The sequence below is a fragment of the Spermophilus citellus genome (genome assembly GCF_964194105.1).
Source record: "Spermophilus citellus genome assembly, chromosome: 12".
In the NCBI taxonomy this organism is placed as follows: domain Eukaryota; kingdom Metazoa; phylum Chordata; class Mammalia; order Rodentia; family Sciuridae; genus Spermophilus; species Spermophilus citellus.
This window is the reverse complement of record NC_138198.1, coordinates 121,455,172-121,527,260: the sequence shown is the minus strand read 5'-3', so window position 1 is coordinate 121,527,260 and position 72,089 is coordinate 121,455,172. Positions and strand designations below refer to the sequence as shown.

Sequence of the window (72,089 nt, the reverse complement as noted above, 5' to 3'; positions counted from 1 at the left end):
ATAGAAAGCTACAAAATCAGCATGGGGGTGACTTATTTTAGATAAAACACAAAAGACAGATCCATGAAAGAAATAACATTAACATTAAAAACCTCTCCTGTTCAGAAGACAATGCTAAGGGGATGAGATGTCAAGCCACAGAATGGGAGAAAAGATTTTCAAAAGACAAATTTCATAAAAGATGGTCACCCAAAATGTACAAAGAACTCTTAAAACTTAATGATGCTAAGGTGGAAAGGCCCATTTAAGAATGGGCCAAAGGCTTGCACAGATATTTCATGAAAGAAGACAAATGCATGTCAATAAAGCATATGAAAAGGTGTTCAACATCATATGTCACTAGAGAATTGCACTAGAGAATTGCAACTTTAAACCACAGTAACATACAACTGCACTCCTCTTAGAATGACCAAAAACAGTAACCAAACCAAACCTGAAAACACCAAGTGCTGTTGAGGATGCAAAGCAAAAAGAACTCTCCTTCGTTGCTAGTGAGAATGGAAAGTGATATAGCTGTTTAGAAAGTAGTTTACCAATGTCTTACAAAACTTAACCTACGTTAGAAGATTGAGCAACAGTGCTCCTTGATATGGATATTTATCCGGAAGACTACACAGTCATGTCCATATGAAAGTCTGCACATGGATATTTACAGCATTTTATTTGTAATTTTCAAAATTTCAAAGCAACCAAGAAGTCTTCTGGTAGGTGAGTAGATAAATAAACCATGGTACATCCGAAAAATAGAATATCATTCAACACTAAGATGATATGAGCTGTCAATCTATGAAATAGGATTGATGAAACTTAAATGCAGAGTGTTAAGTGCAAGAAGCTAATAGCAAAGTCCAGGTATCATATAATTCCAACTACATGACAATCTGGAAATTGCAAAACCAAGGTGACAGTGAGGGATTTACAGTAGAGAAGTATGACTAAACACAACACAATATTTTCCTGCCAATGTAACTATTTTGTGGGACACTACAATGGTGTATACATTATTATTGCACCTAGGTGCAGACCTATAGAAAATGAAACACCCAGGGTAAACCCTAAAGAAAATTATGAACTCTGTGGTGATGTATCAATGTAGTTCATTGATTGAAACAAATGTATGATTTTTCGGTAAGATGATAGTGGGGAGGTTGTGTATGTGTGGAGTAAGGAGTGTATGGGAAGTTTCTGAATTTGCTGGCTCAATTTTGTTGTGATTTTGAAACTCATATAAAATATAACATTTGCTAATTTTTAAAATTGGGAGCAGCATTTGAGGGGATTGTTGTCCCAGTTATACACAACTTACAATATAGAAGCTACAGGCATGAAATACAGCAAACATGGAAACAAGATCACTATCCTTAATCATTAAGGAAATGCAGACTAAAAACACAGTGAAGTACTGCTTTATACCACTAGGATGGATAAGATCAAGTTGGTCTATCACAAAGTGAGCAAAATATGAAGCAAGTGGAGTTCACACGCCTGGCTGGTGAAAATGTCATATGGCAAAGTACCTTGCAAAAGCAATTTGGCATTTTCTCAATATTTTAAATATATTTACCAACCCGGCATTTCTATGTGTAGCTATCTACTACAAAACTGAGCATTAAAAATTTGAAAATTGTAGCTATGTTCCACAAAATTTGAAAATCATAGCTATATACTACAAAATTTGTAGCTATATACCACAAAACTGAGAATTGAAAATTTAAGCCCAAAGTGTGTATACCAACATTCATAGCAATGCAATTCTTACGAGATAAAAATACACATCAACTGAAGAATAGTAGATAATCAAAATTTTGAGTATATATGTAATAGAGTATTAGTTGGCCATAAAAAATAAATGAAACAATGACTATATTCTATAACCTAGATGAAACTTGAAATATTATAAGATAAAGAAAATAGTTAAAAAAGAACACAACTCTATGATTCTACTTATGTGCTATATAAAGAACAGGCAAATCTATAAGATGACAGCCTAAAGCTGGAAGGGGATGACTAACAGAGGTCACCAGGTACTCCTGGGATAATAAAAATGACAGGGTTAATGATTGCACACTCGGCAAATACAAACAGTAAATATCCAAACTTCTAAACCCCTTAAATTGTATGCTTTAAATGGTGAAATTGATGGTATATGTATTGTTTCCTCCTGTTTTTGACTTTTCCAGACAAAACAGAGATTTTTTTTAACCCTCACTATCAATATGTTATTGTTTATCCTAAAAGAGTTAAGGTTGTATTTTGAGAACTGTGGCAAAATCAGATTAAAACAAAATATTTGATTTTAACATGTACACATTGCCTGTCAGGTGGGCAAAACCAGGACAGGTTTATTTAAATTCTCACTTATGAAGTTGCTATGAAAATCAACAGAATTAATGGAGGGAAAATGAATGTTTGCTTGTGTCTGACTCAACATATTGGTGTGCACTGAGTCACCTAATCAGATGTCTATCTTCATTCATTTTTATAAGCTCTCTCTTCATTTCCTTCATGGTTAAATTGCATGATGTGTGTAGTTCTGCTTCGGGAAGAGCCATCTGTTCTGTAATTATCACCAGGGGCTAACCATTATCTCAAGGTGCAGAAATTCAGCATTACAGGTAATATGAATGCATAATTTATCATGCCTGTATACCTAATTGAAAATCCAAATATATCCAATTAGAACTCCATTTGGTCAAGACTTCTGTGCTTTAAGAAATGGCATTTTCTCAAACTGTGTTTTTCAAAAACACAATAATTTTTTTACCTTCAAATTTCCTGAGCAAAATTTTACAAAATTAAAAATGGAATACTGCTTTCACATAATTTAATTTAACAGAAATCAAAGGCAGAAAAATACTAAATTCTATGAAGACAGAGGAAATATTATATTCATTGGCAATAGACACATGTGACCTCTAGTCTTTTTTAGGTTTATTAATATAGAAAGAAAATTTATAAGATGTAACAATCAGAACATAGGCAGCAATCCTCACCACAATCTCATTTCTCTCTTTTGGAGCAACTGCATTAACTAGAGGGGAAAAGAAAATAATAAGAAACAATAAAGATAACTACTGAGGATATTTTCTCTTATATCCTCATTTTTCTCTCTAGATGTAGTTTCTCTATCTATTAGGTAAATTGTGTGTCAGTACAAGTGAATCATTTTTATTAGGGAATCTCACATAGATATATGAGCTATTATTTACAAAATATAAAAATGAAAATAGAGCTTATTCATCTTCTTTGGTACAATATCTTTTCACATGTTTTCCTTTTCCCCTAAAGTAGTTCCCAAATTCTTAAGATTTGTAACACTTAACATTTGTATGCTGACTTCATTTTCTTCTCTTATGAGTTACTAAAACCACACTAAATCACAAAATCAAGGTTTCAGCCACTTTGGCATGTAATGTTACTAATAGGAATACTTACCAGGTCTGTTTTTTGCTGTGCTTCTGAATTCTGAGAGTTACTGTCTAATTGGACACATCTGCTACAGTCATATAACTTTAACATCCCTTGAAGGAATTCTATAACCCCAGAATACACATAGGTAATTAAAGCCTTAATTAAAAATAATGTAGTTAATTTAGGTATATTAATTCAAAAGTATAAAATAACTGATAATTTATTTCTCTATTTTGCAACTGACTTTCTTTTCTTTCATTTAAAAAAAATCACTTCATTGTGACATAATTACATATCATATCTTTTGTCCATTTAAATACCATTTAATATTCTTTAGTATATTCAAAAAGTCTTGCAACTACCACTGAAATCTAATTTAGAATGTTACAGTTTATCTGAAAAGAAACTGCACCTATGCTCAGTCAATTCACATTCTTCCTGACTGTTCCTGATCGAAAACTAAGCAAACTCTAATCAACCTTCTGTATCTATGAATTTGCTCTCTTGCAAATTTAATATATGGAATCACATAATCTATGTTTTTTTATGACTGACTTCTTTCCCTTGGTATTAATGCTTTCAAGGATCATCTCTGTTGTGGCATGTAACAGTACTTCATTTATTTTTATTGCTGAATAGTATTCCACAGTATTGATATATCACAATTTTAATCATAGTTATGGATGCTGATCCATAATGGGGCAGGGGGATGGAAGAACTTTGGGCAAAGGGGAAGGAGAGAGGAGAGGGGAAATGGGGGCAGAAAAGATGGTGGAATGAGATGGACATTATTACCCTAGATACATGTATGACTGCACATATGGTGTGATGCTACATTGTGCCCTACCAGAGAAATGAAAAGTTGTGCCACAATTGTGTACAATGAATCAAAATGCATTCTGCTGTCATATATATCAAATTAAAATTAACTAAATAAAAATAATAATAATAATCACCACATAATTCATAATAGGCAAATATAGAAATAACCTAAATGTCTACCAACTGGTGAATGGATAAGCAACTGACTTTCATTCCAACATCAGGTATGAATTTGGGAAAACTTTAGTAGCTCTTGCAGAGGAAAATATTTTTGGTCTCATACTATAGGGATTTGCAGAATGAGGGCCTGAGACTGTCATTGTCAAGTTCATCTGAGAGTTTGTTGGGACTGTGAAATCTCCCCCTCCTCCTTAGCACCTCAGAACCAAAAGCAGTGGACTCATATCAGAAAATATGTGTGTTAACGAGTCCTTCAAATGATTCCTGTGCAAACTCCTTTGATGACCACTCTTCATGTTTATTGTAGCTTCTTTCATCGCTCAATGCTGGGTTAAATTCTCACCCGTGTCTTGCTGTTCCTTTATGGGCATTTTAACAGGAACAGTCATTTCTCTGTATCAACTATGGTGTGGCCATTTGTTATTATTGATTGGCTGGCATTTTTTGGACACATCTCAATAATCTGATAGTTCAGTATATTTGTACATCCTACACTCCCAAAGTAGATTCCCAAATTCTAAATTAATTCTGCTCCTTTGTTGCTGGTAAGGGACACAGTGGTCTAGGTTATACCTATTAGAGGCACTTGAGTGAGAATTTGATGTGGAAAGGGGCAGGGTGAAGTATGACCAAATTCAGACACACTGATATTTGCCCAAGCGCAGTGGTGGAGAAATCTGGAACTTTGGAGGAGATAACAGAATTTCTGATGCTCAGACTGTAGACTTGTCATCGGCTGGTTGTTAAGCAGAGGCAGTGGTGGTGTTTTATTTTATTTATTTATTTTTTAAAAGTTCTTGAGGCATAGACAGAGTTCTATTTAAGATTGATACACATTCAGGGAAGAATGTGGACCGTCTCCAGAAGCAGCCCTGACTTGGCCTGGGGGTCCAATATTTATCAAATGACTGTGTCAGTAGCTGGACTAGAGATGGATTCAGGATAGAGCTGCAATTTCATTCCAGTTTTCCTGAGCTTATGTATTTCCCTTATTTTATTAGGGCACCAGCCAAGGGCATGGGCCAAGTTTGCAATTATGTTTTCTGAATCTCAATGGATTGATTCTGCATTTCAATGGCTCGATAGTGTTTCCCTTAAAATTCCCTATTTCTCTCTCCTTATCCTATATCTCCTTATCCTAAATCCCTATCTTTCCTTCCCTCACTCCAGAGACTTGATCCCTTAATCTTAAGGGTTGGTGACGGGGTGAAAATCCCTCTGCTATGGTTGCTTCAGGCTGGCAGGGGTGATGACCCTGCCTAACCAGGGATCAAAAGTCTCATCCTGACTATTCTAAAGGAGGTAGACACCAGTCTCATTTGCAGGGATGTGTTGATATTTTTGTGTTGCCACCTTCTTAACATGGAACTGCTATAATCTGGAAGATACAAACTTTATTACAAAGACCTGGACTAAGCAATAGGAACAGAAGTGTAGTTACCAGAGGTCCTAACAGTGGAAACAGTCAAGTGAGGTTCGGTAAGCATTAACAGTTTTATTTGCCTATACATTTGGATTTTTTTTCTACATCTTTTACTTACTTTTGGTAAGGTGTATGCAAATATACATCAAGTTACATTTAAAAGGAAAAATCTTTTTGAATGTCCATTTATAATTGTTCTTCAGCTATACTTTCCTGCCAGGTGTTTAAGACGAACTTGGTAAAAGATTGACCTTCTTCCTATCTACTGTTAGGGTGATGTTTAAGAGAACATTCTCATATTTGGGTGTAACTCCTAGCTCTGTTGTTTTTCTCTTTTGTTTTTAAATACTGGGTCTTGAACTCAGGGGAACCCTATCCCTTAGCTACACCAGTAACCATTTTTACTCTTTATTCAGAGACAGGCTCTCACTAAATTTCCCAGGCTGGTTTTGAACTTCTGATCCTCCTGCCTCAGCCTCCAGAGTCACTGGGATTATGGGAGCACACTACCATGTCCCGTTTTGGCTCCATTATTTCTGAGTAGCATAAAGCCTGGTTCTTTGCTCCTTCTGTAACTTCTTTATGATCCCCCATATTCTAGGATGAAAACTTGCTTCTTCATCTTGCTAAATTAGGTTGTTTCCAAACGAGAATATTGAATGAAAAATAATGCATGTTTGTTATCAATTACTAAAAATTTCCCACGTCTTTGACTGTGATGAGCAGATGAGTTTTCTTACTGGCATCAGCTGTGTTTTTAAGTTCTAAGCGGTTCTTTCTTTAAAAACACAACACAAGTGGAATGCCCACACTGTTGGGGGCTGCCTTTAGCTCCTCATTACCAAGAGCTGCTTTTCTGGTGCCTAAGTGTGCTCCCTGTTTTTGCTCTGCATCTTCGTCAACAGTCTGCCATCCTCCTAAATACCTCTATGTGATCCTGTGCCTTGTTTACTCTCCTTGGTTCAGTTCCTTTGGAATTGTCCTTGAGGGGCGCGTTGTTGGTGGGCTGATTTTATGATTCTGGCTTCTTGTCAGGAACAGCTTCCAAAATGAGCCTGACCTTGACACCACACTGGGCAGAAGTCTATGCTTTCTAGTCCCTTCCTGCATATCCAAACTGTTCCTTTTCCCTCCACCCCTGCCTGCAGTCACTCAAATTCATAATTAAATGACTTTATATCCACTTTGGGCTAGCATGTAACTCTGCGAGTGACCCTTTTGTGTTGAAAAATTACAATGACATGGCATTTGGTAAGATGGAGTCAGAAATAAATTTTAGAAATGCTGAATTTGATGTTAGAAAATAATTGATGAGTTTTACTTTGACCCTGATTATGAAAATATGAGGAAAAAAAATATAAAGAATTTGAGAATTGACAGGGTAAGATCTGGAAGAGTTAGCAAATATTACCAAAATAGACATAAGAATTTATATAACTTTTCAGTAGTTCCAAGGCAAACGGTATTAAAAGATTGGGAACTGCACCATGTCCCTGGTGAGAACCTCTAGATTTATCACAGGGCCATTTTACTAAAATGTGGCTGGAAAATAAATCTATATTTCAAAAGTTTAATATATGGGTGGATAAAAATAGAAGCAGAGGATAGGAAACATGAATAGGAGCAACTTTCTTGTGTCCCAATAAGTAGAAACAAGATGATTCTAATAAAATAAAAAGTCTTACTGGAATCATTTGTAGGCTGCACATTTTATTTCTCTTCAAAATAAGTAGAACTATTCTTCACAGCAGAACTATTAACAAGACCATTATTAATGAATCCGCTCATTCATCTTCCTCTGGGGAAGGCCAGTCAGCTTTTGTCTTCACAGCTTAGACACTGCAGCTAAGAACCACAAAGGAAGCACGTTCACAGAACTCTATCGCATGGGTCATTTTGTCCCCAATATAAGGTTCAGTTGTAAATAAATGAGCATTGCAGGATGTGGGAACATCAAAATGAAATAAACTTTCCACTAGTTCCAAGGCATTCTGCATTAAAAAGTTGGAAAATGCACCATGTCCCTGGGGAGAACCTCTACCAGATCATCCAATCCAGGCTTGTCTCCTGGCTCAATCAACAAGACAGCTGGAATGAGTTTCACCCAGCCCTTGAATTTGTCGTCACATTTGTTTATCAAAATCTTCTAGTCACAGAAGGCTCTCAAAGTGTTTAGGTTTTAAAATGCTAACATTTAAAACTACTAACTTTATTGGTGTCTATTACCATATCTCCATTTTTTTTCTTTTTTCTAGTTTTTGTTATTTCTTTAGGTTAAAATTTCCCTTCTGTTTTTCCACAGAAGACTGAAGCTATGACATAGAATAAAAGAGAGATAATAAAGTACAAGTTAGGGCAGCCACAGAGAGAAGAAGGGATTGTTGTTAGAAATGGGTGGTAAAGTCAACGGGATTTTGTGTTTGATCAGGCAATGGATGAACACTAACTCATAACGAGATTAGAAAAGAATGAAAGAAGAAGAGTGAGGCAGCCTCCAACCCAAAATCAACTGTGAAAAACAATAAGAAAAGATATGATTTTTAAGGTTCAAGAGACTTTGTACTTTATGTTAGGTTCAATAGCTAGTAAAGAGGGAGAAGCCAAAGATGAAATAATTACTCATCATCACTGGGCCACCTCCCAAGCAGTTTCTAAGCATCTCCCCTCGTGCATCTGAAATGCCTTACAAGAGGGGTTACGTCGTTATCATATTTACAGGTGAGGAAACACAGGCACAGACTTGTAAGTCATATACCCAAGTTCACACAGCAGGCACAGCTGTAGACAGACTTTGAATCTAGGTTCTTTAAAAAACTCCCGCAGTCTCCCACTAGGAAGAGCAGTGGTAATTGACAAAGTCCCAGGAGAGATGTGATTGAGCACCTGCACAGATAAGGATTTACCTGAAAGGGAGACTGGGGGGGGGGGGCAAGCAGCGGTGGCAAGAAGATGGGGACAGATGCAGATAATAGTCTAAAAGAGGTTAGAAGGGAGGTTAAAGTGTTTTATGTTACCAGCTGTCATTCACTTGGAGAAGAAAGCAAGGCCGTCGCCAACCCTCAGCAGGGTAAGTGCTAAGGAGGCTACAGCTAAAACACGGTTAGCAGGAGTGGCTGTTGAATAAATGAAAAAATCAGCAAATTTCATCATATTTCTAATGATATCACTTAGCACAAGAAATGAAGAAATCATTACAAAATGAGTACATGGTGATATTTCTTCTAAATAAATAGAAAAATGAGAATTCTCTCTTTCTTAAATTCAGGTTAGTTCAGAATAACCTTCAGGTTACCTACTTGTAAGCTATATTACACAAATTTGATATTTAAAACTACAAATAACAAAAATTAGGTTTTAAACAATCAAAACAAATGTAAGAATTAAAATATAGCTTTGTATTATAAGAAGTAAACCCAATCAACGACATAAAATATATGTATATAATTAATCAAAGTTATTCCATAAACTTGAAAGGGATTGTATGCCTCAAGCTGTTCACTTTTCAGAAGGGGAAATGACAGGTCTATATAGCATATGACTGGTCAAAAATCATACAGTTCATGAATAGGAAACCAAGTTCTTGTATATACAGTATATACCGTAGTCTTTTTCTCATTTTAATTCTGTCAAAAAAATGTCATATCTCATGTTCTTTTTTATTCATGTATGCTTTTTTAAGCACTTTATTTAGGTACGATTGATACATGGGACACTACATAGTTAATATATGCAACTTCCTCAAGTCCAACTTGTAAAAGCAGAGAGTAGAGTTGTTGTCAGTCTGGTGAGATGTTGATTGAATGTACAAAGTTTCAGTTGTGCAGGTGATTAAGTTCCTGAGATAATTAATCAGTGTTCACAACACTACTGTATTTTATTCTTTTCTCAGAAGGTAGAGTTTATGTTAAGTGTTCTTACCATAAAATAGCAATAGCAATAATAATAAGGATGGGAGGAAATGTTGGTACTTAGTGGACATGTACATGGGCTGCAAGGTGATAATGACTTCAAGGGTGTGTGCAATCTTATCTCCAAACTGATGTTTTATGTTCCACAGACAAATGAGATACACCACAATGTTCCTGTGTCTGGCTAGGTGAAAACGTAGCACATTGTCCTTCAGGCCCATCTGTGTCACAAATAGAAGGATCTCCTATTTTTTTTAATATTGAATAATATTCTCTTATATATTTGGGTATCTATTTGGGATCCTGATTTCCGTTCCTTTTTTGTTGTTTTATTATTTACCTCAATTACTATCCCCTATCGTCTATGTATAAACTATGAATTAATCCTGATTTTAAGATAATGGGACTAACATATACAGACTGCTCATTTGTTACCAAGAATATTGCTAAGCATTTTTTTTAACTTAATCATGCCTAATTACCTAAAGTATTTATTAATAGTTCCATTCACCTTCACAGTGGAGGAAATGATGGCTGAGAGAGGTCACATAACTCACAGGACTTTACGTGTGGTCATTCTCTTCCATTGAACTTTGAAATACTCTGTATTTGCATCTTTTAATCATCTAAGTTTTATTTTCTTTCTGTGAGAATTTACACACTTTTCATTTTAAATAATATCAACATGGTTCTAGGAAGTTTAATTTGGATGGCACTGAGTTCAGAGAAGCTATAAGGCAGCTCTTGAAAATAAACCAAGTTTAGCTACTTTTACCTTGAGTTCCCCTGTCTAGAAGGCCCAACGAGGAGGATAGTGGAACATCCTCATGCATGTGACCTCATGTGTGACAGAAAGGAAAGGACAAAGGTGTAGGAATCTTCCTGTTCCACACTGGCAGTAATAGCCTTCTGGTTTTTCCCTACTCTCTGGCTTTAGCCACCACAGCTACCTAAATTCCTTTTTCTCTCATTCTGTCCAATTTTCACCTTTATGTATTAGATGTGCCAATCATTTGGCATCATTTAAATGTGAACAATGAACATGTATCATTAATTTCAGTCCCAGGTAGATATGATGACTAAATAGTAAAGTCATGGATGTGATCCCTTTGGGTTCTAAGTCACAAAACATAACCAGTCTAAGAGAGTGATCAAGAGAATTCAACACACATCTATTGGAAACAAGAAGACTCCCACTTACATATTGTCTTATTTTATAATGGAAATGGTATTCAGAGACACCAAAATATTTCCTTAGTGTTGGATAACTAACAGCCAGGTCTCAGTTGGGTGTGGGGTCGGTTGTAGACTAAATTTAGTGCAGGCAGGAAGGAATTTATTTATAAAGGGATACTAGGAAGTTCATTGGACTGTTGAAGGGCAGAAGGAATCGATTCTCAACTGAGTTTTCAGGAAAAAATAAAACAAAAGAAAAAATCGGTGGGCTCTGCACAAAGTCCCCAGGACAGTACCATTGCTGTCACCCCCACATCCCTCAAGGGCTTCTTTTTCCTCTGCAGAGGGTCATTGCTGCCACCATCTCCACAGGCGCTTGCTGACTTGACAGCCATGTCACACCAGAAGTCTGCCTCATGCTCTGTTTCCTCAAGTGCTCTGAGTTTCTATGGGAATGTGGGTTTGGCAGAACCTCTGTCATGCATATCAACTCTGGTGCAAGAGAAACTGGGAACTAGATCATCAGATGCTCGGGAGTATGCGTGTAGAAATTTCACAATACAAAGAAGGATTTCAACATGTGTTACAGTCCAACCCACCCACAAATCACTGCCCCCCAAGTCAAAGAGCTTTCTTCAACCTCTGAATCCCCAAGCAATAAAAACAACAGAGTCCATTCTTTCATCCCAGAAAAATATAATTTTGCGTATGAAAATGAAAACAAGTCACTTTCTTACCAACATAACCATTCTCAAATATCATTGGCTTCTATCTTTGATGATATTTCCTTCTCATCTAGCTCAGTCATACTATACTTCAATATTTTATAACAAGAAAGTTATTTGAAAAATTAATCATTCTACAAATACCCCATGCATAACAATTAGGGGTAGAAAGTGGAAAGTATCTTAATGTACTGGAAAAGAGCTATGATACAGGAAATACATGGTAAAGTATGAGTAGTGACTGTAATTCTTATTTTTTTCAGTGGGACAGGAAATAATATTTGCTGTTTATAACTTAGTTCTTCCACCAACTAATCAAAATTCCCACTTCTTGGACTCCTAATCCCTAGTATATTTGAGAGCATGGTTGTCCTGCCTGTACAAGGTGGCCGTCCTTTTAAATTGTAGCATTGAACATGCAAAACTGAGGCATCCTTAGGATTTCCTGATTTCATATCACAGTGTTTCCTATCTCCAATGTGGGCAGCAAGCCTAGTACTTTGAGGTATCCTAGAACATCCTGAGCAGCTGGAAACTGGATTATCAGATGCTCCCAAAGATGCATGTGGAAATTTCACAATACAAAGAAGGATTTCAACATTTGTTATAGTCCAAGCCACTCACATGTAGCACAGCTAGTATGGTGGACCAAGGGTTTAAGCATCTTGCATTACAGGTTGGATCACAGAGAACCCTACTCTTTCTCTTCACCTTCATCACAGATGAGTTTTACTTTTATTAGTAAATGTTTCTACAAGGCTCAGTGTGACCCACCAATTATGAAGAGTTACATCTTGTTTTTAACTTTTGAGGACAGATCATGATAGGTTCCTAAAAGCTCATGTTTCATGCATTCCAGACCAAGATGATATGCTGTAGTAGATTAATATAAGATTCTATAGAATGATGAGAAAACCAAGTCCTTGCTCACTCAATAATGGCACAGCTGATGAGGTCCCTCATGTCCAACAAGAACAAAATTGCTACAAAGTTACATGCAAAATATTTTATTTCTTAGTTAGTGACTACAAGGAAGTTGAATGTGAAAATCAGTTGTGGCTATATGATTTCTGAATTGTTTAAACTGATTATTGTCCTAATTCAGAGTATAGCATGACAAAAGGGTAATAAAAAATTACCTTCTGTTAGATCACTGCTTTCAGTCTTGATGGGACATGTAATATTAATATACTCTGATCTCTATCTTCTTTCCAAAATCTATAAAACATGTATCCTGTTTAAGTAGTACATGGTCCTTTTACTTTCGGCTTGCATTATTCATAATCTGACTGTATTGGTGAGCTTTCTGTCATAGAAGTTTGAATAAAAAAAACTTTTGTTTGGGGATGTAGTTCAGTGGGAAAGCCTCTTTGCATTCAAAACCTGGTACCAAAAAGTAAGATATTATAATAAATATTTTAAAGATATAAATATGTTTCTTTAGAACTGTATGAAATATAGTAGTTACATTGTAGATGTATCCAATCTTCTAAATAAAGTCTTGTATTTTCCTGCATCAACTACAATGTTTTGAAGATTTTATTTTAATTATTCACAAAAAATGACTACATATCAAATGGAATATATTTTTAAAATATATCAGTGTTTAGATCAGCAAATACTATCCTCTTTTTTAGAATTGGAAAGACTTTGCATACATAAATATCCTAATATGGATAAATTCCAATTCTGACATTACTAACATTCTAACATTACTATCATTTTTTCTCGCAATTGCTGCTTTATCAAAAACCACTTGTCTGGATGATCAAAAATACCAAACAAGAGCTAGTATTCTTAGGATAAAAGTTTACAAAAATATCCACAATTTTAATTGCAATTTTGTTATAAGAAAAAGCATTATATATTTATATAATATAATACATACAATTATGTTATATATTATAATTATATGGTTAATATTATCTTTATATAATATATAATGGTTATAATAGGTAGTATTATAATTACATGCAATTTTATTTATATGCTTATATATAAGTTTATATATGCTTATATAAACATAATTATATATAGTGAAAATGTATATATAATTATAACATAAAATATATACGTATGTGTACATAATAATATGTCAAAGTAAAGGGGCTGTTTCCCTGGAACTGCAAGATGCTGAGCTTACAGGTCTTTCACAGTCTTCTAAAACATCTTTTCTTTGGTCCCACCTACTTTTTCCTGCTTCTTCCCTTCCTCCCTTCTTTATCTGGCAAATCCTTATGGCTTTCTCTGTCCTTTTTTTTTAAAATTGTTTTTTTTTTTCCTATCTGGTAACTCAAGCCATGTTTTTCTTGATGTGTGACAGCATGACTCTTTTCCTGTTCTTAATTCATGATATGGATATTGGCTACCTATTCTCTCCTTGATCCTTAGTATCTCAGATTCTGCTCTGAGATGCTTAGAAAAATGTGTTTCTCTAATGAGTGTATTACACTTTACTCTTGGAGCATCGATGACAACAAATCTCAAAGGTGTATGTGCAAACAAAAACAATTATGACTCATTATGAATACAAACTTTAAAAATAATATTAAAATATTTCTCTTTCTTTTCTGATTTTAAAAAAATGTGGAAAACATATTTAGAACTAGTCTCTGCCAGCAAAATAAATATATGTAAACTGTGTTATAGAGAGGAGATGGAAATTTTATCTAGGGAAAGCAGCTGCCTGAACCATGGTCCCAAGTCTTGTTCTTTCTCAGTTTTGCAGATCCAGTGAACCAGGATACCAGATGACAGAATTCAAGGAAGCTTAATTATACTCTTTCAGGAATCTTTTGGCAACACACCTGCACCCCAACTATTTCTTCAGTGCTAGATGTGCATGGTTACTTTGTTAAACGCAAAATATTTAAAGACCAATTTATTAGCATTTGGAGAGCAGTGCCAGTAAGCATACATTTTTCAATATCTCAGCATCTATAACATTTTAGAAGAGAGTTTCCTACTCAATTGCTTTCGATGCTGTTCACAGAGAACTGATACCCTTAATGTTTTGACACCCAAATGTTTTTGTAGGAAACAGTAAATTATGAGCTGTCCACTAAAAGAGTCAAAAGTAGGAACAAAGAAGCTTTTGGCAGCATCATTCTCCTCTTTACATCACCCCTCAGACCTACTTTTGAGGAATTACCAGAACACTTATGGGCATGAAGTCACACACTGAATCTGCCTCTCATCTTGTGCCTTGGGTCTCCCAGACTGCCACCTCAGGGTTTGACAGTGTCTAGGCTGAGGAATGTACCACTCTTCCTCAGGAAAGTATTTAGCCTTATTTAACTATCTAGCACACAGAAGTACAGTGAGAATGCTCACATTTTGACTAAGTAAAACAAAATAAAGTAAAACATAAGCAATATGGATTTTTCCTCAAATATTAACATCAAATCTAATATTTTATACTTTTTTTGAAATTTAAAAATATAGTAACATGTTACCTCATATATGTATGTGTAAATATATATGTATATATATATATATATGTATATATATATATATATATATATATATGTATATATACATATATATATTAAATTCTTCATACATTATCACCAAACTGAACTTTCATTTTTCTCCCAAATCAGCATTTACTCTCTTCACTCATTATGGATAACCTTTTGTCTCAAATTTGCTAGAATCCTATGATGCTGATTTTTATTATCTTTCTCACAAGTAAAGACTCTCACATCTTAAATTTTTCCTGAATGCATGTTCTCTCATTTACCTCTAATGACCTAACTTTAGTTCTTTCTATATGTATTGGCCATCCTAAAATTCTCCATGTTAGTTAAAATATTTTTCTCTTGAACAATGAAGAAGGACATAAAGTCAGAAATATCCAAAACATTAATAGTCTTACTCTAAGTATACAATAAAATAAGGTTAAACTTTTGCTCCACTATAGATGTGTTCCTGACTTTGTTTTTATTTGGCAAGTTTAATCTGAGCCATAAAAGAGGACAGGGATGTCTTTCATGGAAGATGGAAGTCAAAGGTAAGGTCTAAGCATAGAAATAGCATGGAAAAAGGAAACTACAAGAGAATTCCTGGTGCCTTTCCTGAGTGGGGCTTGAGAGTTGATGTGGATGGTGACTGGAGACTTTGGCAACTGCTCCTGCAAATTCCTTCTCAGCAAAAATGATTACCCTGTTTCACTGTTGTTGAAATACAAAGGTATATACAAGATAGAGTCTTAAATTCAAGGGTATATACAAGATAGACTTTTCCTCATATTTTATACCAATTATTGCAGGTTTCCACCTTCATAATCAGACTAAGAATAACTTTAAAACCTAGCCCATGCTTTACATATCTCAGTATCTCTAAAATTCACATAGTGCCTGGTACATTGTACAGCAAATATGTATTGAATACATGTGTGAATAAATAGGATTTCAAATATTAATAGACAAAAAACACATTTATTTTCTATTTCAATCATTGTGAATGTGTGCAAAGGAATTTCATCCATGGTCAATTACTAAAATATATAAAATTGTTGAAACCATAAAAAATTTTCACACAGGTAGAAATAACATATAATACTTTTAGAAAGGTCATGACAGGGCATCTTAATTGTTTCATCTTTAACAGAACCAAGAAGCATTCTAACTTATCTGGAGAACTGAATTGACTGGGGTTTCACTGTGGTCTGTTATATAAAGTCTGTGTTCAGAATTCCAGTTCCTATTTGCTAAGGTGATTTGCTAAACATGGGTTTCAAGTAGCCCCTTCTTATTCAGCTAGTCAGAAGATTGTCCTGAACAATAAATCCTCATGCTGAAGGCCTTTGTCCCACTCCCACAGGCACCTGGTGTCTCTGATTCCCTGGTGTTTCGAGGACTCTGCGATATAAGCATCATCTGGCTTCAGCTTGTCCCCTGCCGGGTACCTTGGCTTTCTCAGGAACAGTGTGACATCTCTCTTTTTTATAGATCCCAAAATTCATTTTTCAAATATGTTCTTTAGTTCCCCTGATCTGATAAGTAAGGAATCTCATTTTTAAACTTCATACGTATCGGGGGGAGGGCAAATTTGGCATTTCTATTTAATCTCACCCCTTACCTGGTAATTCCTGTGATCTGACCTCATTAACATTCATATAGACACTTCAGATTTCAACTTTTTCTAAATCAATTGCACTAACCAATATCAGTGACTCCTTTTTCTTATTGCCATTGATAAAACCAAGTAGAATCTTTTCCTATAATCTTGTAACACATTTTCTTTATTGCATTATTTAAACTTTTAGATTCTTTATCAGAAGATAAAAATTCCCAGCTTACTGTCAAGCTGGGTATTGAAAAAGAATATAATATTATGAGCCATGTGCTGTTATCACTTAAAAATTTAATTATTTGACCCTGAAACTGAGGTTTCTAAATCACTTTATTAAAATAAAATGAAAAAATGATTGAATCAATGAGTAAATAAATTATACTTAATCATTTTTTCTGCACCAAATTATAATTTTTGAGAATTTTTTTCTTATCTAAACATTCCCTTTATTGATACACCTTTTCTCCTTAACAATGGTTTGCACTTTGTGGTTGTGTTACTTAAATTTCCCTGGCACAATGGCATATATGATCTGTTCATATATTGTAAATCCAGAACGTTGCTTGTATTTTCAGTACTTGTATTTGTGATTTGGCATCCTTCTCACTCATGTTCCCTACTTGTGTTCCACCTCAAAGGACAGTAGTTCACTCAGCACTTGGGTCTCACCTGATATGATCATCACCACATATTGTAATTATTAATTTGTATTTCTATCTCTCCACAGCGAACTGTGACTTCTTCAAGGACAGTAACCATGACATTTTTAAGAGTCACTTCTAACTCTAGTAATAACAAATCCATCACTTTTTGGGGACTATCTTGGCCAAGGAATAAGTTTCTATTGAATCAATTGAGTCAACTGCCCTTTTGTCACCACAGGAGACACCGGCACAAACCGCAGTTTCACTGATCTGTTATCTAGGCAGTTTCTTTGGAAGAGGACAGCGTCCTGTAACTTTGGTGAGGAAAATAAACACACACACAGGTTGACACTGTTACCAATGTGCTCTTCACTCGTTTCTCCTCTGAAAAAGATACTCTGGCATATTTAGTAGAAATAGAGATAAATAATAAATAAACAAAAATAGAAATAAGCTCTACTGTGTGAATCAGGTGGCATATAGTTGTCTCCTTTTCCATTTCTTCTTTAATCTCTCTCAGCAAATTGATTTGCCTTGTTCAGAAATGGATCTGCTATCAAAATTATTGCCAGCTTTGCAATGATACTGGAATCCCACAAAGTTGTAATAATTAGCATGACCTCCCTTTATAATTCAATTGACTCCAAAGGAAGAATTTCCTGTAATAGATTCACCTCTATTATCCCTAATCAATTCACTCAGGAAAGGCAAGTGATGGCAACGTGAGCAGGCTCCATGCTTTGTTCCCATTACACATGCCTTTAACTGAAGGCCTTGGGTACTGGACAGTCTTGCCTAAGATTACTCTTCTAGGAAGGAGACCTTGTCCTCCTTTTCTTACTGCTCTTATTCTGTAAAGCAGTTAGGATCTGCAAGTGGAACAGTGACAATTTCCCTAGGACACAAAAAGGAGTTAGCTTATATTGCCACTAAGGTTTCTTTTTTTTTTCTTTTTTTTTTTTCTTATTGGTTGTTCACAACATTACAAAGCTCTTGACATATCATATTTCATACATTGGAATCAAGTGGGTCAAGGTTTCTTCCTGTTCTCAAGTTTTAGGATCAAAAATCAGCCAAAGCTCTAGGGGTCCTATAAGACACGGTTCTATGTGCAAATATAGGGTACAGTGCTTTTGAACACAGAACTCTGCCCACTTGGCTACAACGGGCCAGTTAGTATAGGATTTATCATTAGAGTATGGGCTACAAGGAGCCCAGGGCAGAATGACTGTTAAATCCAGTAGTTTGAAAGTTCATTCAGTGTGACTTACAGTTCACAGCATCAAGAGCTACAGCAGACCCAGAGGATAATAATGCAAATGAATGGAGATTAGAAATCTCAAAGTATCTAAGTCCTAGATCCTTGAAGTATCTTGAAAAATTGTTTCTTATGGGCTCATAAAATACTTTCTGAACTTCTGTGTATGTATATGTGCATATATACACATATATATGTGTATGTGAATACACACACACACAAATAAGGCCTTAGCAATTGAGATATTTAGAATATGTTATCATTTTTGTGAAGAAAATAATCTAAATAATAGAGATATGAAGCAATTGGTTTTATAGATATCCTTATGTCACAACCGAAGAGAAAATGTTTATAGGCATGTAAATTTTATTTTTCATTAGGTTATCATTTGCATGATTCACCCTTAATAAACTGAATTTCAGATTATTTTTCTTTTAAGCTCATTATCTGCGCAAAATTTTGAAATAAAAAATCATATAATTCCAACAAATAGAGAATTGTACAGAAATACTATAGAACAATTAAATCTCTTAACACAAAACCCTCTTTTAGATTCTAAATCTATACCACTGTAGAATAAGACAATAGTCTTAAAAATAACATTTTGTTTAATTTTAGAAAGAATATAGGTGTAAGTAAGTTATCTTCAAGGCTTTCAGGTGAATTACTCAATAGGTTTCTGATTTACTTGACTTTTCCCAATCTATTTCAATTCTTCTTTCTTCTTAATAAGAGCAAGTGATGTAATTAAATCAACAGTACAATACCAATACCAGACTTCAAACTATACTAAAGAGCAATAGTAACAAAAACAGCATGGTACTGGTACCAAAACAAGTGGATGGACCAATGGTACAGAATAGAGGACACAGAAACCAATCCAAAACTACAACTATCTTATATTTGATAAAGCATGCAATGGAGGAAGGATAGCATCTTCAACAAATGGTTCTGGGAAAACTGGAAATCCATATGCATCAAAATGAAACTGATCCCTTTCTCTTGCCATGCACAAAAGTTAACTCAAAATGGATCAAGGAGCTTGATATCAAATCAGAGACACGGCATCTGATAGAAGAAAAAGTTGGCTACGATCTACATACTGTGGGGTCGGGCTCCAAAGTCCTCAATAGGACACCCATAGCACAAGAGTTAATAACTAGAATCAACAAATGGAACTTACTCAAACTAAAAAGTTTTTTCTCAGCAAAAAGAAACAATAAGAGAGGTAAATAGGGAGCCTACATCCTGGGAACAAATCTTTACTCCTCACACTTCAGATAGAGCCCTAATATCCAGAGTGTAAAAAGAACTCAAAAAATTAGACAATAAGATAACAAATAACCCAATCAACAAATGGGCCAAGGACCTGAACAGACACTTCTCAGAGGAGGACATACAATCAATCAACAAGTACATGAAAAAATGCTCACCATCTCTAGCAGTCAGAGAAATGCAAATCAAAACCACCCTAAGATACCATCTCACTCCAGTAAGATTGGCAGCCATTAGGAAGTCAAACAACAACAAGTGCTGGCGAGGATGTGGGGAAAAGGGTACACTTGTTTATTGTTGGTGGGACTGCAAATTGGTGCAGTCAATTTGGAAAGCAGTATGGAGATTTCTTGGAAAGCTGGGAATGGAACCACCATTTGACCCAGCTATTCCCTTTCTTGGTCTATTCCCTAAAGACCTAAAAAGAGCATGCTACAGGGACACTGCTACTTCGATGTTCATAGCAGCACAATTCACAATAGCAAGACTGTGGAACCAACCTAGATGCCCTTCAATAGATGAATGGATAAAAAATAATGTGGCATTTATACACAATGGAGTATTACTCTGCATTAAAAAATGACAAAATCATAGAATTTGGAGGGAAATGGATGGCATTAGAGCAGATTATGCTAAGTGAAGCCAGCCAATCCCTAAAAAAAAAAATGCCAAATGTCTTCTTTGATATAAGGAGAGTAACTAAGAACAGAGTAGGGACGAAGAGCATGAGAAGAAGATTAACATTAAACATGGATGAGAGGTGGGAGGGAAAGCGAGAGAGAAGGGAAATTGCATGGAAATGGAAGGAGACCCTCAAGGTTATACAAAATTACATACAAGAGGAAGTGAGGGGAAAGGGAAAAATAATACAAGGGGGAGAAATGAATTACAGTAGAGGGGGTAGAGAGAGAAGAGGGGAGGGGAGGGGGGATAGTAGAGGATAGGAAAGGCAGCAGAATACAACAGACACTAGTATGGCAATACGTAAATCAATGGAAGTGTAACTGATGTGATTCTGCAATCTGTATAAGGGGTAAAAAATGGGAGTTCATAACCCACTTGAATCAAAGTGTGAAATATGATATGTCAAGAACTATGTAATGTTTTGAACAACCAACAATAAAAAAATTTAAAAAAAGAAAAAAATAAATAAATAAAAACAATATCCAGCATGAACTGTTTTCAGAAGACACATCTACAACATAGGGAAATGGAAAGGTTGAAAGTAAAATGATGGGGAAAAAAATTCCAGGCACATGTTTATAAAAGCTGGAATAGCTATATTAATATCAGATTAAATATACTTCTAAATAAATAAATAAATAAATTAAAAAAAATAATATAAAGGTCTTGTGATTCAGTCAGATTACAGATCAACAAGATGAAGAATGTATATATTCAAAATAAATGGAGACTTTCTTTCTTTGCTGTAATGTTTTGGTAACTATATACCACTAAAGAATTTAAAACTTTAAACAGTAATTTAAAAAAAGTGGAATGAAATATTTGAAGCTATTGAACTGTATGAGGTTTCATCCTGCAAAAATTAATATGTAGTTAAGAAGCAAAAATGAGTCCAAATTGAATGCATATTGAATAACACTATTCATAGCACAAGTATGAAATACAAAGATAAGGGCATTGGGAGTGAATAATAGAAATTAAGTTGACAGAATGAATGGGAGAAAGTGACCATTTAGAGTCATTTTTAAATTCCCCTAAGCATTTCTTTTTAAATTACACATTTAAGAATTATTTAATTTGTCATTTTAAATTACTTTGTAGCACAGTAGAAAGGTTTGAAGACAGAAGGATAAGAATAATGAATTACATTTTCACTTTAAGAATGCATTGTTTTTCATGGAACTCTGAATTGATCTCATTATTTCACAAAACCGCTTCCCAGTTGGTATAGAGTTTTTGCCCTGGTAAGTGTTCCTTGCTTTTCCACCCAAAATTAGACAGGTCTCATAAGATGCCAAAAGAATATAAACAAGAGATATGTGGAAAATAACACCCACGCTGAGGAGGCACACGTGGCCTTCTGTTCCATCCTCTGACCTCGTCACCTGGAGACTCCTTAGCAGGCCCTCTGCATCAGGAGGAACTCTGTCCCCAGGAACATAGGGGCCAGCTCCTGGCCTCTCTCTAAGGGTAACTTACTGCAGGGCCACATAGTGTCCTCTCCACAATTCAAGAAAACTTTGTTGGTCTTCATGTTTTTCTGTTAAATTGGTATTTGTATTCCTTTCCATGTTGAATAAAAAGCTTTGTGCCATGAGTACAAATATTCACTTTCTTTCACATTAAAAATAGTATTTAACATTGATCTTAGTGGGAACAATAAAAACTAATCTACACGAGGCTGACCTCTATTTGTGAAAGTCTCATATGTTAATGAATAAAAGAATTTACCAAACTTAAATTTTATCTCTTCTTTTGAGAAAACAGTGTTGAATTTATTTATTTATTTATCGATTTATTGAGTGGTTCTGGGAATGAAAACTAGGGCCACAAGCATCCTAGGTAACTTCTCTACCCCTGAGCTTCATCCCCTGAATTAATTTCTCAATGTTGTGCACCTATTTTGTCTGATTTGTGCAACATCTTTATCAAGGATTTTTTTTCACAATAGGATTCTATTTTTCTTTTGGAAAAAAAATATATATAACCTAAAATTTAATGTCTTTTATATATACTGCTTTATATAAACTTTGGTCAATGTACTGGTATATGGTGTTTTAGTTAGCTTTGTGCTGCCATGGCCAAAGCACCTGAGAAGAACAATTAGAGGAAGGGAAGTTTAGTTTGGGGTTCACGGTATCAGCTGGCCCAGGGAGGCCAAATATCAGGGTGGCACAGTTTGGTAGATGAAAGCAGGTCAGGACCTGACACCAGGAAGCAGAAAGAAAGAGTTCCCCCTATCTTCATAGAAAAAATATAATCCCCAAGGGCATGGCCCCATGGAACCACTGCCTCCAACCACAGCCTGCCTGCTCACAGTTACCACCCAGTTAGTTAATCTCTATCATTGATTAGGTTCTACATCTTCTAGCATTATCTCACACATGAGCTTTTGGGGGATACCTACTATCTAACCATGACAAGTGGTAGTATAACTGAAATCATTTTAAACTGTGGCTAGATTTTAGTTTCTGAATTTCCTTTCATCCCAACAGGGAGGCATGCATTCTAGAGACAGACTTACCACATTTCAACATTACACATCCTTTACGTGACCGTCTTCTTTAGTTCTGACATCCTGTCCATGATTGGCTTTGGGATTGTTCCCTCTTCTTAGGCCGCTTTCCTTTTGATTTCATGCTGTTCAACTCTACCACATTCTACCCCTCCTTACTGTCACCGTGGACTTCATTTGAGGCCACCTCACTTGTGAAATGCTCCCACCCACTTCCTGCAAATGTCCCTGCGGGTGAATTTTCCAAGTCTCTCAGCTCCTAGAGCACTCCATTCCAGTGACATGCTATGGTCAGGGTCTGGAACTTTTCATCATAGAAAATTACTAATTTCTGCATCCTGCTCTGGATTTCCTAATGACACGTGGATCACTATAGCTATTCTCCATGCTCATCAGATAAATGTTTTTGAAACATAATTTGAATGTCATTGGCATCTTACTCAAAACAACCTATTAATTCTAATTGTCTTGAGAACATAGTGCAGTCTCCTTCCCAGGGGCCTCAGGCTGTGCATTTCTCTGGTCTTCAGTTACTTCTTTCAGTCCTCAACTCCCATCCCCACAAACACCCACTCATATAATTTTTCTTTGCTATTCTTCAATGCCATCAGCCATGCCCATCTCTAGACTGAAAGTCTCTAGATTTGTTTCATTAATTCTTTTGGCTTCTCTTCCAAATATCATGCCCTCAGAGCAGTCTCTTCATGAGGATTCCAGTACTTCTGTTGCTCCTTAATCTGCTTTATTACCTTTTAAAATCATTTGTTACTACATTACATTTTATATGTATTTGTACCTATTTATTTGTTGAATGATGCTCCAACTCATAAGTAAGCCTCTACTTTAGCAAGGGCTTTATTTCTCTGTCTCATTGGCCTACCTTTAGCACTGAGCCTTGCTTGAATGGGAAAAAAGTAAACTGCAAAAAGGAAAGGAAAGTAGGAAGGAAAAATGAGGGGCAGGAAGCAAGCAAAGGAAATAATCTTTTTTCCTGAAAACACAGGTTTGATAGCTAGAGAACAGAAAGTTCCTGACTATTGATTAGTATTTGAATCTTTAAAGGACCCTCATAAAGCTCATGTGTTAGGCAATGCAGGAACGTTCAGAGGTGAAGTGTTAGATTATCAGAGCTGTAACTTCATTAGTGGATGTATCTATTTGATGAATTAACAATTTCACCAGATTATTGGGTAGTAACTATAGGCAGGTGGGGCATGGCTGAAGGTAATAGGTTACAGGGGTAATGCTCTGTGGGGTTATATATTGTCCCTGGCTCCTCACATCATTCCCTCTCTCATTCTGAGAGCACCTTTTTTGAGCACCTTTTCTACCATGCCCTGCCACATGAGGTTCTGCCTCACTTGGGCCCACAGCAATGGAGTCAACTGACCCTGGACTGAACCTCTGAAATCAGACCATGAAATAAGCCTTCTTTCCCAAAGTTCTTCCTATCAGGTATTTTGATGAAAAAGTTGATTAATATAGTATCAATCTTAGATTTCTCCACCTGAGAGTAACGAGAAAGATGTCTAGAAGTGGAATGAGGTTCTGGTTTAGGAGAGACTGTAAAAGGCCTTTGTCTCTCATAGTGAGTATACAAACAGCTGATGGCAGATTGCTGGAAGGACTGAAGAGGTTCGGGGAAGGAGTGCAATGCAGAGTTCACAGCCCATTCTTGAGTTAAGCCACATCTACCCACCTCCATTGCCACCAATCTAGTGGAAGCTACTGTATCTTGCCACAGGCCAGCTGGTCTCCTCGAGCTCCTTGCTAATTTGTTCTATTTAGCATAACCAAAAAGACATCTTCTTTCCCATGATTTTACCCTAAACTTCCTCCTATCCAAATAAACCACTGTTTTGGTTTTCTGACATGCTACTTCCCATCATCACAGGAATTCACAGTTGCTATTCCATCCACATAAATGTTGTGCCTCTCCCCAACCCTTGCTATGCAAACACACCAGCCAAACAGAACCAGCAAGCCGAAGTATCCTAACCCATAGAGGCAGGTTTTCCCTAACATAAAGATGTAGAGAAGACTCTCTCCTTGATTTTCTTTTGGCTGATAGGGTAGACCACATCTCATGACCCATGGAAAACAAAAGCAAGGTAGAGCAAAGCTCAGTAGGAGAAAAGGGACTTCTTAAGTTTGTAACCTCATAGATGTCAAAATAATTTAACATAAATTCTGGTAACAAATGTTGAAAGACATCATGACACTTATCCAGTAAAACATTTAGATTTACAAAAAGGTTATTAATGAAGCAGGAGTAAAGCATTGAAGATCTTAGATAGGATAATATCAGTTGTTTGAAAGAGTCAAACATGGAGATTCTCGTTGTAAGTGGAGATATGTGACTTCTGAGATGGATAAGAAGTCAGTGCATTGTGGGGTCTATTTCCCTACACCCCTCACAGTTTGTTCAGATTTCAACTCAGAGATCAATTGCCACTTTCACCAGGAAGATTTCCCTGCCCACTCCTTCATGCTCCTGATCCATTTTCATAGTACTGAGCACATTTTTCACTATCATTCAGTTTCTAATTATTCGAGGATTAGTTTGAGTGTGTAGTGGGACTGTTTTATTGCAATAGATCCTAAACTTGATGAGAACTGGGGTAGTGTTCCTTTTTTACTGTGGTAAACCCAATGCTAACCGCAGAGTTTAGCATACAATAGGAGCTCTGCTAATATTTGTTGAAAAAAAAAATGAATCAACAAACCTGAAAATGTGCTAGGCTAATGATTCCAAATATTCTTTTTTTTAAATGGTTGTTTTGATACAACAACAATACATAGTGTTATTCTAGCATTTACCTCATTTTCATATGAAAGTTATGAAGAAAAATGATCTTTGTTCTCTGAAACCATGAGATTTTTATATGAAATAACAACAGAATCATAATAATGATGAAAATAAATACAAAATTAATTGAACATTTATTCTTCCATCTTGTCAGATCTGCCTTTACCAGTATCTAAAAGGAAATATTCTTGCCATCTCTTTTATGATATAGTGATACCAACCATCCATGCTGTGTTAAAAATGTGTACACTGAGATAACATAGCATGGAGTAATATAGAAGTGATAAGTTTGACTCTTTTATTTTTGCACACTTATTTTTATGTATTAATCCTTGGTCACATTTATACATATTTATATTAACTATGTATCTCTTTTTGAATGTTTAACAGTTAATTTTACTATTTTTTTCTCTTTTTAAAAATATTTTAATTTGACAGAACAAATTGTATATATTCACTTTGTACAACATAATTTTTAAAGTATCACCTGCTAGAATGAACAAAGCTGGCTTATTACATATGTATCAACTTACATTGTTACCACCCACTCTCTTGGCACTTCTCAAGAATACAATATATTATTATTAACTCCAGTCGTCCTATTGTACAACAGATCTTGAACTTTTTCCCTCTGTCTACCTGAAAGTCTGAATCCCTTGAAGATACTCTTCCCCTCCGGCACCCAGGCTCTGGAAACCACCATTCTACTCTCCACTTCTATGAGATCAACTTTACCCAGAGGACACTACAGGGAGTAAAAATAAGAATCCCACAGCAAGACAAATACATGATCTTGCTCACATAGGAATAAAAAAAATGGAGTGTCATTTTTAAGACAAGGCCATAAAAAGAATATGGCTTTCTGTTTGTCCTGCCTCTTTTTCTCATTCTCTGCTGAATTGAAAATTCTGGAACTTGTGAAGTATAGAATATATATATATATACACACACATAGTATATGTAAGTGTGTGTGTGTGTGTGTGTGTGTGTGTGTGTGTGCGTGTGTAATATATATGTATATTTTTTTCCAGGCAGATGAATAGATCTGGCAGGAGAATTATACTCATAATTCTCCAATTTATATAAATCGTATAAATTATATGAATTTTTTATCTGGCTCTTCCATACATTTGTAAGTTTGAAACACTTGACCTTAATTTGATACCACCCCAGCTGAGTTCAATAAGTTAATTAAGTGGAAAGGATGAGCCTAAGATTCTTGCTGGAACTGATGAGGCAACAAAAGACAGCTCCATTTCTGGCCTCCAGGACAGAATGGATTATTTAACTCGTTCTAACGTTTTATTGGTAAACTTCATAAAAATGCAAATTCTCATGCCTGATCAAGATTCTGATTCAAAAAGGGTCTCTGATGGACACAGTTATTTAGCATTTTAAAAAGCTTCTGATAGAATTTTGGTACAAATAGGGCCCAGAAAAATCTCAGAAAAGCTGCTCTAGTTGAAGCAGCATATATAAGAGTCATTTTATCAGTTCTTTTTATATCAGAAGCAGCACATTGGAAATAAGTATCACTGGATATGCCTGAAGACAATGGCACATTGAACATTGCTGCATATGGGCAGCAAGTGTCCTGTATTCTGTTCCCATTGTCCTGTCTGTCTCACATTGGCCAATTCAACTTGCTTCACCAGATCTGATTCTTCACTAGTAAAATGAAGGAGCTGAACTAGATGTTTCCTAAAGTGTTCCCCATCTTTAAAATTAGATAGATCCAGAAAGCAAGTTGCTAGACACCAGGATGCTATTTTTGTCACTCCTAAGATGCTGTAGAGTGTATCCTGACTTTGTCTTCAATATCTTGTATATGAATTGAGCTGATCATACATCCTTCACCTGATTGATAAGAGGATTAAGTGAGACAAAGTATGTTAAACTGCTGTTCAACTAAATAGCTCTCATTGAGCCAACCCCAAAACTCTGTGCCAAGAAACTTACCTCTTACTTGAACTTCCATTAGTTTATGCAGTGAGTAACACTGCCACACAACTTATATATGAGGACATCTGTACTGAGAAAAGTTATGTTCCTGCCCCAACGTTTCATAGAAATTAATATCTCAAGACTTTGTCTCAAGAGGTTGGACTGAAACCCGGGACACCATACTCCACACTCCAGGCATGCCATCATTAATCTGTAAGAGCCAAAACAGAAAGAGGCTGAGGACAACACTTAAGAGGGAAAGGAAGTCCTCACTAGCCATCCACTGCAGTGTTTCCTAGGCTCCTCTGCTCATGGCTACTATGAAGTACCTGCTAAGAACATTGTCTTCTACATCTCACAGGAGACATCCTGAATTGCATTTCCAGCTAGGGAATTATTAGGCGACTTTGATGATTCTTATCATCAAGATCTTTTGGAGAACATGGCTCTGACCAGCTCTTTCTCTATAAAACAGCATTCCACCAAACCCAAAATGCAAAATTAAAATCATCTTGTGTTAGAAGCTCTGGCCCAGGGTGAGGTGTGAGCCAAGCATGGTGCTCTGTTCTTCCGTATTCAGTCTCCTTGGTGGCCTGCTTTGCAGCCTGTTGTGGGGTAAATGGCTTATTCCCGTCCCCAACCGCTCCTAGACAAATAGCTGCACGACCACACTCGATTTTTCTGAGCTCCCTCCTTGTCTATAGGAAGTCTCTGGCTAGCTGTGCTGGAAACTCTGGAAGTGGGACAGCAAGAGCAGTTCCAGGCTTCCTTCTGCAGCCGCCAGCCAACATGCTCTGTGCCTGGCTGGACTCCAGGTGTTAGAATAGAAGGGGTGAAGCTCTGAAAAAAACATGCAAGCATTCTAGAGATTTCTTACAATATTTAGGTTTTGATCTATTTTTCCAGCTCTGGATTCATGACTAACTTCCCGCCCTAATAAAATTAAATGTACTTTTGAAAAACAGTGAGCTACAAGATATAGATGATCCTTCAAAGCCATTTAAATATGAAAAAGTAATGATTAAAATACAGAAAAAATGAAGTAATAATTCATGCCTTTTATGACTTTTCAATCCACAGGATTGTGAGTTCCATTTGGCTAGGCATGTTTGTCCCTTGAGGTTTCCCAGTGTCTGGTACCATGCATTACTGAGCTCTCAGTGAATATTTATTGAATGAATTAAGAAAATAAAATTTAATGCATTTATTCAGATAGAAATATGACTGTTTGAATATGACATCTTTTTTTTTTTTTTTTTTTTTTTTAGTATTTCAAACTAGGAGGACTTGCGGAAGTAGGTAACTTAAAAGATCACACTTTTCTCCTTGGCATTGAAATAGGAAGGTGAATTCCTCGTGCAGAATTGAACCAACATAGGTGAAATCAGGAAATTTATTTTTGTGCATCCACTTCTCAATCAGAATTCAAAACGTTATAATGTGTGATCTGAATTCATCTCACAGATGTATTTCATTTAGTCTTCACAGGGTTTTCAAAAAATTTTAAGCCATTTTTTTAGAAAAACAGATAATATCTTTTTTTAAAAGAATAGTCTAGATATTTGGCTTTCTTGGATTAAGTGTCATTAGGATTAATGCACCAACATTATCATTGTTATGATTTGTATTATTAATGTTCATATTATGCAATGTAGGGATTTTAAGAGGTGAAATTATTAGATTATGAAGGCTCTAACTTCTTTGATGGATTAATCCATTTGAATGGACTTCTGGGTGGTAACTGTAGGCAAGTGGGATATGGGTGAATGGGCTGGATCTCTGGGGGCACAGCCTGAGTTGTATGCGCCCTTCCTCTCTCTGCTTTCTGGTTGCCGTGAGCTGAGCAGCTTTACTTTTATCACACCCTGTTTCCCTGACCTTCGGCCTTACCTCAGACCAGAGCAATGAGTTGGCTGACCAAGGGCTAAACTCTGAAGCTGTGAACACAAAATTAACTTCTCCTTCTTTAAGTTTTTCTTGTCAGGTGTTTTGGTCACAGTAATGAAAAGCTGACTGACATAATCATCTATGCAACAATTACCTAGCAAATCTGATAGGCCCATGGCTCACTCAGTACCCCTAACTTAAATAATGAAGCATTTTTCTCCCACTTCCCCCTCTTTTTTCTATATAATCATTAGTCAAAATTTCAGCAGCAAAGGAAGTAATCTGTCTGTGCTAGTCAATAATACAGCCACTAACCACAAGTGGCCATTGAACATTGGAAATGCCAATAGTGCAACAAAGAAACTGAAGTTTTAATTTTATTAGATTCTAATTAATTTAATTTTTAGTTCATGTGGCTAGTGGCTACCATCTTGGTCAGAATAGCTCCATAGCTTCAATCATGTATACTTCACTTCTCCCATTGTACTTCATTGCTCTCTGGATTGGAAACAAATTTCTCTATTTTAAATAATTGGCACTATTTTATTTTTTAATTGATTGAGTTATATGTGTTTATCACATATAACATGACTTGGAAGTATGTATACCTTGTGGATGAACTAATGCAGGGATTTAACATAGACATTACCCAGTCATCATTTTTGTGGGACAATCATTTTGTCTGCGCTCCTACATCCATTGCGGTCACAGAGGTTAAGAATAGGAATAACCTAAGTGTCCATCAGTGGATGAAGAGATAAAATATGATATGTATGCATGATAGAATATTATGCAGCCATACAAAACCAACATGGATGGAAGAGAAATAAGTGTAATAAATCAGGCACACACACACACACAAAAAAAAAAAAACAAACACTGCATGATCATACCTGTAATCTTAAAGAGTTGTTCTTATAGACAGAGACAATAGCATGGTTACCAGAGTGGTAAGCAGAGGGTGATTTGGGAGCTCTTGTTAGCTAGAAATATTTTAAAAGGTTATCCTTTCAGGGGTAATTTGCCAATTTCACAGGATAATATGACACTTAAAAATACTCATTCCTCATCTTTCTTTCTCTTATAACCCCTATAATTGTAGGGTAGCACTTGAGAACTCAGAGTTTGCATTTTAAACAAGCAATTCTAAGTGATTTTTATGATCAGGTACACTTAATACATTCTGCCAAAGGAATAATCTTCAGAGAGTAAGAATAATAAAACAGCTGGCTTTATATGACCTCTGGGCATTTATGAGCTTTTGCTCCTGTCCTGCCTTCTACCCTTCTTTCCCTTAACCTCTACCACCTCATATAGCCACCACCAAATCCATTGTTTCCATATGCCTCTCAAGGGATGCATTGTCCTCTGCATGTGTCATTTTAAAATAGGTCGTTTCAAGGGATGAGCTAGTTATGTTCTCGTACCATGATCAATACCGTGGATGACCCTGAACTACTTTCTATCACTGAGTCATAATGGAACTCTGACCCTGCTGAGCAGTAATATTTTCTGACCATTTGGATTTGGAGCTCAAAAAGGACAATTAATTTCTTCCTGGTGGCAGAACCAGGCGATAACAAATTTGTGCTAAGAGGTATACGTGTCCCCATGAAGGAGCTGGTGAAGCTGATTCTCAGAAAAAGAAGAGAGTGAAGCAGTGCTCAGAAGCAGAGGAGACGTCTCCTGGCCTTGGAGAGGGAAGGAGAGGGAGCTAGCTTCCAGCTTTCCACTGAAGCGGTCTCCCAGGAATGTAGTACAGGCTGGATCTAAGGTGGAGGCACTGGTGGGAGGTTACTGGCCAACATTCCCAGACAGCCTGTCACATCTGCTCCCCAGCTAATCTCTCAGGTTTTGGCAACAAACTTCTCTGCTAGCTGCCAGTTAATCAATGTGCCCAAAAACATGCAATGCAAGTTTCATTATTCCTAGATTGTCTTTTTTTTTGTTCCCTCTTCTGTTTTACATATCTTATTTACCTTTATTGTTGACTTTATCTACCAATGCACTTCCTCACACAGGAATAAACAATTTACATGCACAATAATTAAAACAGTTGAAAAACAGCTCCTCACTTGTCCAGGAATTCTGCAACACCAGTTCCTCACCCCAATTAATCTCTGTCCTGCCAGGCTGGGGATGTTTCTTGTTGACAAAACAAAGAACCCTCAGACATATGCCCCAGAGGTATGTAGGGAAGGAGGCAAGAAAGAGAATTCTCTTAGAAGAGGAACTCAGTTCCCTAAGTATTCAAGGGACATTTAAAGGTACAGACTACCAGGCCACACACTGAGATTCTTAACCATAGGGTTGGGGTAGATTTGGGAAACAGACCTTTTTAACAATAGCATAGACTTTCTGATTCTGGGAGTTTAAGTGATTTATTTTGAAGAACAATTTTTTAGAAAGAAAAAAAAATCAGACAATAATGAAGGTGGTTTGGGGAGTGTAGGGATGGGAGGGGGGAGAGGATTTGCTGCTGTCCATACCAGAAAGACATTTATGATGTCCCCGATGCCACCTCACTCTTGCTACTCTTTGGTGGTATTTGGCTTATGGCCAGCTGTGCCTGAGCTTTTTCAAGAGGCAAGACAGCCGCTGGTCCTAGGGCAAGTAAAGAGAAATGAAGTCAGTATGCAGTCTGTAGTAGATTACAGAAAGCCATCTGTGAACAAATTAGTAAGAGCTGGTGTCTTAGGCTGTTCCTGCTCTTAAAGCAAAATAGCATAGATGGGGTCATATAAACAAAGTATACATTTATTTCCTACATCTCTAGAGGCAGGTAAGTCCATGTTCAAGGTGCCAACAGATTGTGCTGGGTGAAAGCCTACTTTCTGTTTCCAAGAGAGAGCCCCACAGTGAGTCCTTACCTTACATAAGCATAAAAGGGATGAATGCTGTGTTTCTTCCCGAGGAAAGAGATCGCAGGTACTGAATGTGTCCCCCTGCCCAAATTTATGTGCTGGAAACTTAATCTCTAATACATCAGTGTTAGGAATTGGGGCCTAGAAGGAGTTGAGGTCTTGGGGACTCTGTTCTCATGGAGAAATTAATGCTGATATAAAAAAGCATTTTTGGAAGTGGGTCCTCCACTCTCCTCTCTTCTGCCATGAGAACACATATTCCGCACCACCCCCTGGAGGATGCTCTACTCAGGTGCTGTCTCCAAGGTAGAAAGACTGGTCCTAACCTGTTGGTGCCTTGTTCTTCAACCTCCCAGCCTCCAAAACTGTGAGGATACAAACCTCTGCTTTTCCCCAGGGACCTAGTGTGAGGTATTCTATTACAGAAGCACAAAATAGATTGAGGCAGAGGACAACAAGGCACCCCGGACGGAAGTCGCTTCCACTTCTTCACTGGAGCCCCGATTCCACTCACAAGGGCAACCCCAATCACATCTGAGAAACCTCACCTCTTAACAACATCACGTTGGATTGTGGTTCCAACGTGTGAAGTTTGGAGGGACATGTATGTTCACACACTGAATCTGGCTCTGGAATGAGCTGCAAGGAGGTGACCGAAACAGTCACAGATAGTTCATGACTTTATTTTAACTACCAAAAATTAGCACCTAGTTACTTTTTAGAGTCAATGGGTCAGGGTAGAGAGGTGGAGTGTCCATAGTGTTGACAGGTTGGACTGGATAACTTTAGCAGTGGGGGCAGGGGGCTGTCTTGTGCATCATGGGACATTTAATGACATCCCTGCCCTGTACCTGTTAAATGACCAGCAGCACCACCACCACAACTGACTGGCTTCGATAATCCAAATTTCTCCAGACATTGCCAAATGTCCTCTGAGGGGCAAAACTGCCCCATGCTGAGAACCAACGGTATCAGTAGAGGAGAACAGAGAGGATGGGGGAGAAGAGTCTTGGAAAAACCATCTTGTTATCCCTTTGCAAGTTTTACTTTGTTTAAAATTTTCTTTTAGAGCCAAACCAAAATTGTATGTAAGCAGATACAGTGGTGATAAAGCTTCTCATTTATAAATACAAAGCTTTAGTAGACTTATGAGGAAACTCTGTTCCTCAGAATTTGACTTTAGTAAGTTTAAATATTTTAAATCCAAATACTGTCACAATCTCTCTCATACAGTGGGATAAACAAACTTAAGGAACACATTCAGCCACATCTTCATTAGTGACTCTGCAGGCAAAATCCCTGTCATTTTGAGATGTTTTGTATTCAAAACAATTGCTAAAGAGTATTTCCAGATTCTATGGCCTTCCTCAAATCTGTATTTTGTCTTTATTGCTGGTGTGGCATATTACTGCTGGCCAATTTTGCGATAAAATTTGCAACTTGCATTTGGTGTCTGTTTCTAAATGGTGACTCTGACTATATCCTCAAACTTGGGGCAAATACTAGTTGTAGTATTGTTAGAGGATCAACCTAGCATACATCTGGTTCTGGTAAGTGGTTCAGAAAATCTGCATTTGAGCTCTCACAGACGAAGCCTTAGCAAGAAGGCCTATCCTAAAGAATAGCAAAACCATTCCCAGATTCAGATGAGTGTATGTTGGGTAAGCTGATAAATTAGAGATCCGAGCATGATCAGTTGCTAAACGCACAGCAATTAGTTCTGGGATATCTTGGTTCTGATTATCAAGAGTCCACAAGAGATATAGATCACAGACAAATAAGACTTCAGCCCAAGGACTTTATATAGTGTCAAGTTTGTTTTACTGCTTGCATTTTATTGTTCTGAAAGACTATATAGTGTTTAACTTATGTTCTAAGGTTTAGAACTTGAATTTACCTATCTCAAGACATAAAATTCTTGCAGAAATTCTCTTTAAAATGTTGGCTGGCTTCACAGACTTAGGTGTCACTTGAATTAAGTCACCCTGAGACATAGCTCCAACTATGGGTTGTGTGAAGCAAACTTCTCAGCAGTTAGAAGAAAAAGGGGCATTGCTTCTGCTCAGATTCGCAACCCACTTTAGACCTATATGACATTTTCTTTTCTGCCATGAAATGGGGGTGATAATTCATGTTCAACTTTCAATACACATACAACACCAAGTGCTAAGCTCTAGAATAGTCGTTGAGAATAGGAAAGAAATAAAGAAATAAAAAATGTAAAGAGAAAGAACCAACAAACAAATGAAAAAAACTGAGGAGGGACTGAGGGTGGGAGAGAGGGAGGAAGAAGGGGAGGGAGGGAAGGAGGGGGAGAGGAGGGAACTAAAGGGAGGAAAGAACAAGGAAGGGAGCCAGCGAAGGAGAGAGGGAAAGAAGGAACAAAGCAAGACTTCTGCACTGGGGGATTGATTCTAAAATTTATTTTATTCTGAAAAGCACTGTTGCAAGTCAAGTGGTTGGGGATAGATTGAAAGATGTGCAAATAAAGAAAACTGATTTTTATAAGTGCTTTGAAATCACTGTGAAAAATCTCATGTAGATTTAAGATCATTTTATGTAGAGAGAAATCCCCAGAGCAACAGACTGTACTGTTCTTCACTTCCATTAAAATAAGATACTGCTTCAGGATTCTGAATTTAGCAGCTGTTGGTATATGTGTCTCTTGCCACACTCATAAAGGTTTTTAATGTACGATAACATAGCATATAGCTCATCCCTTCTATGGCTGGATGCATTATTTATAATTAACTAACTTTGTACCATCTTCATGTGTAGAAGGAACAATAATTGGAGCTATCCATTTTTAGTTCACAGGAAACAAGCCTCTCTTCATTTTTAATAGTGCCATTTACCTACCAACCTTTCTGCCAATGATTTGGATTGTTCATCCATGGCTTCCGTTTTATTTCAATGCATTCACATTTCACAAGTGTGAGAAGATGCCTGTTCAAGATGAATAACTTGAAAGCTCATTTGAGAATGCTGAGGGCTAGCACATCCCCAGAGCTTCAGCCCATATACATGGGGCAGAATTTAAAGTCCACAATGTCTGTACCTGGTTTCATTCATCTATAAATTCAGAATGATCATGTTGATGTTAATAAATCTAAAGATATAATGATTGGATGAAACTTAAAATATCCGCCTGGCAGATGTTTGTGCACCAATTCTGCCTGAGTCATTTATTCCTTGCATCATGGGGCACTTTGGATCCATAGAATAAAATAGCCCTATCTGTACATTTTGTTCAGAAACACAGTCCACTTATTTACTAAGTGTGTTTACTAAAACTAATTCCTAGGCTCAACTCTGCAGAAAATGTAGGCATTTCTGCATACAGGCTCTTCTTTGCCCTACTTGTATTCTTCCATAAGGAGGATGGAGCCCAGGGGTTTCCTCCATCAGAGGTCACATGGAGGGAGTATGCAGATATTCACAGGAGGTTCTGTCTCTGATTGTCAAAGACCTTTGTTTAGTAATAAATCTCAACAGGAGACAAAGCTTTATGTGAGCCCACTTGTTAAAAGTTCAACTCATTTTAAACAAAAGTATAGCACCTACAATGAGGATGGCATTCTAATCATGACTTGAAGGATCTTCACGTAAGAGTACAGGAGTGAGCCAGGGAAAATAGTAAGCATTAAAAAAAAAAAGTTTAAGGGATGAATATAAGTAGAAACAATACAGTGCTAGCCATACAATTTGGCTTCAGAAATTAAGGAGTTATGTATACAGGAAATTAAGCATCTGAGTTGAGATCAGGATAATAAAAGAAATCTGATATTCAGAAAAATTGCGACTGGTAAGTAGGGCTGATTGAGAATTGGGTATTGAAAAACAAGAAATACAATAAATACAGTTCCTGAAGGGCTGAAGCAAAAGCACTGGCCATTTGGACCGGGGTAGGTGTCCCACTATGACAGAAATATATTCTTATCACGGCTGAGCTGTTAATTGTGATAGTGTGGTGAGACTTGGATTGGGTCTTGTCATACTGTAATCTGGTATCTTTGAGCAGTTCCCAAAGTCCAGTATAAGAAGAAATCCCAAGCTCTGGAGTTGCACAAGCATGTGAGAGTAACCAAGACGGGCTGCCTCCACCAGTTTGTAGATTTCTAAGGAAGGATATTTCTGTTCATTTTATGAGTTTCCTTCTACTTGTTTATCCCATATTGCTCCTATTTATACTGGCTTTAAAATTATTTTCAATTGGTAAAGCTCATTCGTGGTTATTATTATTTTTGCCCTGGTCGGTTGCATCTGTGCTACTGAAGTTGTTTTCATATACTAATATACATATTTTGGTTTTGCTTTGCAATGACTGCAACCTCAGCGAGGTTGCCTCTGGGTTCCAAGAGAGTGGTCCTTCCCTCTCCAGCGCTGGCTCTTTCCTGAGGGTGAATCTTGTTATCACAAATGTCACCGGGATCATCCCCACATCTCCCATCATTTATCATCAACCCCATCCACCCGTGGCTCTGTTACACTTGTCCCCTTCGCTTAACCAAATGATCTCAACGCCAGCCCAGCCGGATCGTGGCACTCGCGCTCCCTCACTGCCCCCTCCTCCCGCCCAGCTCCTCAGAGCGCACAGCGGCCGCCGCAGCCCAGAACCTCCGCGCCGCTTCCCCGCCGCGCTTGGCTCCGCCCCCGCCCCGACCACGCCCCTCCGGCCCGCGTCGCCGCCGCTCCCCGTCCCAGGCCCCGCCCCCGCCCGCCCCGCCCCGCCCCCGGCCGCCGGCCCCCTTCGCCGTCTCTCGCCCTCCCTGGGCCGCGCGGCCGGAGCTGGCGCGGAGGAGCGGCGGTCGCAGTGTCGTCGCGGCCTGGCGACGCGGCTCCTGCTGGACACGCTGCCCCGAGTGCGCCAGCCGCCCACGGTTGCCTGCGGCGGTCCGGGGCAGCCCCGGAGCGTCCGGGGTTCCCCGAGGGCGGGCGTGCCCGAGCGCCGCGGAGGACCCCTGGCGCCGGCTCAGCCCGTCCGAGCGCCGGGTCCCTGCGGGGCCGGCTTTCGGCGCCGCGAAGTCCCCAACTCCCCGCCGCCGCAGCTATTGGGGCCCAGCGCCGCCCCAGACCCGTCGCAGCCGCCGGAGGTAAGCGCACTGGGCCATCGGGGGGTCGCCCGCCCCGGACCGCCGGTCCCGGTGGGCGAGCCGCGAGCGCGGGCAGGGGTGACAGGTTGGTGGGACACGAATTAGAAGATGCCACAGGCGGGGCGGGTCGGGAAACTCCTAGCGACAGCATCTCCTGCGGAGAGCAGACTTGCCCGAGACTGAAACTTGGTTAGCTCTTGCCGACCGGGGACGGCGAAGGCGGGCGGCGGGCAGCGCGCAGCGCTGGCTCCGCGCGCCCTCTGCTGGCCCGTGCGGGGACGCTGGCGCAGGCCACAGGTGAGGCCGCCGCGCCGCCCTGGATGGCCTTCCTCCTGGAGGAGTGACCCTCTTACTTGTCCTCTTCCTCCTGCTCCCCCTTGGGAAGACTCCTGATGCAGCGAAGGCCAGACCTTCAGCCAGAATAGCAACAAAAAAAAGGCTCTTTCAAGGTTTACTTTTATGTCCCTGGGTTATTTGTAACCAAAATAACAAGAATGATAGCAGGATTCCTCTTTAACTGCATTTTAATGAAAGCATTAGAAAAAAAAAAAAGGACTAAAGCAATGTATATATCACAGCTGCTTGTCATCTACTCACATTTGTTGGAATCCTTGTATGTGCATATAAGTCTAAGAAAACAAATCACTTGATTGTATCTATCAATCACTTAGATTGTATATAATATTAGATTTTATTATAATTCTCAAATTTCTATCAAGTGACTGTAGAGTATTTAAATTATTAGTTTGCCTTCACTTTCAGCTACCTGTAGCCTCAGACAATTGCTTTGTTTTGTTTTCCCCTCAGAAAGGAGAGTCATGAAAAAGGAAGAGAAAAGAGACGGCATGGTCACTGTTGATGAAAGGGGAGTTTTCTTTTCCCGTTGATGGTTACTCCATGATTGGAAAAGATGTGCCTAGGTGGCTGAAGAGATTAGATTTTTATAGTTGTATTGATGAAGCTGATAGAAGAAGACATCAAAATGCTTTCCTGTGTCATATAGACTGATGAGTCAGTAAGCCTGGAAAAGACATTTGAAATGAAGGCAGGAGTTTGAATATTTTTAAACCACATGGGACTTTGAACACTTTTTGAAGATGTTTTTATCCCCAAAATGGAAGAAGAAATAGTTCACAAACCAAGAAGCATAAAATATTGAAAGGAATAATCAGTGATTCCACTCATTCCAAGAATGCTAGTACTTTGCCATGGTCTTCAGTCAAACACACAGAAACAAGTCATACGTGTGTGGTGAGTGTATCACCAGTGATGGCTTGCTGTGCTACAAATGACTCTTAATTTTAATTTTGGAGTGCTTTTTCTTTCTTGTACCATGTATGATTTGACTCTTCTGTTCAAATAGACTAATGTAAAGGAAGTAAACGCTGCATTTATAGTAATTTTGACTATTACCACTGTTCCTCTGTTACAGAAAAATTAGAGGCATTACTATTCCTTGAAATTTACTGGAACAGAACTGTGCCAGGGATACACATGCGCTATGTAAAATTTTCTCTTTTTGGCAAATGTACTTGCTTTGAATGAGCTGAATGTCAGCATAGAAGATTTTAAATTCAGTTTAATCAAGATCTTTAATATATGCTTTATATTAGCCAGATGGAAAACACATTAAACACCCTATTTGTTATGTATGCCTAAGGAAAGTATCTTCCCCATGGATCATGGCGTTAATGTTTACAGGACATTTCCTAATTTTAACATTAGTGATGTTTGGTTTCTATACTCTTGAAGAGTCTGTGAGTAATTACTCTGAATGGGCAGTTTTCACAGATGATATAGATCAGTTTAAGACACAGAACGTGCAAGATTTCAGACCCAACCAAAAGCTGAGGAGAAGTATGCTTCATCCAAGTTTATATTTTGATGCTGGAGAAATCCAAGCAATGAGACAAAAGTCTCGCACAAGCCATTTGCATCTTTTTAGAGCTATCAGAAGTGCAGTGACAGTTATGCTGTCCAACCCAACATACTACCTACCTCCACCCAAGCATGCCGATTTTGCTGCCAAGTGGAATGAAATTTATGGTAACAATCTGCCTCCTTTAGCATTGTACTGTTTGTTATGTCCAGAAGACAAAGTTGCCTTTGAATTTGTCTTGGAATATATGGACCGGATGGTTAGCTACAAAGATTGGCTGGTTGAGAATGCACCAGGAGATGAGGTTCCAGTTGGCCATTCGTTAACAGGTTTTGCCACTGCCTTTGACTTTTTATATAACTTATTAGATAATCATCGAAGACAAAGATATCTGGAAAAAATATGGGTTATTACTGAGGAAATGTATGAATACTCCAAGGTTCGCTCATGGGGCAAACAACTTCTCCATAACCATCAGGCTACCAATATGATAGCAGTACTTACAGGAGCCTTGGTTACTGGGGTAGATAAAGGATCTAAAGCAAATATATGGAAACAGGTTGTAGTAGATGTCATGGAAAAGACAATGTTTCTATTGAATCACATTGTTGATGGCTCCTTGGATGAAGGTGTGGCCTATGGAAGCTACACAGCTAAATCAGTCATGCAGTATGTTTTTTTGGCACAGCGCCATTTTAATATCAACAACTTGGATAATAACTGGTTAAAAATGCACTTTTGGTTCTACTATGCCACCCTTTTGCCAGGCTTCCAAAGAACTGTGGGTATAGCAGATTCTAATTATAATTGGTTTTATGGTCCAGAGAGTCAGCTAGTTTTCTTGGATAAGTTTATCTTAAAGAATGGAGCTGGAAATTGGTTAGCTCAGCAAATTAGAAAGCATCGACCTAAAGATGGACCCATGGTTCCATCCACTGCCCAGAGGTGGAGTACTCTCCACACAGAATACATCTGGTATGATCCACAACTAACCCCACAGCCCCCTGCTGACTATGGTACTGCAAAGATGCACACATTTCCTAACTGGGGAGTTGTCACTTATGGGGCTGGGCTGCCAAACACACAAACCAATACCTTCGTGTCCTTCAAATCTGGGAAGCTGGGGGGACGAGCTGTGTATGACATAGTTCACTTTCAGCCATACTCCTGGATTGATGGGTGGAGAAGCTTTAACCCTGGACATGAACATCCGGATCAGAACTCATTTACATTTGCCCCCAATGGGCAAGTTTTTGTTTCTGAAGCTCTCTATGGACCAAAGTTGAGCCACCTTAACAATGTATTGGTGTTTGCTCCGTCACCCTCAAGCCAATGTAATAAGCCCTGGGAAGGCCAGCTGGGAGAATGTGCACAGTGGCTCAAGTGGACTGGTGAGGAAGTTGGTGACTCAGCAGGGGAAATCATCACTGCTTCTCAACATGGGGAAATGATATTTGTGAGTGGGGAAGCAGTATCTGCTTATTCTTCGGCAATGAGACTGAAAAGTGTGTATCGTGCTTTACTCCTCTTAAATTCTCAAACTCTGCTAGTTGTTGACCACATTGAGAGGCAAGAAGCTTCCCCGATAAATTCTGTCAGTGCCTTCTTTCATAACCTGGATATTGATTTTAAATACATCCCATATAGGTTTATGAATAGGTATAATGGTGCCATGATGGATGTATGGGATGCACACTACAAAATGTTCTGGTTTGATCACCGTGGCAATAGCCCCATGGCTAGTATACAGGAAGCAGAACAAGCAGCTGAATTTAAGAAACGGTGGACTCAGTTTGTTAATGTGACCTTTCAGATGGAATCCACAATCACAAGAATTGCATATGTCTTTTATGGGCCATATGTCAATGTTTCCAGCTGCAGATTCATTGATAATTCCAATTCTGGACTTCAGATTTCTCTCAATGTCAATAACACTGAACACATTGTTTCCATTGTAACTGACTACCACAACCTGAAAACAAGATTCAATTACCTGGGATTTGGTGGCTTTGCCAATGTGGCTGACCAAGGCCAAATAACCCGATTTGGTTTAGGTACTCAAGCAATAGTACTGCCTGTAAGACAAGATAGAGCTATTTTCCCCTTTGGATTTAAGTTTAACATAGCAATTGGATTAATTTTGTGCATTAGTTTGGTGATTTTAACATTTCAATGGCGGTTTTACCTTTCTTTTAGAAAACTAATGCGTTGGATACTAATACTTGTTATTGCCTTGTGGGTTATTGAGCTTCTAGATGTGTGGAGCACTTGCACTCAGCCCATCTGTGCAAAATGGACAAGAACAGGAACTGAGACAAGCAAGAAGTCTGTGTCTTCCAAGGGGCACTACGTGGATCTTCCTGATATTGTCATTACCTCACTTCCTGGTTCTGGAGCCGAAATACTTAAACAACTTTTTTTCAACAGTAGTGACTTTCTCTACATCAGAGTTCCTACAGCCTACATTGATATCCCTGAAACGGAATTTGAAATTGATTCATTTGTAGATGCTTGTGAATGGAAGGTATCAGATATCCACAGTGGGCATTTCCGTTTACTTCGAGGCTGGTTGCAGTCTTTAGTCCAGGACACAAAACTACATTTACAAAACATCCATCTGCATGAGACCAGTAGGGGTAAACTGGCCCAATATTTTACAACAAATAAGGACAAGAAAAGAAAACTGAAAAGGAGAGAGTCTTTGCTGGAACAAAGAAGTAGAATGAAAGGCGCTTTTGACAGAGATGCTGAATATATTAGGGCTTTGAGGAGACACCTGGTCTATTACCCAAGTGCACGTCCTGTGCTTAGTTTAAGTAGCGGTAGCTGGACATTGAAGCTTCATTTTTTTCAGGAAGTATTAGGAGCTTCGATGAGGGCATTGTATATTGTAAGAGACCCTCGGGCATGGATTTATTCAATGCTGTACAGTAGTAAGCCAAGTCTTTACACTTTGAAGAATGTACCAGAGCACTTAGCAAAATTGTTTAAAATAGAGGGAGGTAAAGGCAAATGTAACTTAAATTCAGGCTATGCTTTTGAGTATGAACCATTGAAGAAAGAATTAGAAAATTCTGAATCAAACGCTGTCTCCTTATTGTCTCATTTATGGCTAGCAAATACAGCAGCAGCTTTGAGAATAAATACAGATTTGCTGCCTACCAGCTACCAGCTGGTCAAGTTTGAAGATATTGTTCATTTTCCTCAAAAAACTACTGAAAGGATTTTTGCTTTTCTTGGGATTCCTTTGTCTCCTGCTAGTTTAAACCAAATATTGTTTGCCACTTCCACAAACCTTTTTTACCTTCCATATGAAGGAGAAATATCACCAACTAATACTAATGTTTGGAAACAAAACTTGCCTAGAGATGAAATTAAACTAATTGAAAACATCTGCTGGACACTGATGGACCGACTAGGATATCCAAAGTTCATGGACTAAATGCTGCAGGTCAGCAGAAATTTGCACTAATGCTTCCCCACCCGCTTTGTGGATATGGACTAGAAGAGTTTGTTTATTCTTGTGTGTGTGTGTGTGTGTGTGTACTTTTATTTGCACAGAGAGATTATTTAAAAAATAGGCACCATATTTGGCCTAGCAGGATTTATTTTTATGTTACCACTTTCCTTGCTTTTGTTTCTGAATTTTTTTTCTGCTAAAATATTTCTGTTTCAGAAGTTAGATGAAATTATATCATGGGCTTCCGGGAAGATGGGAAGATTTTAAATGATTTTGTTTAACTTGCCTTCTTCTGTAACTGTGCTAACCTCTCTGGGGACCTCATACACTACTAAAGGCCTTGCAGTTGCTGCTTTACCCAAGCATCTCTTCCTTTCAAGATGGACTACAAAAGTTCCTTATCTTTTTGAAAAGGTCTTTTAACACACTTATCTTGCACAAAGAAAAAGAAAAAAAAAAGTGAATTCCTTTTACTTTATATAACACTCAGTGATATCACTGGAGAAATGGCGTTAAGTTCCTATCAGAACTATAGGATTCCTTCTGGAAATGCAGATGGAAATACAGAATAAAGACTTTTTTTTTTAAGTCAGAAATAGTAACCTGGAAAGTTTCCTTAAAATTTTTTACTTACAAATAACAAGAAATAAGTCTGAACAGTCTGGGTGCTGAGGGCTGGTTTTTTAGACACGCTTGTCCGTTTAAAAGTCTCTTTTTGACTTCCTGAAGCTACAGCTGTTTGCCATTACACTATTCCCACCCTGTCCTTTTTGCCACTGTCCAGCAAAACAGTCAGTGGGTACTAATTGCTGACCTCCCCGTATTTGTGGAGTTTTCCTTTTTTTTTTTTTTTGATGATTAATTTTGCATTAAAGACTGACAGAATCAAATTTATTTATTTTTTTTTTTTGTGGAATTACCACTGTATGAGTCAAAGAAAGCCTTGCCACTGCTGCCAGTGTTTTCTTAGACTGGAGACAGAGTTGGAAAACTGCCTGACTTTTCTTGCTTCCTTTTGAGTGAGTTTACAGACCGCCAGTGTCTGCAAAATTGAAGGCAAATGGGAGATGATGTCAGAGGCATCTGTTTCTTTTACCATCTGCATCTTATTATAAATGTAGTCAACATCAAATGTGGTTCATTTTCCTTTGCTGGGTTCTAAAATCAAAATGCTATGCCATTATGAGCCAGTGGAGTAATTACAATGTATTGGATGAAAACTATCAGGCAGTGTCGAGACTTGATGAAAATCTTTGTACAGATTGCAGTCTTCTTCCTGATGCTTCAAACTACAAACTGGAGTTCCTTCAAGCTCTCTAACACTTAGAGTCTGTCATTCTGACCTAGATAAAAGTGGTTCTGTCTCAGTAGTTTGTTATTATGTCAAAATGTGCCTCCAAAGTGATAAAGCTGTGGATATGTTACATTCCAGCTAAATCTTAACTTGGCTATCATTTTCCTTCCATTTTGATATCAGACTGCTCCCCTCCTCCACATTTACTTCCCATGACTCCCATAATTTTCCCTTTATGATGACAAAATGAATAAAATTACATTAATTTAAGTTAAAAGGGCACTGAAGACTTAAATCTACACTATTATTATTAAGGAAGAGTATTCTATCTCAGGGTCAATCAGCAAACATTTAAAATTGCTACATGGATGATAACATTGTTTCCATTATTGCTCAGAGTCTCAGTGTTTGCTTTCAATTCCCAGGATGTGTGATCTCAAATCAGATCAAATAAAAAGGCTCTGGGTTGGAAGTTGTATTAGGTCTGACTAATGTAAGAATTATAAATGGGTGCAGGTATCAGAGAAGACAGCAGAAGCCACCCCTGCTGTTTTTGAACGTATGGAAATGCCTGCACAAGCAGAAGAGAGTTAAATGGAACATGTGGAGGAATGGGGAAAGAAGAAATGTGGAAAATGAAAGAGTAATTCTGAGGATGAATATGGGGATATATGGTGGCAAAAGAAAGGAGGTTTACCCAAATGGTCTTCACAATGGACCATACCATTCATCCTAACAGCAATTTAGAGTTACCTGTCTCTATCCTCATTCATTCCCACTCCAGAGGAAAAATTTAGTTGCAAGCCCCACTACTTAGGTAACCAATGTAGAAGGTTGCTCAAGACTTTACTTGCAAATTCGCCTGCATGGGGAAGGGGATGACACACCCATTGGGTGTGTGTGCACACACATGCTCATGCTTCTGCCTTATAACCTGAATACCTAAGGTGAGTGATTTTCCTAGTACATCCTCAGGTTCTGCATCACAAGGTAATCCAGGAAAAAATTAAGTTGCCTGTACATGTACTTTTACTCATCTTGCAAATAAGATGAAACACTTGTTGGAAAACCTATATAAAATGTCCTATATGTAAAAGCCACCCCTTCGTTCATTTCCTAAATTTAGACCTAATTGGGGATAATCTACATAGCAATATTTTATTCAAAATAATCGCAATGAAATTTTGAAAAGATGTTTTGCTGCCAAAAGTAAAGTAACAAATGTAATGATAATTTGGCTTTCAAAGTTTGAAAATGACAGAATTTTCTTAGGATGAAATATAAAGGCCACATCTAAAGTTGAATGTACCACAGTGAAAAATCCAAACAGGATAGGAAATAGAGTCTTCTCAGGAGAAGGAAGTTAAATCTGAATGTGCTTCAATTTATATTTTAAAATACAGATTTTTTCAAGAATATGACACAAAACCACATATATACTGTGCCTAGATTCCAAAATATTAGACATTTGATTATTTTTAAAAATAATTGATAAATGCCTGGCAAGCATAGGATCATTTTTATTTATTTCAAATTTCAAGGAATATAAGAGGAATTGCCACATTGCCTGCTGCAAATATATTCAAAGAAGCACTCCCCTCCTACATACTAGCATGTCTTAATAATTCCCCTTTATAAACTTGTTACCCCTCCTGTGTGCCACTTATTTTTTTATTTTGTTCTTTTTAGTTATACGTGACAGTAGAATGTAATCTGACGTGCCGTACATACATGGAGTATAACTTCTCATTCTTGTGTTTGTACATGATGTCTGCCATTTATTTTTGATTGGCAACATTGATAAGCAGAGAACTTCATGCATTATTAAAGATCCTAAACAGTCTTCATATATAAAGTATATCACATTTACTTTCTACAAGTGAGTAAAAAATTATACTTTTCAAATTTCAATGCTGCTTGACTTCATTAACTTTGATCATAATTAGAAAAGTTTTCACTGATTAGGAAAAAATGTAAATAGAAGGCAGTATGTTGTACCATCACTTTCAGGATGTTTAAGATATATCAAGGCATTGGATATTTTTTTTCTTATATGTTAACCAAATTAATGTGTCTGACTAGCCATCATTTCACTATATTTTGGCAGAAAAATTATCCAAATAACTTTTGAGGCCCAAAAGGTACTGGATTTTGCATAGAGCATGTTAGATACTTTAAAAATGACAAATTCTAACATTTTAAAAAGTTGTAGATTCTTGAGCTGTAATGTATATGGATTTATATTATGTTTAACCCAAGTAACATGTTTAATTGAATCTGATTCCAAAGGTGATTTTCAGCTAAATCTTTCAAACCATGAGAATTTTTGTTTTTGTTTTCTTTCACACCTTATCTAGTTAGGTAGCAACAAAACAAAACAAACAACAACAAAATACAAACCTAAAAAGGAAACAGACTGAAGGTCATTAACTAGTTTGTCAGATCTCTATGTATAAAAGTCTCATTTATTAATCTAAAAATAAAAATCTAAAAGCAATGTGAGTATAATTAAGATAATTTGCCATACCCCCCTTCTTTAAGTCTTTGGGTAGTAGTGTTAGGATTTACTATGGAGTGAAAAGATGCAGAAGTTGGAAAATGCAGGACAAGTTTAATATAGATACACAGTCCCACAATGTATCCAGTAAACATGAACTCCACCCCTACCCTACCCTGATGGCAAGCCTTTACCTTTGTTCCCTAACAATCCTAAGTCCTGGCTCTTCAACTTTAAATGTCAAGAATATGCCCATACTAAGCGCCCGTGCTCTACGTCTGCCCCTCTGTTCCCCACTACACACTGTAAGATCTTATTCAGGCATGATATTGCCAAAAAGAAGAAACATCTTGCAAGTTACCTGAAGCATATTAAACAATGCCTCAAGTAATAAGCGCAACGAAATCTTTTGAAAATACAAGATCTGCCATGAGTTAATCACTTAATATGTGCTACACATTGAATTATAAGGTTTGTATGTATCTTATTACATACAATCTGCACAGCTCTATGTAGTACTTATTTTACATATACATTTGAAACTCATGACAAGTGGTTTATCCAAATTAAATCCACTGATAAGTACTTTGGCAGAGATTTATGCAGTTTTTCCAATTCCAAAAATCTGAAGAAATCGTCCCTGTATTTATCATTCATGCATTAATTCTCTAATTCATGCATATCAGCTGTAAAGGTATTGATTACATGAGGGAAGAACACAAATTTTGGTTGACTATGAACCTGCAATTGCTCCAAGACTTCAGAACTATCAGAAATTCATCGAGAGAGAGAAGAGGGGTAGTTATGACCACCCAAGGAAAGTGGTATCTGTTCTGTAGTGGGTTTGGTTCATCTCCTTATTTCTGAAGCAAGGTAGTTATGAGTAAAGAATACTTTAATGATTTAGAGGAAGTTATGGCTGGTATATTTGAATAGAGGCCCCCCCTTTTTTTTCTGGCTTACGTTTTTACTATTTGTCAGATCACCAATGAGTAGCCCTTCCAAAGAGATTGAGAGTTGTCCACAAATACTAATAGAGCAAAACCACTGACATTCTTACTTGACTGCTCCAACCCACTACAAGAAAAAAAAAATTATGTCTATAATCAAGTATTAAGGGATGCCCTAAAGAGGAAGAGATACTTGAGTGTGGTCTGAGAGACTGTGTGTGCGTGTGTGTGTGTGTGTGTGTGTGTGTGTGTGTGTCTTTGCTAGTGATGGCAGTAAGAAAAATAACTCAGTGCCTTTGACCCAGGCTTCAGCAATCTTTTATTTTCCTCTCCTCCCCACCAAAACCTCACCACCCCAAGTGCCTCCAGTTCCACAGTGCTAGACAACTCTCAATCCAGGGGATGCGTTCATGGCCTTATGACAATGGAGCTGACAATTCTGCTAGGGACCATAAAGGAACTCTTTCTTCTTTTTACAAAGTTCCTAGTATAAAGGAACCTACAGCAAGTGGAAGTTAATGTTCCCATCAATTCCATGACTTCAGGGTCATCCAAACACATTCACATGGAGTCAATTTTAGGGTGAGCCCCCCCCCAACTTATTGCTCTTTCCCCTGCATTATAAACAATGCCAGAGAGAAAGAGGAGAAGGGCAATGAGAGAATGAAGGAAGGAAAAATGGAGGAAAGAGGGGAAGAAAATATTGAAGGGAGAGAGGAAGGGAGGGAGGGAGGGGAAAGGGGAGATGCTCAAGAAGAATCATTACTATAAAGGTTGTGTTGTGGTCTAAACTAAAAGAATGAATTTTAGTGAGATAAAACTTGATTAAAAAGAAAAGTTATAATCTGACTCCAGTCATTCCATAACACATTGCAATTATTCTATTTTATGTTGTTTCTCTATTTCTGTATTACCCCGACTATAGAGATGAATCTAATTTTTCTTTCAAGTGTGTTAATATTGATATAAAATTTCACTTTTATGTGACTCGGCTTCTCAAATATTCTAGACATGAAGTGCTCTTCCATGTGTTGTCTTTCTTTTTCTGAGCATGGGATGGGCATTGTTCTTAATCATTTAAGGAGAATAACATGCATGCTCATGAGAAGTCCGTGATGCCCGTCCTTCCCCTGTGGAAGTCAGTTCAGCTCCCATTGCTGTCACTTTCCTTAGTTACTAAATGAGCAGTAGAAGCTCTAATCCCTGCTTTAAAATCTGTCACCCTTCTATAAGCAAGCTTGCCTTATTCATGATATGCAGAAATTCTCCAGAACTTGGCATATGATGGTGAAAGATTACTGTTGAATTTTGTTGGTGTTTGTTGTTTTAATTATATATCATTTATTTATTCCTCTATTTTGTTCATAAGATTAATTTTGTTTTAGATTTGTTCAAGTTATGTGAAAATTTTAAATATGGCTCTTTTATATTTACTGAGCTATTTTAATTTGATTCTTTACTACAACATTTCACGAAACTCTGAAGAGGGATTTATAAGCACAGGGAAGACAACCAGGAAGGGATGAAATTACTTTCATAAGGTACTCATTAAAAGTTTGTATAAAGAATACAGATAATAAAAGTTAATCTCACACAAAACAGATAGTTTTTACTGTTAATTGTCAGACATTAATCTGAGCACCCTGGCTACTCCAGCACTAGCAAGAGCACAGCTTGCTACACCTGGCTCATGTGCCCCTGATAACGAGTACTCATTTCTCTCTAGGCTTACCAAACTGCAGTGTACACACATACAGTTATTCATTTTCCCCAACAATAATTACAAAACTATCTAAAATATCTCACTGTTGAACACATGGTAATAAAAATATATATTCGTATGCACACATTGAAACCTTACAAATCCCATTGCCCTAAGAGGTACATTTTTTTCTATATGACTGCTGATTGTTCTGATGAGTTTCTCACCGATCTTGTTTCACCTTTCCCCCATTTCCTTGCTTTGATATGAAGAGAAGCATTTTTATTTCAAATCACACACACACAGTGTGTGTGCCTAAGACTCTGTGTTCTTTCTTAATTTTAAACCTCTATTTCTCCATCTAGAGAACTCCTTCATAGATGATGTAAGCATTTTAAACAAATTAAGTGTGAAAATTAATAGAAAAATAACTGTTCCCCTTTGTGACCACCTCAGATTCTCTAGTCTTATTGACTTGAAGGAGAAAGAGAGATAGCAGAGGTGGGTTTGCTTTCATTCTCCTACCACATGTGCTCAAAGACACCCATGTGTCATAAGTTGTACCATTTTCCCAGTGCAAAAAAATGTTAGTGTTTTCAGATAATTCAAGCATATAGAATAAAGAGAGATAAGCCAAAGAATTGTGCATTCATGTTAGTATTTAATATTTTACTGAGTTACACACACATGTAAAATCATGATTTAGAAGTATCATTGTTTTATGTTCATACTTCCAAGAAACAGTTTTATCCAAACTCTCACTTTGGTATCTCTATCATTTCTGAAGTTTGTGTTTATCTAGAGTATATTGTATTTACTACTGAGATTTACAAAGATATAGAATTTTCTAAATTGAAGTTTGATACTATCACTCAGTTTTATTCTGTCATAAGTCCCATTTGTATATCAAGCATAACTTTGTTTTTATCTGCATTTGGTGGATATATATGTATATATTAACTTCTACATTGACAATTATTCCGTTTTCTATTTAAATTTTTCCATATCAAATATGGAATGCCTAAAACAATTTGTAAATAATTGTATTTACTCCTCTGTTTATGTTAACAAAAACAAACCAATTATTGTAATTATGTATATATAAAAATATATATAACATTATTCACTTTAGCACTGTATATAACAAAAGTTTATACTAATATAATTATACCTAATATACAATAACTTTTTGTTAATTTCTGTGTCATTAACACATATGCTTTGGATTAGAGTAGCATTCTGCAGTATCTTTTCTTGTTAAGATGCTTGTTAGTTTGAATGTTTTCTTTCTTCTGTGACCATAGAGTGGGACCTAGGAGCAAATACTAGAGACTTACCAGGAACTCATTTAGCAAGGAGAGCAGAATAGCATGCACCCCAACAGTAGACCAGTTAATAGGGATATGTTAGTAGGGCTCACAACCTAGTATCTTTAATAAAAAGGAACTCCTTTCCTGTTCTTAGTTCTTCTTGGGTACTACTGTCCATATTCTTTCACTGGTTGACTATAAGCAATTAGAAAACACTGTTGTATTGATTCTTGCATGTTCCAGTTCTACTGTCCCTATCCATCCAATGGTAGTATTTGGATAATGAAAAATAAGTGGAGAATAAAAAGATGCATTGATCCTAGCTGAAATATTGGAAATCCTCTACTATGGTATTAATAAATTGTTGTTGTCAAACCTGGGATTTAAAGTTAGATTTCATATTCTCATATTTTCTCCAATAAGGTAAAAAATGCATGTTAACAGAAACAATAGCAATAAAATGAACAAGAGTGTACTCACCATCTGCCCTAAAAAATGCACAATTAATACTGGTAGTTAAGTCCTGCTGAACTAGTATCACATCCTCTGCTCCCACCAAATATCTTAGAGGTAACTTCTGTCCTTGATATTTCTTTGTTTTATTTTATAGCTTCAAAACACACACTTACACATACATGTAATATATATTAAAGATAGGTATATATACACACATACATATATATCTATTTATACATATGCTATTTTTTTGTTTTCAGACTTTAGTAAATAGTAACACACTGTATGTATTATATAATTTTCTTTGTTCAAAATTGTGTCTAATGCATGTGCTGTTTCTATGTAAAGATCACATATGTTCAACACAGTAATATTTCATCATATGAATGTGCCACTATATAAATATGTCCTACCTTGTTCAACTTTTAGCTTGATTTGTTTTGGGGATATTTATAATTTTTGCAAATTTCAACAATTCTCTGTAACAATTCTTAAGTATGTTCCATAGTGAACATACATACAAAGTATACACGAATTTTGCTTGTACTCAGAATTTTCCACCCTCACCTATTCACCTTCCTTCCTGGAATATTTTTGTAGGATCGAATGGCTCTGGGTTAATATGCAAACATGTGTCCTCAACTATTATAAATGATGCCACATTCTTTTCCAGATTGGCTATATAAATTGACACTCTAGAAGCGTTTCTGTTGTTTCAGATTTCCTTCTGTACTTAATATTTTCTGACTCTCTGGTGGGATAAAAAGGATGTCACATCTGGTTTTCATATGCATTTTTCTGATTTTTAATGACTGAGAACATTTAAACACAAGTGTGCCTGCACATGTCTATAGATACTAGTCTTTCTTCTTGCCATTTTGTTTCTTTTATGAAATGAAATTCACAGTCATGTCTATTACCCTTTTACCTATTAAGTTCTCTTTTTCTTATCAAGTCATTGAAGTTTACTATGTATTCTTGATACAAATCCTTTTTTGGTTATGTGTTGTGGATACATTTTGGTTTATATTTTTTACCTTTATAGTATGACTTTGTGGTGTCTTTAAATATACAGGTTTTCTTAATTTGAATGGCATCAAATATGTCAATATATTTTACTTTATTATTTATACTGTTTTTCCATCTTAAAATATTATTCTAAGCACTCTTTTATTAATTGTCTATTGTATTGTTCTATGAAAGCAGTACCATAAACTTAGTGGCCTGAAATAACATCGTATCTCAAAATACTTCTGGGTCAGGCAGCCGCTCTTGGCTTAGCGTTGTGTGCTTTAAGATGGTTAACACAGCTGAGATCAGGTTGCTCTCCAGGGCTGCATTCTCACTGTGGCTTAACTGGGGTGGCATCGGCTCCTGTGCTCAAGTGACTGTTGGCAAGATTTAGCTCCTTGTGGGTTGCTGGACCAAAAGCCATAGTTCTTCTCTGGCTGTTGGCTGGAGAGCACCGTCCATAGCTTATCATGTGGGCCTCTGAATTTAATGAAGCAGCTTATTTCATGAAAGCCAAGGAGGGAGAAAGTCAACAGAGAAACTCTGTAGACAGTGTCATGCAGTCGGGGAGCCGATCCTCTCACTTTCTCTGTGTTCTGTTAGAAGCCAGTCACTGATCCCTTCCATACTCATAGGCAAGGAATTATACCAGGGCATGAATGCAGACGACAATTGGGGTAGGTAGGGATCACTCTAGAGTCCATCTGCCACAGATTTGGTCATCCATATTTAGCATTAACTGTTTTGTCTATTATGAGATTTCTTTTTCCTGTATGAATAACCTCTTGTCCTAAAGTGGAAGACTGAATTATCTTTTCTTTCCCACTGACCTTCAATGCCAATTCTACCATATTCATGTCCTTCTCTTTTTGTGTGAATCTGTTTCTGGGCACTGCTCTAATCTATTTCACTGGCAAATCTGCTTATCCCAATGACCATACCACCCTGTCTAGATTAGTGCAAGTCTCTTTTATTCTCTTCTTTCTTCTTATTGTCACAGATCTTCTTTAGCCTTTGTTCTTTTATATGCAGTTTAGGATTCGTTTTCACAGTTTTTCAAAACAAAGAACAATACATTTAATTATAAAGACATTACATCCATTTTTGGGATATTGACATTATTATTACATTATTATTTCATATTCATAGGCATGAATATTAACAAATTTAATATTTTTAATCCTTTGGCAATTTAAATCAGAGCACTTTACATATTGTTATTACAATGATACTTAGGTTTAATTAAATGTTTAAATTTAAGGTTGATTATTGTATATTTATTGTATCAGGGATCATATTAAATATCCTTACTAATTCAGTAATTTACCTGAAAAATCTTTTGAAAATTTTATGTATATGGTTTTATAATATGTACTTAATGAATTTTATTTCCTCCTTTCTACTTGAGTTACTGCTTAATATTCTTACTGCATTTGTTAGGAACCTTCTGTGAAATGCTAAATAGATTTGATAATATAGGATGTTCTTGTATTAACCCTAAAGTTAATGGAGTGTTCCTATTGTCTCACCTCTGAGCGAAATGGTCATCTGTAGTTCATAGGTTCTCCTTATTACTTACCTAATACTTACCATCAGGGTCTTTTCTTCTATTCCTAGTTTGGTATGTGACTTTTTATCATGGGGACATGATGAGACTTATTGAATTTTTTTCTTCATCCTGTTGAAATAATCTTTTTTAAACCTATGATAAGACCAGCTTGGAAATTATTTATATTATTTGCCTATGTTGTTGAACTGTTAATAATTAATTTAAGACACTGATATTAACATTTATAATTGTGATTGGTTTATATTTTTTTCTCATCTTGTAATAATCAATTTTGAAGTCAATATTATACTTATAATATAAAAGAAGTTAGGGATATTTTATTTTTATGTTCCCTACAAGAGTTTGTATAAGATTGAAATGATCTAATACTAAGTCTTTGTTAGAACTCATTTGTAAGCCATTTGTTTTCTTTATGAGGCTATTTTTACTTTATATAAAATTCTATTTCATGCTTGTAGGTTAATTTTATTTAAATCACATATCTATTTTTTACTCTGTTCTGACAAGTTGTATATATGTGTGTGTATGTGTATATATATATATGTATATACATGTATATACATATTATACATTGTACATATATGCATATTTTTTTTTCTTTTTGCAATACTGAGAATTTAACCCTGGGTGTCCCAGACCTTTTTATTTTACTTTTATTTTTTTTAACTTTGTAACAGGGTCTCACTAAATTGTTGAGGTTGTACTCAAACTTGCTGTCCTTCTGGGTCAGCCTCCCAAGTTGCTGGAATTATAGGCATGTGCCTATAATTTACCTGGCTGACAAGTTATATTTTTAGGAATTTGTTATTTACTTTTATTTTTCATATTCATTAGCCTACATTTGTTCAAAATTATATTGCCTCTGTAATTACCCACCCCACATATTTTTTCCATTTCAATATCGAATATCTTGACATCATTAGTTTTTATTTCTTGATTGCAATTTTACTTTTATGTAAATCTATCTGATTATTAACTTAGCTTTTTCTGTTTCTACCTACTATTTTATATGTATTTGACATTGTATTAATTTGGCATTTAACTTTTCAGATTTGTACCATTCAGCTTTACTTCTTTTTTCTAATTTTCTGTTCTCATTGTGTTTTGTATTTTTAAAAATTAGACATAGGTCTAATTTTTTGTGAATGCCTTCCAGCTAAACTTGTAGGGATTTGCTACTTATTACAGTGAGAGGCAATTAAGAAGCATGATTTTATTCTGGGCCGCCATTGGCAGGAGGTAGGAGGTAGGGACAATGCTACAATTTTATATCTGAATAAATGTTATCTAAAAGGAGGGAAGAATAGAGACAGTTTGAAACTAATTGGCAAGGAAGTAGCCATCACTCATCTTAACTGTGAGACCAGGACAAGCACTATGTGGGGTTTTAGGAAGTATTTATGCCTTCTCTGTCTTCAGGACACAGTTACGGAGTCATCTTGCTTTTGTCTTGAGTGGCTTTGTTCTATGAAATTACTCATGTTCAAGAGGATACTTGTCCTGGCTGATGGTAGCAAGCCACTTCCTCCTGTTAGGATAGATTACATTTTCCATTCTCATTTTAAAAGATTTCTGGTTTTCACTGTCCTCATTTAAGACTATTATCTCTCTTTAAAGTTGCTTGATTCCACACTTACTACTATCTCCTTTTGTAGTTGTCTCTTGCAAGTATCTTCTGGCTTTGGGTGTGGACTGACACTATGTGACCATGAGTTATAAAGGCTTCATTAAATTGATGATTTCCTTAGTCATCCTGTGTCATTTCTTATCTTCAACATGTGACAACTCCCTTCTGCTTAGTTTTAGCATGTGATTTTTGAAAGTTTGATATTTTTACACATTTTGTAGCATGATATTTTGGAATACATCTTAGAAATAGAATATAATTGGATTTTTATCCATAACCTAACAATAATTGTCTTTTATCTGGAGTGTTTAATCTATTTACATTCATTGTGGTTATTGATATGCTTGGATTTATTTAGAATAATCATCATGTATCTTTTGGTTATAACTCTATTTACTATATTCCCTTTTAATTTTCTCATTTCTTAAATTATTTTGAGATGATTAGTCCCACCCACACTTTCACAGTTGTAGAAAAAAATGTATCTTATTATTTTAAGGCTTACTATAGGAAAATCAGAAGTGGATATAACTCTTTTATGCATTCAGTACTTGTTTATATTTGTCCATATGTTTAACTTTTTATTTATATTCCATTTTTCTATTCAAACCATTCTTCTGTGGCCATATTTTTCTGCCTAAGTATAATTCTTAATATTTTCTCAATTTTTGTTTGCCTTGCATATGACTTTCATTTCTGCAGGGTACATTTGCTGAACATACAGCCTTTAATTAACAGCACTTTAAATATCTTATACCACTTATCTCATTCACCTATTACTGTTTTCTCAAGTGAAATAGAAAGCAGAGTCAATAGCTGAGAATAATGAAAGGGAAAAGGTCTTGGAAGCTGAAAGAGAAAAGAAGGTTTAAAATAGTCATCTGGGAGAGTGGAAGAGTAATGCATGTGTGTGTGTGGGGGGGGTGATGTGCCCTTGCCAGACTGTCCCCATGGCCTCCTTGAAAGGATGTGTTGAAAGCAAGAGACCAGTTTTCCCCAGTTTTGCTCAGCTGCACCCATGCAAGCCTGGAAAAACAGAAACTAAATTATTAAATATTGCACCATTACTCCTAGAATACTGGGTTAAATCAGATTCAGGAAGCTACTGGTCACTACATTTTTATCAACCAATCAATATATAAACTGGTATTAATGTATGCTTTTATGTAAAGACATCTCATTTAATATGTTTTAATTTTTTACCATTTTTGGAACTAATGTCTGAATGGAGCTGATCTAACACTTGTATCTTTTTCTGTAAGCTATATCAGTCTTCTTGCATAAGGAACACCAGACAGTACTTCAGAGCCATTATAAAAGTCACCAAAAAAGCACCAAATTGTTTGAAAATGGCACAAAATAGACTCTGCAAAACATTCTTGTTTATAGTCAGAAAACTATAAACAAGAAGGCAGAGCACTGCCTTGTTCAACCTCAGCCTGAGAGGTGCTTATCAGATGTCTCAAGATTTTTGCCATTCTGTGCATATCTATCCCAAATGAACACGTGCAATGATTAATGGTTTTGGAACTGCAAATAAATTTCCTAATGGCAAATTGAAAAAAATACAGAATCTATGAGTAAAGAGAAATGACTGTACCTGAAATTCTTTCTCCTGACCCAGATCTGGTTTCTCAGGCCCTCTTGCAGTATCTGGTGACTGTCACCCCCTGTCCTTCCATATCTGAGCTGTCTCTGGCTCCGCTTTCACAGCCTGAACACTTCTGTCTGCCTCTGTCTTTCAGTAACTGGCAAATGTTTGTTCTGATGGAATCCTCTTACACTTTCCCTCATTCTCAGCATTTTCTAGTTTGATAGTCTTTATTCTTACTAAGTTCTATGGAATTAAATCACAAAATGACATTTTTGATTTCTAAATAGGAATTTTTTGAAGAAAATTTTGAAAATGCATAAAACCATAAAGTGCATCTAAATATTTCTGCCTAAGAAATATTTTCTACTCACGTATTAGTGTCCTTTCAGCTTTATGAAGTTATATGAGTAGATAAGATTATCTGAATGAGAAGCACCCACAATAAGCTTTTTAATTTATAAGGTAGATGTGGGCTCAGTAATATTAATTCTAATAGAGCTAATCACCAATTTCTTTGGATATATTTCAAATTTATTCTTCATCTTGGCATCTAAATTGGTTATTAATATCTCCAATAGTTAGGGATTGAAATGTTATGCATGATGAAAACAAAACACTATATTCCTCCATGTAACCAAAAATAGATTACAGTGGACTAATGGTGTAAGTATAAACACAACCATTTCAAATTACTATGAGAAAATAACTCTAAGAATCATACCAAAGTCAGCAACCATACAAGAAAAGATCGAGGGATACATTTTTTTAAAGCTTTATGTTCAAAACAGAAAAATAACATCAACAACATTTTAAAAGAAACACCAGGTAGAAAACATTATTTCACTGTAAAGCTGGTGAGGATTTATTATATCTTTATTATAGAAAATGTGTAACTCTCTAAGTAAAAAAAAAAATAATAGTACAACTTAAAAATAGGGAGAAGTCAAAGTGATAAAATTTATAAAATAAATAATCGGTTTTTACCAATTCAAGAATAACTTTTTAATATTTTCTTTTAAAATTCATATCTTAAACTCCAAATTATTTCTTCTTAAAAGGTGCCCTCCCACAACTAAATAAATGGGGGAAAAATAGACATACAGGAAAATAACAAAATGTCTAAAACTCCTTGGGATTAAATCCAAAGTTTCTAAGACTACTACCAAACAAAAAGTAAAGAGCTAAAATTTCAGGTGACCAGAACTTTGACTGCTTCTCACTGGTGTCGTGTCACCATTGATGACTGGTCCTGTTTAATTAAATAAATAGCGCTCCTCTACATGGACCAGAGTCGCATTCGCAGGCTGTTTCTGTGCAATTCACTTTGGTGAGCCATACATGAAGGCCAGTTCATTCCAGTTCATCTTTTTTCTTAGTCTTGATTTGTTTTTTTCAAAAGTGCAACTCACATGGCCATTTTTACCATGTACAGAAAAGCTGCCTACATACTGTGTAGAAATTAAACATTTCCCTCCAACCTTTAGATGCTTTAGTTGAGCCAGAATTAATAGCCTAAAATTCTCTCTCGAGGAAATTTTATTCCAGGTTTGTTGTTGTTGTTGTTGTTGTTTGTCTTTCTAGTATACCTAATTGTTTTGGGGTCATACAGAACAAAATTTCAAAACATCTCTACTTTCAAATTTTGAAAAACTGAAGCTAGAAACAAGTCATTTCCCTTTCAGCCTCTGTTCCTTCAGTGAACACATGAGTGCTCCCTGCAGTGACCAGGCTGATACGGATCCCTGGCCACGGGTGAGGGATTGCTCTTCTCAATCTACAGAAGTCTTCTTTTCTCAAGGGAGTAGACACCAACTTATAAGAAAACTGAGACTATTGCATCTATGTTTCTTCTGTTTATTTCTCAATTTAGACAGTTGGGGAGAAACAGAAAGCACATTCTGTCTAGAAAAGGAACAATTTAGAAAGTGGAAAAAAATAGGATACAGTTGACCAATAAATATAAACATTGTCAATGTTATTAATAAGCATACAAATTAAAAATTTTCAAGAGAGTTCTAGGAATGGACGTTTCTGTCTAAATTTTAGCCACTGCCTATAAAGCTAACTTGCTGAAGTGTTTTCAAAAGGAATTAGTAAATTTTTTTTAAGTTAGGCAATGAGAATGTGTGTTAACTTTTAGTATGCATCCATTTGTGTATGTTTATCAATTTGTGTATCTTTGTATTTTAACTAGTAAGGAGTGTTCAGCTTACTAGACAATATATTATTGTCTAGATATTGGTAATCTTCAAGAAGAAAAAGCTTTAGAGTGGGAAGGAATATTTAAAACACCTTCTCTGGCTATGCAGAAAATTCTACCTAAATAATGTAAGTGATCTTTCCTAGTGGCCAATTGTCAATAACAGAGTTTGTACATGAAAAAATTCTAAAAATTACTCCAAGCTTTCCTGCTAAGCAAAGATATATGGATATCTTCAATGATGTTGAATGCATTTACTTTATATTATTTTACTTTTGAAAAAAATCTGCATTTTGAAGTCTAAATATTTTTTGAACATGAAAGCTTAGTACTGCAAAATGATCAATATTCAATGTGAATTTTAAGGTTGGATATAGCAATTTATAGTTAAACTTGGACAAAATATTGAGTTATTTGTCAGAATTTATTCTTAGTAACAACAAACTAGATTAAAAATGTTCTTTATCATCATTTCTCAAGTTTCCAGAGAGCACAGGATTATCATCCTAGCAGTGCCCAGTTTTCCATTCCACTGCACTCCTGTGATACTTAAATAACCTTGAAATCAGATCCCAGGATGCAATCCTTACTAGCCTGTTCTAAACAGAGAAAACTTGCAGATAAAAGGGGGAAAAGTCTCCCAAAGACACTTTGGAAGGGTTTTATATGCTTACTAAACTATTCACAGTTTTAGGGAACATTAGACATAGAGACTCACACCTATTCAAGCAGCCTACAGTTAAACAAGTATCTTTGAAAATACTCTCACTTTCAGTAAAGAACTAGAACAGTTACTCCAAAAGAACAGAATGAATCCCACATCTTATCCTTAATTTTGCTACTTTTGTTTCATAGTGCTTAATTTTATCTTTTATGCAAATATAATAACAACCCCAAATGGAATAACTTAACAGCTTCATGATGTACACATCCCCTCCTGAGCAAAATTATTATTGATAAAGTAATATTCTGTCTGAATTTTCAACCAAGATAAACCTTGATTACTCACAATTGGAGACTAAGGTAGTTTTCACAGTGTAATATTATTTTTATCAGATATTGTAGCTGTGTGACTGACTTATCAGTGATATGAGAGGTGGTTAAGTTCAGAACAATATTTTTGATGTGTGGCAAATAAGAGCAAAAATACTGATGTTTTCTCTTAAAATTTTGTTTGTACTACACGTCAAAATGGGAGAGTATGAATATTTGAGAAAACATTAAGGTAAACATCTCTGGTTAAAATTATCACATTACTTTGGAAACCTATCTTCAAGTGAGTGTAGAAAAGTCTAATTAGGACTCATGATTTACTTGCTTGAGTATAACTCCTTATTGGAACAACCTTGACACATATAGCAGCTATAAACTCTAGAGAAAATACAAAAATTAAAAACAGTACAAGACACTGGAGAGTGATTAAAACGTAGCAGAAACTGTAAAGAAGTTCACCTTTCACAGAAGGGAATGACACAAATGATTTTCTGATTTTTACCACTTCTATCCCAAGGACAGTCTTGCACCATGCATGGCTGCTAAAAACACCAATTGCAGATGCAATGGAAAGTGAAATAGAACCAGAGAAAAGGAAAATGGAAGAATGTACACTACTGTGTTATTGATGAAGGATAAGATAGTAAGTAACATTTAACGACAGGGAACTCATAAAATGAGAGAAAAATTCATGAGGAGCTCATAACAACGTAAAAATAGCATAAACAATTTACGAAAAGCATTTTAAAAACTGATTTTAACATATGGAAACATATTTGACCTCCATCATAATAAAAATATACACATAAAACCCATCATATTTAAACCAGATTTTAAGTCTTTCCTGCTACAGCGTTGGAACAGATGTCAGCCACCTGCCAGTGCCTCTTTTCTGGGTTCTTGTCTTGTGAATTCTAAGAGTGAAATCCATGTTCAAGAAAGAGTATGATGTATTGACATGAGAAGAAAAGAGACAGAGTTCCCACAGGGCAAATGGGGGCCAAATGAGGGTTCCCCTTACATGTACTAATCTAGGGGTTCATATAGCTACTGGGTAGGGGCATTAATGCTAATCATACCTTGGAAATTTACCAAGGCAATCGGTCAAATAATGTGTTAAACAGGGATGGGGAAAGTTAACTCAATTGGTTAGAACCAGTAGATTTTATAAAGGTCTGTCCCCCTCCCTTTTTCAGGATGCCCTAGACAAAGGAGTTGGTTGGAATATTTGGAATATTTATACAGCTTCACTTCAAGGAGTGGCTTTTACATTTAAAAAAAAAAAAAGCATAGTTGGAGTCCATTAACCTATTCATCTTATTCAGTATCACCAGAATAGTAATAAAACTCTACTAAAAAGAATATGTGTTGTCATACATATCTAGTATAGAGGCAAACTGGTGCAATACATACCACACTGAATTTGTAAAAATCTAAACAAACTAGATATGTGTTAACTTTAGATCCACAATCCAAATTCGGGGAATTTACCCTAAAGGTATATTTTATTTAGTACATAAGATCATAGTTTAAAAAAATTCCATAACATCCATTTATGTTTTTGTAAAAAAAAAATATATATAATATATTTATACAGAAATAATATATATATACACAGACATACATATATGTGTGTGTGTGTGTGTGTGTGTGTGTGTGTGTGTGTGTATATATATATATATATATATATACTATTTCTGTATTTTCTTGTTTAAAAATAAAATAAACAAGTACCTGTCCATAAATTTGAGGATAGATCTAAGTGAAAGAAAATAATCTTTAAAAAGAAACTTCCTCTAAATCTTTTTTTTTTTTTTTAAGTATGGATTTGTTTATTTATTTGGGTAGAATGATCTCCACCTCAAAGTGATGACAGGGCTTGGATTTCATTTTTTTGTTTTTTCACTAGAATGATCACCCAATAAATCATTTCCTCAAACATTTGTTTTGCAAAGCTTCACTTACATACTCCTGTTTCTACAAGCCCTTTCTCCTTGTTTTCATGCAGCTGCTCTTTAGTGGACTTGTGGTCTCTGGTCAAAGGTACACATAAGTGATTCACTGGCTTTCATTACAGATACATGTTGCTAGAATATAAAGTGATTATGTTTTCAATACCCCGAGTCTCTGTTCTGCAAAAGTATGAGCATGAAGCTCTCTGCTTGAGGGACTGTTTGTTTCCATTTTTGATGAGCCTGGAACAAGGTTAATCCTGGGTTAAATATTTATTAAAAAATTCCCAGCTTCATTGGGCCCTAGAGCATCTCTGAGATGGCTGAATGTACCCAAAAGATAAAGCAAGCGCAGCGTCACCCAGAATGTGTGGGCCGTGGGGCAGGTTCAGCTCTGACTCAGTCTGATTTCTTTGTCTTTTTCCACACACCTTCGGTGTGGTCTTGGAAAGACAAGATCACTGCTACTTTTGCCCAGCATCCCACTGTGTTTTTGGAAATTAAGGAAGGCCTGCCATGTCTGGATGGAGTGTCCCTAAGCTCTGTCTGAGCAGGAAGTGGAGGCATCATGTGGCTGCTCACCAGTATCACACAGCAGTGGTGTCCCTAAGGAGTTCAGCAGGAGAAGCAGCAGTGAGGTGGGGAAGGATGTGAGGGGTCAAGTAACAGACACCCTTGGAGCAATTCCTGGGCACGCATGAGGGCCTGGATTCATCCTCAGCACTGGGGAGAAAAAGGGAGAGAAGCTGTGGAACGTGGCCTGCTTGTGGGGTAATTTTATATGTCCCACTTCCTCTTTCTCTCTCGTTCTCTTTCTCTTTCTTTTTTAAATATCAAGATCTGCATTTATTTGAGTTGACAAATGGTCCATTTAAAGTAAAAATGCAAGAATCCCCAAACCCAATAAACTGTAATATCCTTTAGCTATTCCTCTCTCATTTTTTTTAGAAACTTTTTAAAAAAATATCACCTTTTAATTTTTTTTATTCATTCTAGTTAGTTGTACATGACAGCAGAATGCATTTCAATTCATCCTACACAAATGGAGCACAACAGTTCAATTCTCTGGTTATACACAGTGTAGAGACGCATCATTCCTGTAGTCATACATGTCTAGGGTAAGGATCTCCATCTCATTCCATCTTTCCTATCTTCATAACCCCTCCCCACCCTCCCCTGTGCCCAATACAAAGTTCCTCCATTCTTCCCCCTACCCCATCATAGATCAGCATCCACTAATCAGAGAAAACATTTGGTCTTTAGTGTTTTGGGGATTGGCTCACTTCGCTTAGCATAATATTCTCCAACTTCATCCATTTACCTTCAAATGCCATGATTTTATTCCCTTTTAATGCTGAGTAATATTCCATGTGTACATATGCCACAGTTAATTTATCCATTCATCTATTGATGGGCATCTAGGTTGGTTTCACAGTTTAGCTATTATGAATTCCAATCTTCAGGATATATAAAGACATCAGAAAACTTAATACCCCAAACAAACAACCCTATCAATAAATGGGTTAAGGAACTGAACAGACACTTCTCAGAAGAAGCTATATAAGCAATCAACAAATATGTGAAAAAGTGTTCAACATCTTTAAAACTAGGGACATGTGAATCAAAACTACTCTAAGATTTCCTCTCATCCCAGTCAGAATGGCAGTTATCAAGAATACAAACAATAATAAGTGTTGGAGAGGATGTGGGGGAAAAGGCACACTCTAAAGTGTGGAATCCCCTTTCTCTTTCAAAAGCAAGCAAAGTGCGGTTCACCTACTGGAAAGCATTTAGTGCTGTTGTATTGTTTTATTTTTCTCAAAGAAAGAGGAAATCAAGAGGAAGAGAAAAGAGAAGAAGGGAGGGAGGATTTCGCTACCCAGGGGGTGAGGACAGACTTCCATTCCATCTCAGCACCAGGAGAGGTGTGGAGGCTCACCTGGCCCAGAACAGCCATTCTCGCTTTTCTCCTGGAGATCACCCTGACACCCTCTGACCTCCAAGTCACCTTCCTGTGCCAGAAACATTCCACCCAGCTCTCACACTTCTACTTGGAACCCCTGGCTCTTCTTGCCTGCACCCTGAGGGCCTGGGATTGACCTAAGTCCCTCCCTGCACACTGGATTTAGGACTGGAGCAATTTAGAAATGATGGAAAGCAGAAGAAAATCCTTTATACTTGACAAAAGCAGAAATGAAAATCGTTTTTGAAATCATCCTTGAGTCAGGAGAACAGTGAAATATAATGCACAAGCTCACCTTTTATTTTACAAATCAAGTATTTCCTTGTGTTGGAATTTATAGTACCTTCTCCTGCTAATCATGATGTATTTACACATCCAATTAAATCTCCAGATCTTTTTAAAAGAACTACTCCAAAGAGGTTTCCTCTCCTCTGACACTATACCACTGAGATTTGAAAAGTGCCAGACTCAGTTCTGTAAAATCTTGTCTGGGTTTCTACACAGCCTACCAGATGGCTCACTCCATTTTGTTTCCTCTTGATTTTATTTCTATTGTATTAGTTATTCCTCCCAGCTTGCTTCCCTCTATAAATATTAACACCATATCCTTTATCTGCCTTCCTCCTGGTTATTAATTAAATAATTTTAACAAGACGGGGCTAAGAGCCAACACACTATAGGGCTTTGCTGAAAGAGCTCCACTTTGTAGTCTGATATTTATTAACATTTGTTAGAAATGTAGCTACAATACAACTTGATTTTTCTGTGAAAAGCTATTATTTTCCTATTGCTTTTTTTCCTTATCTTTAGTATGGAGTAGATTTTATAGCAGTTTTTCATGCCATCTCTTATGAGAGAGAGTCTTCAAGTCCTCATGTTGAGACATCTATGCTCTTGTTAAAAACAACGAAAATTACACATAAAAATAAAATGCCACATGTGGTGGCACATTCCTGTCCAGCAGCTCAGGAGGCTGAGGCAGGAGGATCACAGGCTCAAAGCTAGCCTCAGCAAAAGGGAGGCACTAAGCAACTCAGTGATATTTTGTCTCTAAATAAAATGCAGGATAGGGCTGCATGCTGGCCTCCTGACATTGGGCTGCTAGCCTCCATGACTGTATAGATTCCATTCTGAACTTCATCTCCTATTATCCACCATTCTTCTCCTTGCTCCAAAGTGGAGAGTGGGAATGGTTTGGTGCTTTGAAACCCCAATGGGACCACGTTATCATAGTATTCCAACATCAAATCCTAGTACAGTTTCTTCTGAGCGGAATCCAGGACCTGCCAGCCCTCCAAGGGAAAATTCACAATCGCATCTTCCAATGTCACCATTTTCCTCTATACCCAGGAAATAGTGGATAACACAATATGTTTTATATCTCTTCTATATTGTCCATGGAGTTCTTATGGGCAGAAATCTTGGCATCCAATTTAAGGCATCCTTATAAATGATAATATTCTAGATTAGGGACTTTCTCCTTCCTTCAATCTTTTCCTTCATCTTTCTTTCTTCTGGGGAGCTAGGACCTGTGGGCTGCCTGGCCGACTCCATACCAATGTCTGTAGGCCGGCCACGACATTCCTAATTAGAGATTACTTACAAGAAAAAAAAATATATAAATATATACATATTTGGAACTAGATTTAAAATGAGTAAGTTATTGCCTTGTAGACAAGGTAAGGAGGACTCATAAAAACACAGAAATCAGTACTTGTTACACAAAAGACAACAAAGAACAGCTTAGTCTTTCAAGGAAGAGTCCTTAACCTTGCAGCATGAGTAGGTTACCCATGTGAAACTGGGAACAAGTTGCCTGCTTCAGCCATGTCAGGCAGCTTTGCTTATTTTTTTTCCCTACATAATCCTTTTAATCAGGGAAAACACTATATATGTGTGTATGTGTGTAAAACATATGTAAAATACATTTATTTAAAAAATATATGTGAATATAATTTTATATTTGTATGTAAATATATTTTTTAAATAATGTATGTAATAAATTTGTGTATTATATATAACATATATTATATATAATGCTATATATTACTATAAATATATTTATATTCTTCAACTTCTCTGGAGAATCCTGACTTAGAAAGACTTGAGATCAATAGATCACGGAGGTATCCACTGGAATATTATGGACAAGAAATTGTGCTGAATGAATGGAGGTGATGGTATATGAGCATACTTTCTTCTGTTTTACTCTCTTTGCTGGAAAGAAAGATTATCCTAAGAATGTGGACAATTACAGCAACAATTAAAATGAATTTTACACATGATCAGAACAAATGAAATACATCTGCACAAATGCATAAATATAAAAATACTGCCATTGAAATGGAGATAAACACTGTTAATGTCTTGGCATATATACTTCTAGGATTTTATATGTGCATAAATATATGTGCTTTTACACAAAGGATCAATTTAATATGCACTAGCCAAGTAAAATAAACATTTTTGTTATCTAATTATTAAAATTAATATGTAATCAACATCTTCCCATGACACTAATATGTAATATATATTAACTTTAGTGCTGTTTTCCCTTAGTTTTTTAGTTTGCCCTCTCTGGATTGGATAGAGCCCTGCAGGTACATGTCTTGACTGGACATTCTAATCTCCATGGGGGGTCAGAACAGCCCCATAGACCACTACGTTTAATAAGTAGAACTCAAGCCAAATTTCTGCCTCTGTTTTTCCTATTGCTAAAACTCCTGGCATGGGACAAAACTGTAGCTAGTGTTCCGTATTCTCATAAAGCAGAATACGGATTTCAAAGGTGAAATTAACATTCCTTACTGTGTTATCTTGCCAAATTTAAAAATGTGACTCTGCTAGGAAACATTATTGCAGTATTTTATATGCAGACATTTAGGTTGAATCTCAGACAAACATATCATTAATTTCCTCAGTCTGTCTCTGCACTTTAAAGAGATAATCTCCAGGGTGCTAGCTGTCACCATACTGAGACACTAATGTCTTCTGACTCTTCGCTAGGAGAAACTGCTTCATATCTGGTATTAAAAAGTGTTCATGTTTCTTGCTTCTTTTGACAGTTCTTGGCAGAGTTTACTAAATCATAATGTTTATTTAAACATTTTTTAAAAGATACCCAAATTGCTACCCAGATTGCTTTTATGTCCTACTTTATTCATAGAATCATGTCATGTAGTCCAGAGGATGCATGAGTTACACAAATTATCGTGTAAGAACTGTTGCTATTTGAATTTAGACCCTTTAATATGTGATGTACAATGAGGCTTATAATTGTGGAAATCTTAAAGTCATACATAAAAATGATAAAAAATTTCCCCTTGTAAGTGATTTTTAATTCTCCCAATATTCATTCAGACTCAGAGAAGCATGCTCTCTTCTGTGCTTTCAAATAGAGATTTGACCTTATATATGTGTGTATATACATGTATGTATGTGTGTGTATATATATATATATATATATATATATATATATATATATATACGACCATATACATATGTATGTATGTATGTATAAGTTTATTACTGCTGCTGTAACAAATCACTATAAACTTATGAATTTAAAACAGCGTGAGTTTATTATCCTAATTATTAAAAGAGATCAGAAGCCTGAAATGGGTCATACTGGGCTAAAGTAAAGGTGTTTATAGGTCTGTGTTCCTTTCTAGTCTCTAGGAAGAGTCTGTTTCCTTTTTTATTTTTCAACTTTTCCAATTCTAGAAGATATCCACATTCTTTAGATTATGTCCCCAATTCTTTATCCTCAAATACATCAGCACCGAGCTGAGACCTTCTCACAATGCCACCTTGCTGATTCTCCCTGTTGTATCTTTCTCTTTAACTTTTAAGGGTCTTTGGGATTATATTATGCCCACTCAGATAATCCAGTGTAATCTCCCCTTTTCAAGGTCAACTTATTAACCATCTTCATTCTTTCTGAAACTTTGATTCCCCTTCATCATGTTACCTTATATTCACAAATTCGGCAGTTTGGACACTCTTATTTTAGTGGGACATCATGCGTGCAATATCATTGCATGATTATTGTCATTTACAGTTAATTGTTAGGTTTCTTGATACCAGCATTTTGTTCTGATAGCAGCATACTTTGTAGCTTTGTTTTGAATGCTTACTGGTATTGCACATCATAATTCCATAGCTCATATATATGCTATTTGTTATATTGAATATAACAAATGTACATATGTGTGTATATATAAACGAGGTAAAAATTTGAAGTTTATTTTATGTGGAGTCAAATTTAGTGACTGGACTGTGCTGATGTTTTGAGGAGAGAAATACTGCACTTCCGCCTCCCTGCTTGAGTCTTCATCCTATTGCAGGAGAAAACAGAGCCACACAGATGGAAGCAAGTCCTACTATTGAGAAAAACTAGTTTGGAGGATGAGGCAAGAATGGGCTCCAGTGCTTTTGACCCAGTATAGGTAAATTTTCCCATCCAGCTCCAAGTAGTCCATGACAGTCTGCCTTACGGAAGACTTGGCCTAGAGGAACAGAGCAGAACACGTACTCCTGGGGCAGGCGGATTCCCCAGAGAGAGCAGGGCTAGAGTACAGTGTCCATGCAGGAGTGCCTCTCAGATCCATCAGCAGGTAACCGCAACTCATGGGAAATGGTAAGAATAGAGCAAATGACCAGTGCAAAGTGAAATGCCTCCTCAGGAACTCAGGAACGGTTCCTAACAGATTGGCCATTCCATGAAAATATAGATCTGCCGATTTGCTCAATATGCTAATACCAACTATGGTTGAAGACAGACCAACATTTAAGATTGACTATAAATGTGCATAATTAGAGATATATTATAGTCATTTATAAAACCCAGTATAATTGTAGAGTATTTTAGCTATCTCAAAATAAGTTAGGAAACAGATGCAGCAAACGTACAATAAACAGTACTTTTCCAATTATTATGTACCACTATATATTCAAATTTTAGTTTCAAAATATTTATCTTGATACAAGCTGCCTTATATATTTTTTAGATTAAATAAATAGAATCCTGCTCCAAACTGAGCAAAATGCTTAGAGGAACAATGAAAAACAATGATCTGTATATTTATGAATATGTTAATAGTACTTATTTTTCTCTACATTAGAATATATACACTGCTAAGTATATTTTCAATAGAGCATAACATCTAAGAAAAATGAATGTATTAGTAGAAATCTTTCCTTTAGAATGATGTGCTCTTTGAACTCAGGGCCAAAATGCTGTAACCATTGTAAAATGTATCACCTTTTATGCCCTAGGAGTAAAGGAAAACTGTGGAGATAAAGTAGATCCTCACAACAAAATATGCAGGAAATAATTTCCATTTGGTTGAAGCCAAACTTATTAAGTTCAAACACTGCCTCTACACTCCACTAGCATTTCATGACTTCACATGAGTTATCTAATATTTCTGCACCTCAGACTCTCTTCCATTTTTTTTTTTTTTTTTTTTTGGTACCAGGGATTGAACTCAGGGGTAATCAACCACTGAGCCACATCCCTGGGTCTATTTTGTGTTTTATTTAGAGACACGGTCTCACTGAGTGGCTTATTGCCTTGCCATTGCTGAGGCTGGCTTTGAACTTGTGATCCTCCTGTCTCAGCCTCCCAAACTGCTGGGATTATAGGCGCACCATCACGCCTGGCTTGCACCTCAGTCTCTTTAAGATATAAAATAATTAAAATAACAGACCCTCCATGAGGCTATTATAAAATTCAGTTGAGCCAAATAAGCAAAACCCTTAGAATGGCAGCTGGCACATTATGAGGCATTATAATAACTGTTCATGGTAAAAGAAATGGGGCTGAGAGACGTGTTCTATATCAAAGAATTAGAAAACTACAGGACTTGAGTCTAAGATTCTAATTATTAATTCTGACTCTCAGTCTTATGTGCCAAAATTATGTTTGGAACACATATTCATACAATTCAAATATTCCAGTTTCAAAGCCATATGATTGGGCTTGCATGACAATGTTCCTATGGGGAAATGTTCTTGTGATACCAGTTTTCAGTGGTTATTAACATCTCAAGAACAAACACCTGACCTGACTTCTGATGTAGTGCAGCACCTATGATCTAGCATTTCTGATGATTTTCCCAGGGACTTTTAGTGCTCCAGCTACTATCTCCTTACAAAATACTTCCTCCCACCACCTCTTGCTATTGTACCAGAAACTTCCAGTTTCTTTTTCATCTCAAACAAAAGGCAAAATCAACTAACTTCCATACTACTTCTGCACTGTTTGCTTTCATAAACAAAATAGTTTTAGTGTCATTATTAATTAATTCAATTAGATATTGGAGCTACAGTCATAATCATGATAAACCCAGTTCTTAGAAATTCATTTTAAAATTTATATTTCACTGTTCTTGGTTTCTTGTAGCTTATTGACCATCTATCTAGTTACAGAATGATATGAATCAACTTTAGCTGACATGAGATAGTGCAATCTTAATATTGTAGTATGGCAGAGATGGAAGGAAAGTAATATTTAGGAAACAAGTTTTGCCTATGATGCAATTTTTCTGAGAAAAAAGTTAATTGTAAGCATGTACTTTTCTTTATTATTTTTTGTGGTGCTGGGGATTGAACCCAGGGCCTTGTGCATGTGAGTCAAGCACTCTACCAACTGAGCTATATCCCCATTCCTTTGTATAGAAAAAAAATTATCTGCAATTGAGAGTTATCATTGTTTCATCAAAGTGACACATTGTATAAAATGCTTCAGTTTAGCTTTAAATTTAACTCAATAGCCTCATAAGTCTATTTATTTCATTTATAACTTAGCAATTATATTTCTTCAGATATTTATGTTTTCAAATAAGCTCAATTTTATTTTTGAATATGTCAAGTACTAAGACAAAAAGCAAAATGTTTACAAACTTTTAAGAACTTTTGTAACCAATAATAAAAAAAAAATTAAGTATGGCAGGGCTGAAGTTCATTCAATGATTTCAATATCCTTTAAAACATTTTCAAATAGCTGTGATACAATTCAACTGGCTATCACAATTTTGGAAAAGTTAACTAGATATTTGAAAATTAAAATGTTAAGGAAATTCTTTCAGAATCTCTAGAATGATAATTTTATTAAAGGTCCCTGAATGTTAATGATAAATATACACAGGTTATTTAAATGAGTAATATTTTAGCTCTAAACTTATCATGGAAGAATTAAATTACTGAGGGTGTTTATTTTTATTAGCTTTATATTTAATTATGATTCTTTCCAAAGTTAGAAGACATGTCCAGGAAATAAGTTTATCAACTCCAGGAAACTGAAAACTGTTATCTGTCAGTAATTTGAGGACAGAATGTTGAATCTATGAGGGTTTCACATCCAGGGAGAGTTGACTTGGACATAGATGGACTAACTGTGGTCTGCTATCATAATTGAGCTGTGTATTCATATATTATTTGGGTCTAGCCAAACAAAAATCCACAGAAGATATTTTATTGTAGCCCAAATAGTTCTACATATTTCAGGTCTTTTTCTACAGGTCCTGAAGAATGAAATTCATACTCACAACATGTTTATTTGATGGGGTTTTGTTTTGTTTACGTTAGATAATATTAGCTCCCTAAATTTAGTGAGGCATTCTGTTTTTCAAAATTAACATAATGTTTCAGAAAAAAATATGAGCAATAGAACCATTAATGTCCCTATTCCTTTCTCTTTACGGCCTAACACTATGTATGAATGTGTGTGTGTGTGTGTGTGTGTGTGTGTGTGTGTGTGTGTGTGTATCTGTGAGAGAGAGAAAGACAGAAGCAGAGAGAGGCCCAGACAATGGTATGAACTGAGGACTACTTGAAAATAAATGTAGTCAGATTCCTAATTTCTAACCTACTTCAAGTTATTCAGTCGCTGTTGGGGTTGCCGGGTTCCTGGATTATTCGCTAACTTTCTTGAA

General features: G+C 36.5%; 1 protein-coding gene across 1 annotated transcript; it reads left to right on the top strand.

The window, feature by feature from the left end:
• The first annotated feature begins 37,322 nt into the window (after positions 1-37,322).
• DSEL (dermatan sulfate epimerase like) lies at positions 37,323-47,627 on the top strand. Its single transcript, XM_081262644.1, has 2 exons — positions 37,323-37,694; positions 38,502-47,627. The coding sequence occupies exon 2, from the start codon at positions 39,377-39,379 to the stop codon at positions 43,013-43,015; it is 3,639 nt and encodes a 1,212-aa protein (XP_081118770.1). The 5' UTR covers positions 37,323-37,694; positions 38,502-39,376; the 3' UTR covers positions 43,016-47,627.
• The last annotated feature ends 24,462 nt before the right edge of the window (positions 47,628-72,089 follow it).

Bases quoted from the DNA above. Each gene is read 5' to 3' on its own strand.
- DSEL (XM_081262644.1), top strand. From the start codon at position 39,377: ATGGCGTTAATGTTTACAGGACATTTCCTAATTTTAACATTAGTGATG.